General features: G+C 31.2%; 6 protein-coding genes across 8 annotated transcripts; 2 read left to right on the forward strand and 4 right to left on the reverse strand.

The window, feature by feature from the left end:
• Window positions 1–6,016: 6,016 nt before the first annotated feature.
• Window positions 6,017–10,662, reverse strand: LOC118053828 (DNAJ protein JJJ1 homolog). 3 transcript variants are annotated; one of them, XM_035065211.2, is made up of 4 exons: window positions 8,859–10,662; window positions 8,457–8,515; window positions 8,127–8,337; window positions 6,017–6,356 (listed from the first exon to the last, which is right to left on the reverse strand). In XM_035065211.2, the coding sequence occupies exons 1-3, from the start codon at window positions 10,524–10,526 to the stop codon at window positions 8,280–8,282; spliced, it is 1,785 nt and encodes a 594-aa protein (XP_034921102.1). In that variant the 5' UTR covers window positions 10,527–10,662; the 3' UTR covers window positions 6,017–6,356; window positions 8,127–8,279. The 3 variants fall into 3 exon arrangements, with proteins under 3 accessions (XP_034921102.1, XP_034921100.1, XP_034921101.1); XM_035065209.2 differs by lacking the exon at window positions 6,017–6,356 and adding an exon at window positions 6,377–6,772; XM_035065210.2 differs by lacking the exon at window positions 6,017–6,356 and adding an exon at window positions 6,377–7,573.
• Window positions 10,663–11,879: 1,217 nt separating this feature from the next.
• LOC118053827 (ABSCISIC ACID-INSENSITIVE 5-like protein 2) lies at window positions 11,880–14,976 on the reverse strand. Its single transcript, XM_035065207.2, has 3 exons — window positions 14,050–14,976; window positions 13,877–13,948; window positions 11,880–12,416 (listed from the first exon to the last, which is right to left on the reverse strand). Exons 1-3 carry the CDS (start codon window positions 14,704–14,706, stop codon window positions 12,336–12,338), a joined length of 810 nt encoding a protein of 269 aa, XP_034921098.1. The 5' UTR covers window positions 14,707–14,976; the 3' UTR covers window positions 11,880–12,335.
• Window positions 14,977–25,765: 10,789 nt separating this feature from the next.
• Window positions 25,766–27,717, forward strand: LOC118053826 (elongation factor 1-beta 2). Its single transcript, XM_035065206.2, has 5 exons — window positions 25,766–26,129; window positions 26,240–26,321; window positions 26,907–27,021; window positions 27,126–27,239; window positions 27,348–27,717. The coding sequence occupies exons 1-5, from the start codon at window positions 25,927–25,929 to the stop codon at window positions 27,509–27,511; spliced, it is 678 nt and encodes a 225-aa protein (XP_034921097.1). The 5' UTR covers window positions 25,766–25,926; the 3' UTR covers window positions 27,512–27,717.
• Window positions 27,718–29,336: 1,619 nt separating this feature from the next.
• LOC118053825 (transcription factor GAMYB) lies at window positions 29,337–34,908 on the reverse strand. Its single transcript, XM_035065205.2, has 4 exons — window positions 34,139–34,908; window positions 33,178–33,553; window positions 29,906–30,890; window positions 29,337–29,828 (listed from the first exon to the last, which is right to left on the reverse strand). Exons 2-4 carry the CDS (start codon window positions 33,538–33,540, stop codon window positions 29,599–29,601), a joined length of 1,578 nt encoding a protein of 525 aa, XP_034921096.1. The 5' UTR covers window positions 33,541–33,553; window positions 34,139–34,908; the 3' UTR covers window positions 29,337–29,598.
• A 5,875-nt stretch (window positions 34,909–40,783) lies between these two features.
• Window positions 40,784–45,175, forward strand: LOC118053824 (leucine-rich repeat protein 1). The gene is made up of 6 exons (XM_035065204.2): window positions 40,784–41,173; window positions 42,421–42,492; window positions 42,697–42,840; window positions 43,105–43,176; window positions 43,737–43,808; window positions 44,804–45,175. The coding sequence occupies exons 1-6, from the start codon at window positions 40,959–40,961 to the stop codon at window positions 44,874–44,876; spliced, it is 648 nt and encodes a 215-aa protein (XP_034921095.1). The 5' UTR covers window positions 40,784–40,958; the 3' UTR covers window positions 44,877–45,175.
• A 4,102-nt stretch (window positions 45,176–49,277) lies between these two features.
• LOC118053823 (vesicle-associated membrane protein 714) lies at window positions 49,278–52,821 on the reverse strand. The gene is made up of 4 exons (XM_035065203.2): window positions 52,353–52,821; window positions 51,965–52,155; window positions 50,456–50,619; window positions 49,278–49,671 (listed from the first exon to the last, which is right to left on the reverse strand). Exons 1-4 carry the CDS (start codon window positions 52,567–52,569, stop codon window positions 49,581–49,583), a joined length of 663 nt encoding a protein of 220 aa, XP_034921094.1. The 5' UTR covers window positions 52,570–52,821; the 3' UTR covers window positions 49,278–49,580.
• Window positions 52,822–63,953: the final 11,132 nt, after the last annotated feature.

Here is a 63,953-nt window from a genome sequence, read left to right on the forward strand (position 1 = left end):
AAAAAGAAAAGTAAAAACCAAAGGACGAAGACCAATTAAAAAAATCAATTGTTTGATGATAAAATTAAAAATAAATTATTTTTATATAAGGACCTAAAAACACCAAAGTCAACCCATCTCAACTTGTAAAACCTGTTCATAAGGCTAAGGCTAAACCCATAGAAGGCTTATTTGTTTTTTTAAGAAAACAAAACACTAATGTTGAACTTTGAAATTAGAAAAGAGAATAAGAAAAAATAAAAATATATTAACCCAATTAAACTTTCTAAACCGATGAACTACGCAAAAACGGTAAAGTTCAATGCCTAACAAATCAAATGTTGAATTATAAAATCTAGAAAAAAAAAATTACACAAAAGGATATATATATATATATATATATATATATATATATATATAGAGAGAGAGAGAGAGAGAGAGAGAGAGAGAGAATGTGGGTTACTGGTGAAAAATAATAAAAATAAAAATAAAAGAGAGGGCAACCAAATTTTTTCATTTGAAGGTTAAATTGAAAAGGAAAAAACTCAAAAGAATGATGACCAGATTGAAAACAAAATAATAAACTTGTATTAAAGAATAAAATTAAAAATCAATAAAACTTTTTATAAAAAAACAAAAAAATAAGAAATTAATATATATATATATATATATATATATAATATATATATATATATATATATATCAAATTAGAATTAAAGACTGCATTGAAAAGAAATAAAATTTTTATAAAAGGGTTAAGAACAAATTTGAAAAACAAAAAAAATAATGAATAAAGTTGAAATATCAAAAGCAAAAAAAAACCTGCACTTTTTAGGAGAGGAAAGGAAAAAGAAGAAGAAGAAGAAAGAGTCACCGACGACAATCATATTTTTAAGATTGTTTACAGGAAAAAAATAATTTTGATTTTTATATAAATTAAATAAAAATCTAATATTAATAATGTGCTCCATCCAAAAAATATGGAAAAAAAACCTTGTAATTTTTTTCCATAAAAAAAATTATCATTTAACTACTTTATATACTTTTTATTTTGAGTTTTTTTTATTGTTTATCCTGAGTTTTCTTTTATTAAAAGTGTTGATGTTATTTTTTTTTTTTTTGATGTTTTGAAATTCAATTTTTAAATAATATGACTATTAGCTATTTTTTGTCGTGAGATCATTTTCAAAATATATTTTTATTTAATTTTTCAATTATTAAGATAAATGCTTGAAAGAATTTTAATGATTTAATGTTTTAGTAAAAAAATATTTATTCAGTCAATATTATAAATGCATTTATTTTTAATTTAACATAATCACGAGTTTTCATTAAAATAATTTTTTTTAATTGAGATATACTTTTGATTGTATTTGGATAAGGTCGTATAAAGACAGATAAAAAAAATATTAATTAAAAATGTATATAAAAAAAACATAAAATAAATATATTTATCCCCTTTCCTTTGCTTTTCCATCTAGAAAAAATAACTACTAGCCGAGCATATAAAAACAAAAAAGTTTTTTTTTTTTTTTTTTCCCTTGACCGACTTACAATTAATCCATTTCTAGGAAGACACGCCATTGTCTGTCTCCTTCCCGTATAAATACACAAGACAAAATCTCATAACCCTAAAATCCCTCTCTCTCTCTCTCCCCCCCCCCCGATACCAAAAAGATGTCCAAGTTTCCATTGTCATGCAAAGATAGAAGAACCCAGAAGAGGATTAAGGGCTTCTCAGAGCTAGAGATAGACGTGGCTTGGAAACTAGTGCAAATGAGCAGGGATAATTACAAGAATGATAAATCACAACAAGGTCCATGCCAAGGGGATGCGAGTTACAATGACCATGCATTTCACGCCATCTTTGAAGAAGAAGAAGAAGAAGAAGAAGAAGAAGAGAATGTTATTTGCGAGGAAGACGACGATGGGTATCCCAAGAGAAGGAACAAGAGGTTTAGGTCAATTGATCATATTTACAAGGTTACTCAACCATTGCTGCTGGGTGTTCTTGTCCATAGCAAGAAGGTGAAGCTTTCATGTACTTGATTGTAGAGGAGATTGCTTCTTTCTAATTCCCTGTATATCTTTACTTATTCCAAGACCTTTTTGATGAACATAAATAGCACTCTCAATTTTGTGGGCTCTGACCTGTGTAACTTTCACAAAAAGAAAATGCGTGTGTAGTGCGTCCGATGCCAATTTCTTAGAAGGAGGCGCCTGAGCCAAAGGGCCGAGCTTGTATGTTCGCCTTCAAGTCAAAGCCAACTCTCCCCGTGACTTAACCTTTTCCACATCGCAATCCGTCTTCCTCCGAGAGGGTGGCCCTGAAAAGGACCGGTGATTGGATCTCCAGTGCTTTACATGCAATTTCAAAGCTTTTATCGTGCCCACAGTTAAGTCCAAGCTTGAGTGGACATGATTTGACCATCCACACAAGAAGATGAAAGGGTTGGCTAATTGTCTTTGCTCTCTTGATCAAGATTTGAAATCCTCTAGAATTAATTGTGTCCCCCTCCCCCCCAAGGAAGAAGAAGAGGAGGAGGAGGAAGTAACGGCCAATGTTCTAGAACTGAATTGGGCTACTTTTTTCTTCTTCTTTTTAGCTAATATTATATCGATGGAAATTTGGGTCATCGGTAATTTCTATTTCCACTCTTAAATTAATTGCGAGATAGGTGTCAGTCCATATCGATCTTGATAGACTGGAACTAATTACTGCTAACTAAATTATTAACCCCTTCATCTCCTGTAGATTTTCTTGCCTAGTTCTACCTCTAGCTCGCTCCTAACTTTGCTAACCCACTGCTTGGATTAGTCCTAGTTCGCTAATTCTCTGAAACTCTAAAAAAAAAATAAGAAAAAAAAATATATTTTCATTATGTATGGTTTTGTATGTAGTGATAGATTTTTTATGGACTCGAAATATAATAATAAAACAGTATGATATTATTCAGTTTTTCTCTCAACAATATATTAAATTTCAAGTTCAAAGTATTATCTCATGATATTTTAAATATTTATATAATAATATCAAAAAGCCCATTAAAAAAATTATTTCATTATGATTTAATTTACTACACAATAAAAATTCATATTTATAAATACTAGGAGAGAATTTTTTTTTTCCAGCATGGAATATACATTTATTTATTTATAAACTACACCAACACATACGGCAGAATTCATGAGAAAAGAAGGTGGAGAAAAGTAATCTTGCACTACAAAGCCACTTTCCCAAGGTTTTTGAAGGGAGATAAACATCTTATAATCAGATTCTTAGCAGGAAAGCTCAAAAGTGCTAAATTTGAAAAATTGGGATAACTTTTTGGAAAGGTTTTGTGAGATTCGTACCAGAAGAAGTATAGAAGTCCAAGGTTTTGTTAGGCAAAAACTCGTAGACGCTGTCTTCTCATCTCTTTCAACGCAGCATCCAAGAAGCCTCACTAGATTCCGATGCTGAAGTTTCAACATATGTTTAGCTTCATTTTTCAATTCGTCAAGTCCTTGTCTTGAATTCTTAGAGAGCTTCTCCACAGCTGTTTCTCGTCCATCTGTAAAGGTTCCCTGCAAATAATGATCCAGCATCGTAAGCAAAAATCATGCGTTGTCTTCTGAAAGTTGATTTGCTTGCTTAACAGATACTCTTTGTGTCTGTTAAGGAACTCTTCCAATCAGTCACTTTTTTATGGCTAAAAAAATGGTCGATCTTGACAGTTCTGTAATGGAATCGTTTCAAAGAAACTAACACCGAGAACTCAGAGGCCACTGCATGACTGTTTATAAATAATTACTAGGTTTTTTTTTTTTCGTGCAACGGTAAAAAATATTTGAATGGTAATAATGTGAGAGAACTTGGATTAATTCACGATCTAAAATAACCTGAAAAAAAAAAAAAAATCAGAAAACTCAAGGTCTAGTAGCCTAAAGTCAAATGATGAAATAATTTTATTTAAAAAAAAAAAACCAAAAAGTTAAATCAGGCTAATATTTAAAACCAGCAAATTTGATCATGAGACCAAGATGGACCATACAAAAAACTAAAGAAGAATCTTGAACAAAATTTTTAACCAAAAATTAAAAAGAAAATAAATTGTAATCAAAATAACGAAGACCAAATCTGATATAAAAACTAATGAAAGAAAATAATGAGGGACTTAATCGAAAATTTAAAAAAAAAAAAAACAATTAAAAGAATGGTAAACAAAATTGAATAAAAAAAATAAAAAATACTGAGGGATAAAATTGAAAGAAAAAAACAAAATAAAAAAAACAGATAAAACACGAACAATTTAAAAAATATAAACTAAATTTGAAAAAAAATGAAATAAAATTTTGAGGAAGAAAATTGAAAGGAAAAAAAAACCAAGAAAAGAGTAAAAAGAACAAAAATCAAGAGTATGAATATCATATTTGAGATAAAAACAAATGATGAAACTAAAAAAAAATATAAAAAAAATAAAAAACAAAGAAGACCAATTAAAAGAAAGAGGATCATAATTGAGTTTTTTCTCTATTATTATTTTTTTTATCAAAATAATATCATTTTTTAATTTTTAGTTAGATAAAAAATCAAGCGATTAACTAGGAGAAATTCTTGTCCAACACCTGTTGATTTTTTTTTTTTGTCTTTTTCTTTTATCAATATAATGTCATTTTTACTTCCTATATTGTAAAAAATCTAATTGACTCTGGTAACCCTAGTTATTTGACCCAACTTGTGACCCGGGACATGACAAGGGTCGACTCTCGGACCGGGTTTTAAAAGCATGATAAAAAAATAAAACACCAAATATGATATGAAAAATTCAATGAAAATAAACAATGGGAAATGAAATTGCCACAAAACAATTAATCAATAAGAGAACTCAAAATAAAAGGAATTGCAATCATAAAAAATAGGATCAAATTCAACAAAAATATTAAAATTAAATGATTAGGGATTAAATCGAAAAATAAAATCTAATCATAAAAAGATTAAAAGAAAAATAAATAGGAATCAAAAGAATAAAAATCAAATTTGATAAAATATATATATAAAAAATTTGTTAAATAATAAAATTAAAAAAAAAAATTAAATTCGATACAATTAAAAAATTAAGGATCACTTTTCAATTTTACAAAGTCAACACACCTTTTGAGGTGGAAGAGAGAGAAAAGAAAGAGGAGGAGAAAATTGTCACTGGTACCATTTCATGCCGATGCTGACATGCACCACTCCATCATGTAGAGGGTGATGTGCTGCTTCGAACACCGCTCTGAAAGGTTACCAACAGCCATCAGGAGGCACCATATGCATTATCCAAAGGAAGCAAACACTTCATACCTGCAACACGTGCTAGCTACTTGTTTTTAATTATAGAAAGACTAGAACACCATTGATCCTATGAAATAATTGCAATCAAACCGACGTTAAAAAACTGAAAGTACCCTTTAACTTTAGGCAAAAAAAAGTTGTTTATAAGAGCTATATGGTAATTGCACTATACAAAAAATATAAAAATTCAAAAACACCCCTCAAACATTAGCTATATTTTTGTTTCAAGAAGGTGAGAGTAATTATATTGTGCAATAAATATATAAAAGTACAATTCTACCTCTAAATGTGTGTACTTATTTTTTTTGGTCATTGAATAACTCTTTAGTAGGTTTTATTGTTTGATTGCACTGTTATGAGTTTTAGTTTTGATGAATTTTGGTTTTATTTGTAATATGGCAAATGCCTTAACTCTTTTCCATTTTTCTGTGCACTTATTTATTTTTAATCTCTAGATTTTTCTATCAGTCTTTGTATCAGGGTTAAAAGGGCTTACTTTCCACTCTAAGCAGCCATAATGCAACCAGTGACAAACTGCCAATATTTTTAACAAACTGATCACTCAACACCGATCCTAAAACATCCTCTTCTTTTCTTTAACAACTGCGATAACCCTAAGAAAAAAAAGAAGAAGAAGAAGAAGAAAATTTCACACAACAGACAGTGCCAAACTGCCAATTTCTTTCTTTGTTTTTTTTTTTTTTTAAAAAAAAAAGAGCCTTAACCGACCTAACATTAGTAAGCGCCGAATATTTCATTCAACCACCTAACTAATTGGCTTTAAATTTAACTAAACAGCTCTCTCAAGATCCTGAACATTTTTTTTCTCTCGTTTCTTGTTTCCCAAGCATCATAGATTCACTCTATTCTCTGTCACGGAGGATCTTTAAAAAACCTCTAGCTTGCTGATGTAGAAATCATTGACCACTTCAACGCTCAAGGCAATCTCGTATGGAGTTCGACAACTTTTCATCTACCTACAAAAGTTATCATGGCTGAGGAATAGGGCCCTTGTCAGAACACGATTTGACTTTCCTGAATCACCGAGCCATGTTAGAAGCTGTGCGGAGAAGACAAGAAAAATCAAGAATATATTTCACATTCTTCACACATTGACTGAATAAAGTTTGTGTACAGACATTTACACGACAACATATATGAATATTTATCCTTTCCCTGTATTCTGATGAATATTCAATTCAAGACAGACCTCTTTTTTGCTGATAATGAAAGGTCTTAAAAGAATTTACAAAGCTAGCAACACAAAAATTCAGTTATCATAGTTTTTAAGTCACGCCTCAAGAATGTCCTCTCCACTAAGAACCCGTTTAGGAACCAAGTGCAACCTGCTTTTCCTTCATGTTTTTCATTTGGAAAAGCAGGTTGCACCTGGTAACCTGGTTCAGGTAGCGCCGTGGATGCAGCCTCTAATTCAAACAGAGCCTTAGACTGAATGCTTGATGGTCCATGGATTTCCTATAGAACAACATAGATCATAGTTCACATAAATAGGGAAAATAAAATACAAGTATAGACTTCGCAAATTTGTGCTTCAGATAACGACTCAATAAATCCATGTTATAGAAAATTCCTTCATTTGTTAAAGATCTTATATCAACCCAACCGCTGTCTTACCTATCAAGGATCCTACTTTGTCACTCAGGACTCTATCCAGGGTCATACTTTCAATTAAATCCTTTAGTCTTGTACTTTCTTTTCAAGTAGTGGGAGTTGTCAGGCATAGAAAGTTAAAGAAGTAAAACATGCTTCCTTCCCCAAACTACACTATACCTAGCGAGGCTAGACATGTTGCTCGTCCTAACGTACATAACAAATGTCCATCTCGGAGCTGCAAGAGAAATTGGCCACCCTGCCCTTGTGTTGTTTAGATGTTTCAACAGTCATATACTATGCATTAAGTAAAAGTCTCTATGATTGTATCACATTGTTAGACCCATCTGGAAGTTCAGCTTTTTCTAGCAAACTTCTTCCCTTTCAATTAAGAAAGAATTCTCCGTGAATAATTGCAATAATGAAAATAACTTTATACAGCATCCGCATGCATGCTCAATTATCTTTGAAAGTATCAGTTACCAAACAGAAAACAAAAGACAAGAGAAGGGGCTATCAAAGACATAAAATATTAAAAAAAATGTGAGTTACAAAATCATTATAAAATATTCAGAACATAATTAAGGAGTCATGCTGCCGAAATTGTGCTGTTTTACAAAGAGTTGGTCTGTGCTAACATCCTCAATTGAACCCGGATGAGAAGCTCTGGGAACATACAAACAAAGTATTCACACAAGCAGACAACACAACTGAGTATTCAAGCAGAGAAACAGATATAGATCTCTGCCCAAGTTTTAACAGTAAGCACAATCAAGTGTTTAAGCAGCTAGGTCATTCTAATATGCAGTTTCCAGCATCTGTTGTGTTGTTTTTATAAGAGCCAGGCTGCTTTTTTTAAACTAGATTAACTGAACCAAGAAAAAAGCTCATGGGACCATGCAAAAAGGTGTTACAGTACAGAAACAAAAGCACAATAAAGTCTGGGGAAAGTTAGCAGAAGTAATGAAGTCAAATTATTATTATCTGTATGAAAACAGAAGCTCAATAAATAAATAAAATAGGAAAATTCCAGGCAATCTAATTATAAACAGATCCAAACAGTTTGCAGTTCCAAAACCCTTCAAATAATTACACTAACCAAGGGACTATCAAGACACAGGAAAAAATTTAAAGACAAACTGTTACTTGTTTACAATGTCCCCTCCCATGTACCATGATTGGCAAGAAAGAAAACTTGTTGAGGAAGGGCAATTAATACCTGGAACCGATGAGGTCTGTATCTTGCTCTTGAACATAAAACAATGAAAAGCTGCTGCATAAACCTCTTACAAGTCTGCTTGCACTTATACTTCCAAAAAATCTCTTTAATTATGGCATGTAGCAATAAATTACAGGTGCTAGAAAACTTTCCTCAGTGGGATTTCAGTGTAGCATGACCAGTATCACCCAAATGCTTATGTAATTTATTCCTGCCAAGAAAAGGGATACAGTAAGAATTTCTCTGTTAAATGGGGGAGGGTAAAAAGGAGAACAAATAAACCAGAGAACTAAAAAATAAAGTAGCAGATGAGAAATGAGTCATGCAGACCTTGATTCAAATTCCACTCCACATGTATCACACAGATTACCAGAATCCTTAGAAATTGCCTGGGTTAGAATACAGCTCAGATAATTAGACAACCCAAAACCATAGCTAATAGAATAATTCGCAAGTACAGCATCTGAAACTAAGAAATTCTGTGCTTATTAAGGAATAAAACCACTAACATCACCAGCAAGTATCTCAATAAATGTACGTCAACAACTATAGTTTTGGCAAGATGATAAAACAATACTTATGGCACTAGTTCATAATTCCACATATTAGCATAACTACTAGTGATAATTAGGGGTTATTAAAAGTTGTTTTGAAACAAGTATATTAAGAACTGCAATCAAAACACCTGAAAGAAAATAATGAATGAGCAAACATACAAAATGAACTCCCTACCTTTCCTTTCTTGCCTTTAGACAAGCTCTTTGATTTCACATTTGCTTCCTTCTTTGCAGCCCCCTTCTTCTTGGTAGATTGGTTTGAGCTCTTGCCAGTTTTCCCTAAATGATCATCAATTTTACCATCATTCTCATCCTCCACAAAAGAATTAGGAGCAGGCTCCTTGTTTTGCTCATCATCACACCCATTAGTTTCTTCATTGGCACTCTTGCTTTCATCAATGTCGTTTGTAACACCTTCACCACCATTGTTCCAATCCCTCATTTTCTTGCCTCTTCTCCTAGTCTTCCGGTTATTATATTCTATAACCTCAACCTCCTCTTTTGCATCCTCAACTTCCTGTGGAAACTCCTCATTCGTATGCCTTGAACCCCTACTTTTCCTACTTCTGTGCCCCGACACCATTGCTTCAAGTACGCTCATTTCCTCCCCCTCGTCATCCTCTATATTCCCATTCTTCTCGTCAATCCCATCCATGTCATCAGCATCAAAAAACCCATCTTCTTTATCACTTGAATATAGAAACTCAGCCCCATTCCCTTCCCGCTGTATTTTAAAATCCTCTTTAAACCTCTCCTCTATTTCCTCCACGTCCTCATTCTTCTCCAGCTCATCCTCCTCGATATCTTCCCTCTCGTCATCTTCATCCTGAAACGAGTCCCTCAACTCAGCAACCTTCTCCTTATGCTTCTTTGACTGTTCATGATTCTTCCATTGCTTCTCACTCTTAAACTTCTTCCCACACACGACACAATACAACTCCTTCCCTCCATTCCCTTTCTTCCCCTTATCCTCCTCTTCCTCAAAACCCTCCATTCCATCCAGCTCCTCTTCATTCACCCTCGCCCACTCCGGTTCCTCATACGCTCTCAACCTCTCCATCTTCTCGCTCTCCAACTTCTTCTTCCTCTCCTTCTCCTCCTCCTTCTTCCTCTCCATCTCAGCATTCTTTTTAACAACCATATCAATCACCCTCTTATCCCTCTTCTTAACAAACTCCCCCAACCCCCTCACAGTCTCATTATACTCCCGTCTCGCCTTCTTCCTCAACTTCTTATTTTCCTCCTCCATAACCCTCCTCGATTTCCTATTCGGCCCCGCCATCACATCATACTGATCAACCCAACAAAAATCCATAACAGTGCTAAACCCCAACCAATAATTATAAAAAGCCGAAACCTGCGCATAATCACTCTGCAAACTCCCCATCAACGGAGCCTCCCTAACACTATCCAATCCTAACCCTAATTTCCTACAAAAATTAACCTCATTCGCATAAATCTTATCAAAAACATCAGAATAAACCTTATAAAAACCTCTTCCAGAATCAGTATAACCCGAGTAAACAGTGTTGGAGAAGAAAGAGAACAAATTAGGAATGACTGAGTCAGGGACCGAGTTACCAGAATTGGGATCGGAGAAGAGGATTTGAGAACGGTGAGAATCGTACCAAGCTCGTTCTTTGGGGTCTGAGAGGACCTCGTAAGCCTGAACAAGCTCTTGAAATTGAGCAGTAGCTTCGGCTTGGCTTAAGCCAGACTGGAGAAGCTTGTCAGGATGGCGCCGGAGAGCAAGCTTTTTAAAAGCCGAACGGATTTCTTCAGGCGACGAGTCGCGTGATAGACCAAGCACCTCGTAATGGCATCGCAGCTGATTTGATGCCATGGATATTTCTTTTATTTAGTGTATTGTTAGGGTTTAGGGAGGGAGGGGGAAGAGAAGCAAGACAGGTCGGCTATGAATGAGAGAAAATTCCAAGTTTCTTATCAGAAAGTTCAGCTTTCCCCCATATAAATACTAACTATTTAACGCGGGTTGTATATAGGCTATTTAGATGCTTTTTATATATATATATTTATATATATATATATATATATATCAAACATTTAATTAAATAATTTGATAATAACTATGTAAATAAATAAAAAAGTTATTAATAATAACTAAAATAAAAATTTTAATAATTAAAAGATGAATGTAAATTAAAATAAAAAATCATATAAAACGAGATATTCACTATATTGTATTTGTTGAACTTATTTATTTATATTAATAAAAGATAATAAAATAAAATACAAATCAAATTGATTGAAAAAACTCACTTTAAAAAAAATATTACTCAAAGTCAAAACATATTAAAAATAATATTTAAAATAAATATTTTTTATTTTTAAAAATTAAAGTTCATTTGTATAAAAAAAAATATAGATGAATTATAATAATATCTCCAAAAATTAAATACAAACAAAAATGATTTAAAAACAAACTTTTTATTAAAAAAAAAACATACAAAACCTGTAACATACATCATGAGATCAGGATAAATTTATAAAAAATAATAATTATAAAACCAATATTTATTAAAATAAACTAATATTGAATAATAAAATCATAAAAACAATGAAATAAAAATATATCAGATGACATTAATTTTTTAAACTCGGGCTAAGTCATTAGATTGCAATGAAGCACATGACAGCAGCTTTCTTGAATAAAAAATTAAAAATTCAATATCAAAGAATATCAAAACACTCCAATGATTTGAGTTATAGAAATACTCGTGTAAAAAAACACAAATGTACCCTTAATGAAAAAACCATCAGTCAACAACTTTATATTTTTTAATCCTGATGATAAAGAAATATTTTACAAATTAAAAGGTTATAAAAATATGAAAAAACTCTTCCTAAACAATTCTAAATTTTAAAATTTTTTGACCTTGAGGTAAAGACATATTCTAAATTTTTTTCATTAGTTTTATTTATTGTTATTGTATTTTTATTTTTATATTATTTAAATTACCAATTAAACAAATAACTTGTAACTTGAATTTTTTATCTGGAAAAAAAAAAAAAAATTCACCGCAGGCAACAAATCTAGTAATAAGCTATATTACCGAACCAATACAAAATTTTCCCTTTTGCTGGCTGCTGATTGCTTAACAATCCCCTGTCCAAAAGACTGGCAGACCCACCAAACATGGTTGGCCTCCATCTGCTATTGACATTGGATCCCGGAAGAGAAAAACCTTCACCATCTATTTGCAAGCACTCTGAGCAAGACATGAATATCCATGCATTATACATTAGTGATGTCCATATCTTAAACTAATCTGATCTCCATGTCATGTCCTGAGCTAATTTGATGTCCATGTCTTAAACTAATCTCATAATCAACCTAACACACGGATCGGACATGATTCTTTCTCAAGTTTCATTTTCTTGCAACATAAACCGTAGCCTGGACATGTGAAGCTATAAACAGAGCACATTTAGTGCTGTATAAAATACCAAGATAGTTCTGAATGTACACAGAGTGAAAGCCAATGGCGGGCAAGGTGGAACCACAACAGTAGTGCCAGAGATGAAGCAAAGCAGCCTTGTGATAAATTCCCACAGCATTTTACACATAAACCCAAGAAGCTAGCACTAACACTTGATGAGCTACAAAACTCTCACACAGAGAGATGTGATGTCAGAAAGAAGTAGAACTTGTTCTTCTAAGCTGATATTTTTGTTCAGCTGATGGCTCAATTGGAAACTTCTTCTCGAATTCCTACAAACAAAGAAACACAAATAGAAAGAGAGAAACATCAGGATGCAAGACTTTTTGGAGAACAAAACCATTTACTTACTCATTCAACTTAACAGAGCTACCCTAGATCAGCCTATGATGCCACATCATAATAAACACGGAAAAGAAAATTTGACTACTTTATCCACTTCCAGGTTTCGTACACACAAAAGAAAATGTTTAGTAAAAGAGTCAAAAGCTAATATTTGAGTGATATTAGACTTCTGGAGTAAGATTTGTATATACTCCTCAACTCAAATACTCTGAAGTCTGAATCACACTATTTTCTAGAACATTTTATGTACTCTAGTTGGCATTACAAATTACAGCATCTTATAAAGCTAAAACTTGCCACCAACAGAAAACGAGATTCTGCCCCAAAAGTGAATATTCTACAAGCATGCAAGTCCCATGAAAGTATTATTTAATTAGTGCCCTACTTGGCTAATTACATTATTCAGCCAAATGAAAAATGTGTAGCAAAGTATAACCACGTCCCTCAACCAGTTGGGAGATCTAAAAAAGACCAGTCAAACTCCAATTCCCACAAAACCAGCACAGCTTGTTGGGGTTGAGTTCAGGGCCTGTGGACAGTGACTTAACTGGGATGTAATTGAGGGAAAAGCAGGATTAAATCAGATCTACTTCTAGGTTTTATGTTTGAAGATTAATCGTGTATAATGAATGAACAGAGGGGCAATCTAAGCATCACACCGAAACCTACAGTTCTCAGCAATCACACCTAAGATAGATTAGATTGATCAACAATTTGAGAAGCATTTTTTTGGATTTTTTTTTTTTAATTATCATAGCATTTAACTACCAACAGTGATGTCTCCCTTGATCGAACAAATCTCAAGGAGCATAAGCCAGAATTTTAAAAAATCATCATGTCATTTAACTACCAACAGTGATGTCTCCCTTGATCGAACAAATCTCCATGGAGCATAAGCAGAATTTTTAAAAAATCATCATGCCATTTGACTAACAAAAGTGACATGACTCTTTCTCTCACTGTGAAAAACATTGGATGTGCTATGCAATTTTTTGGGTCAAATTGGCCATTATAGACAACAAAGATATTTTTGCCATGGTTAACACAACAAGAAACACCGGAAAATTGTGTATTAGAAAGGACCAGCCCCAACAACATGCAGCTTCTCAGGTTACATCTAGTAATGGCATAAGTATGGTGTTTATGGTCAACTTACTTAAGCCTTACCCCTGACAGTTAAGATCAAATATCCTAACTAAAATAGTTCAGAATACATATTGATCTGGAGTGCCCCGAAACACAAATTAAAAGTTTGAAACACTAGTTCTAATTTAGTGCAGGCGTCTGGTCATTTGCCATTTCTTTTCATCTTCCCTCTAGCAAGTGGTTGACATGTGTTAATAGAAAAAAAAAAGGCAAACTGATAAAAATGAAATATCCTTCCTACCATCTCTTTCTTGAGCTTTATATTCTCCTCCCCTAAATGTGAAATCTTGCTCACCAGCTCGTTATGATAGGCCTGCATGTTTGCAGATTCAGTTTTAAGGACACGAGGAAGCAAAAAGATGGCTACAGTAAAGAAAAACCCCAAAAACAAATGGAAGATCTTTAAAAGCCTACCTGTTTTCTAGCTCGTGAACGGGCAGCAGATTCCCTGTTCTTGATTTTTCTCTTGAGCTTCCTCTCAATAATCTTCTCAAATGCAACTGGGGTATCCCTTTTCCGTCCTGATGTCGTAGTATCAGATAACGTGCTTGTTGACGGGGATGAGGAAAGGACCATTTTCTTTGAAAAACTTTGTGGGGTCACTGCATCAACAGTAACTAAATCCAAAGAAGGGCTTATAGTTGCTTTGGCAAAAAGTCCTGCTTGTACCAAGAAATCCTCCAAAGTCATTTCACCAAGAGTCTGCTCTCTTTCCTGAACTTTCATCTCCTCAACAAACCTCTTCTTCTGCCCTTGTTGAATCTCTTTCCAGACTTGATCCACTGTCTTCCCACTCAATGCCCTGGCCAATGTGAGACTAGCCTGATGTTGGAGAGAAGACATTGAGGTACTTTCACTATCCATTCCCACGGATTGATTAGCTTCAGTGCTCCATACATTTTTAAGAAGCTCGTCAAGGTTCATGCTACACAAGGGCTTCCCTAAATTTCCTAATTGGTTTTCAACTTCATTGAGAGTGAGGTTATACCACGAGTTTTGCCTCGTCAACTGATACGGCTGTAGATGAGACTGCTGGCCATTTCTGTGAGATGCCATTGTTTGAACACCCATTCACCACCAAACTCTTAACCCTAACCACGTTTTGCTTTAGAAACGAACAAGATATCAGGGCTCATCTCCACATTAAAAATAAAAAGGAAGCAAAACCGAAATCACTAAACAAACTCCCCGAAACTAAAACACTTGTTATCTTAATATCCTCCATTTTTCCATCAAGAAGTTCTCTCATTTCCCTTCTTCAACAAAATCAATAATACTAATGAATTCTACAAAGCTCACCCATAAAACTAGCAATTCAAAAAAACCCATTTTGTATTCGTTCTTAAAACCTCAAACTTTAAGAGAAACCCAGAATTTATATATATACACAAAAATCCACAAAAATATAAAATTCTAAGTAGAATTTTCATTTTTCATAATTTTTTTCCTCCTTTTCTCGCTAACCAAACAAGGGTTTAAAATCCCTCAACAAGACAACCAATCACTCGTATCAATTATAAAATCAATCGACAATGTAGAAATAAAAATTAGAAAATGAGTTAAATAAATTATTAATGACATTAATGATAATGATACCCGAGTTTAAAGGGATTTAGAGCTTCAACAAGATCTGGCTGGCTGGCTGGCACTTTGAATCAGAGAAGACAAGGACCCAGCCAACAAAGGACAAAAAAAAAGAATTTGTTTTCAGTTGTTGTCGCGTCAGACTTTTCGATTTTATACTCAACCTAGACCTGTAGGCGTTTTGCCACTTGGGGCTCGCGGACCATTTTTTTCGACATTCGACCTTCCTGCCCGAACCTTAATTGGCTTTATATCGCGGGTCACATTAATTTTCTGAAACTTAATAAAAATATAAAGATATTGTTACTTTTTTCTAAAAGAAAAACACTTTAAACCCATGAACTCAAATTTCATTTATATAGAATGGTATTTTTTAAAATATCAAAAATATTAATATTATATTAAATGATATTTTTTAATATTAAATATAAGCATATTGGATTCGATAAAAAACAATTTTAGTTAATATATTGGATCAACTAGAAACATGATTATAAGATCATAATAACCGTATAAAAATCAAATCGAAACAATTTATGAGATCTAAATTCTTAATCAATTTAATGATAAATGATTTTAAAAAATATTTTTTAAAAAAGACCATGATAATGGTGTAATAAACTTGTCCAATAAAAAAAGTGACATGAGTCAACTTGGATAAGACTATCAATAGCTAACCCCAAATCATAAAATGGTACAACCCATAGAAAAAAAATGAAAAAAAAACAAGAAGATTACAGCTCAACCACTTAAAATGAAAGTACTATACTCTATATATATATATATATATATATAATTGATTCATATTAAAAGAAGAAATTAAAAAAAGAAAGAAAAGAAAAGGACTCTAGTTAATTCGGCGTCAACCTCCAACACGACCCATATTATGGAGATTGAGAAACCCTATGTAAACAAGTAAAAAAAATTACAAAGTTAATTCCTAACCAATCAATGTTAAAGGAAAAATGAGAAAAAAAAATCAATCAAAAAAACTAGTCAATTTAAGTTAACTTGCAACTTACAACCTAAATTATGAAGGAGATCGAAAAATCCTATAGAAAATAGTTAAAAAATTACAAGCTCACTTCAACCAACTAAATTTTAAGGAAAAAATTGAAAAAAAGAATTTTAAAAAGGACCACAAATAATAACTCAAGTTAACCATGGTTAAACTTCCAAATCGACTTGGGTTTTGAAATTGAGATTACCTCGTAGAAAGAAAAGAAAATCATAAATCAACTCCATATTGAAAGATAAATTAAAAAAACAAATAGTAATCAAAAAGAACGAGAACATATGTGGTTAAAAAAAAAGACCACTTTACTATTTTTGAAAGGGTTAGACATAAAATTTAAGGAGAGAAGAAAGAGAGAAGCAAGGATAAGAAAAAAGAATATTGCAACAAGCACAGCCATATCCTAATCATCAAGAAAGCCCATTCGGAGATGATTCTAATAAGAAAGGTTATGTGAGTTTTGAACTATTGTATCTTCATTTGTTAGTGGGGTCTTCAATGTTAAGATGTTACGCATACTAACAATTCGTTTTAGTTTAGTTGGCTAAATGGGGACTGAACATCTATTTACTTTAATTGTCCATAAAATTGATTATTTTTAAATTCAATAAAATTACTTTTTATTTTGTTAAATTAAGTATCAATCAACCTTTAAAAAACTTTGGCATAAGCACTATGAGAATCCAAAATCAAGCTAAATGAAATAGGTCATCAAATCCAATCCCGCATCAACAATATCTAAAAAGATCAAATAAAAAAATAAGTGAAAAAATAAGGGTTAGACATTTAGTTCCTAATTTGAAAAAAAAAGGGGGGCTAAAACATTTTGCTTTAATTTAATTTTGGTTTTTAAACTTCAATTGTTCTAATTAATTCGGATTATGTTAGAAATGAAGCTTTATAATTTTTATTTTATTTTATGAAATTATCTCAATTTCATAACTTAAGTCGCATGTTTAATATGTTAGTTTGAGTTTACTTTAGGGGTTTTTAATTGATTAACTTTTTTTGATTTCTCTTTTAACATTGAATTTGTTGGAAAATGGGTTTTTATAATTTTTTTTATTTACTTTCTATGGAATTATCCCGATCTTATGATTCAGGTTGCGAGATTGAAAGGGTTTTAACTAGTTGATCAATAGAGTTTTTTTTAGTTTTTTTTATTCATTATTGGGTTGATTTTGATTGACCTTAATAATTTATTTAATTTGTTTTTTTAGAGTATTATCACAGTTTCATGACCCAGATCATATATTTGATAAGTTTTAACAATGTCAATCCAATATATTCGTCTTAATATTTGGGAAAAAAAATATCATTAAATATATCACTGCATAATAGTTTTTTAAAAATGTCCAATATGTATTATATTTTAAATTTATAATTAATTTTTTTTATTAAAAATATATTAATAACACAATGGTATTTGTATATTAAAAAAAAACTGATTTAACCCCCAATATTAATTCAAATCAATATCTAGTAAACAAAACAAGAAAGTGTGTTAGTGCTTTTTAATTTATAATTTTTTAAATGCATATGATGGTCCAAATTACTAACAACAAATTAAAAATATTTGATAAAAAAAATTTAAAAATAAAGTACATCCCACTGCCTATTGCCACTTTATATTCAAGAAAGTCTTTTAATCTATGGTGGATTTTTGTCTCACATGTCTTTTTCACTGCCTTGTTTTTTAACGTGTCCTTTGGTTTCTTTGAGAGCAAAAATAGAGACAAGAGATGAAAGTATTGCTCTACCATTGTGTACAATAAAGAAAGAAAATAAGGTAAACAAAAAAATCAGAGATTGCTAAAAGAAAGAGACTGGGAGAACTGGTGTTTTGTTTGTAAAGATGGAGAGATAATTCTATGTGATTTTTTAGTAATATTTTCTTACATATAAATATATTTGTTTATGTTTTTTTTTATTAACTTTCAGTTTAATCCTAATTGTTCAAAGTAATTGTCTTGCTAGGTTCTTATTTCCTCTTTTACTACTAATAGCTAAGATAGTTTGCATGCCTAGAGATTGTTGTGCTAGTTTATGCCTTTAGGGGTCAAAAGTTCATGTCTTGTTGAGTTCCTATTCAGGTGGACTGATCTTGCCTTATGCTTGCTGTTCATAGTAAAATACTAGAATTGCAGTAACATGTGCTTTTGCTTTCCACAAGTTAAAGATTTCTCATCTTGATTTTTAATTATTTTCAAGGCACTATATTATGAATATCATTACACTGTGACCCTAGATAGAACATATTTGTCAATGCCTTTGCAAGAATGTAGAGTTTTCTAGGATTTTTTTCTTAGAGCTTAACATTCACTAAATGGACGTGGAAAGCTAGAAGTAGTAACATCTCTAGCTTAAACAGAGCATCAATGACCCAGAAGCCAAGCTTACCCTCTTACCTGGCAGATGAAGCAAGCATTGCCTTGCAAACAGAGAACACCGAAAACCAAGAAGAAGTTTAGAGAAAAAAGCAACAATGAAAACATTGTGAACCAACATAAACACAAACATTAAAAAAAAAAAAAAAAAAAGAGTCATGCTAAGTCTCATGAACAACCCAATCCCCCTCCAATAACCAACTCAAAAGTTCTTAGTGGGCAAACACAAACCAGTATGCATATATCATAACTTCAGATAAAAAAGAGTTCCTTTTTACTAACCTTGCAAACACTTAAGACAAAAAAGGGGGGGTTTGTAAGCATGTTAAATTCAAGAAATAAAAAAAGGTAAAGAAACATGTAAAATAAAAAAGATTTTCCCTTTTATTCTCCATGCCCACCCCTATTCCTTCCTCTATATCTCTTCTCACATCTATAATAACTCATAAATCCCATCTCCTCATCATTTTCTGTCAATATTGTTACCCACTATATATTTGACAGTTCAATTTTGACTAATGAAGGCCCAATTGATAAAAAAAATTTAATTTAGCAAGAAAAATTTAAAATTGGATGTTTAAGAATTCAATTGGGATTTTCAGGGTTTAATTGAATTTATTGAAAATTTAATTGCAAGGAAAATTGATTTTTTAATTTCAATTTGGCTTAATTGAAAGGAATTAAAGCCTGGGGTTGAATTACAATTTTGAAAAGCTAATTTGATCAAATTAGAGGTTTAATTGCATAAATATTGAAGTTTGATAGGCAATTAGGGATTTGATTGAAAAAAATCAAAACTAAGGATCAAATCGTAAAAAAGGCCCGAGACTTCACGGATTGAAATCAGCAAAATCAGGGGTCGAATTGAAAAAAAATAAAAGTTTGATGATTAACTAGGGTTTAATTTGCATAAATAGAAAACTATGGACCGCATTGGAAAAGACATTGAACTTTGGGGTTGATAATTGAGTTTGACAGTGGGAAAATTGCATTAAATTGAAAGTTAGAAGAGAATTAAGAGTGCAATTAAAAAAAATCAAATGATTAGGGACTAAATTGAAATTAGCCAAATCTCAAATTAAAAACCATAATCTTTATGATTTAAAATAGACAACGCATTGTTCAATTTTAATGAAGGGATTGAGTGATATGTCGTTCAACTAATTTATTTTTTTTGGCAATTTTGGATGATCGAGCATGCATTTTCAGATGAGTGAATATGGCAAATCTGACCACCTCAGGGACTTTAACCACCACCACTCCACTATGAAACACCTTCTTTACAAGGATCAACTACCTCATCAAACATTTATATCCCATTTTCTTCAACGAACTCAATAACATCTTCTTCCTAATTAACCATTCTTTCTTTGGCAATTTTTGGGCTGATCGAGTTGGCACATTTAAATAAATGAATGTGAAGCTATAGACCTACATATTGATCAAAATTGGATCTAAACAAAAGGTGTGCACACTAACGTCAAGTGTTCTCCAACGAGGATGATGTCAGAGTTGCTTTGACTAGACTTCGAAAGTGGTCAACTTAGTTTGTCATGATTGTGATATCCATTATGCAAAAACCACCTATTTATTTTATGTGGTCACACTTTAAAGCTTCTTAGTGGGTTCTTATCAAGGGTTTAAAACCTCCCTCAAGATCAAAAGACCAAAAACAGCCCCTTGCTGCCCTTTAAGTTTAGCAAAACCATAAATAATCCCCAAAACCAAAACCACTATTGCAAAACTAGCCAAGCATATAGCTTTTAGTTGATAGAACTTGTCTGAAACCCTTTCATTTGAATCAAAGAGTCAAGCATTGATCAATCCTTGATTGAATCTATTAAAATAAACCCTAACAAAACTCTATAAATACCCCCCTAGAAATTTAGAGAAGGGGAAAATAGGGAAAATAAGGAGAGAAAATAATGAAAAAATATATTCTAGTTGTGAAGGTTCAAGATACTAGCGTAGAGGTTTCTTGGCATTGAAAGGGTAACAATTTAGTGAAATTAAAACCTTACAAAAAAAGCAAAGAGGGTAGTAGTTATTCTAGAGGTATGAATGTAAATTTCTTAGTCCAAAAAATGGAGTTCATATGGTCTGTTTGAGGTGTTTTTTATGATTATTTTGTTTGTATTATGTTCTCAAACATGGTGATGAGGTTTGGAATGCTTAAAAAGTAAGGATGTGTTTGTCTCTTTGCTGTTGTGATTTTTTATTTTATGGTTTGATGTTGTTCTCTGAAGTATTTTTAGGATGTGTTTGATTTTTTTTTATGGAATAAAAGCTTTCTAGTTAAATTGGTTTTGATAAAACAACGTTTTTTTTTTTAGTTTTGTTAATTTGATTAATGCATAGGGAACAATAATAATAATCCTAAGTTTACAAGTCTTGTCCATAACCAAAACATATTTAGAAAACCAATTTTGAATCCAAATTACATGAATGTGTAGGTTGCTTAGACTTGACAGTTTTTTTAAGCTGAAACATCTAGCATGAGTTTGATGATTTGATGATATTTGACAATTATTTTAATTCAAATATGTTTTATTATGGTAATGTGGTTTGTTGGAATTAACATGTTTTAGAGGTCGAAAAAGGTTAGTTTTGCGTTTGATAGTGTGTTTGGTATTTTTTTGTTTGATGGGTTCATGTTCTTCATATTCTTCCCAAGAATATTGTCTTAGCTACGTGATTTTAATTTGTTTTGTTTCATTTCTTTGCAACTCATCTTCGCATGACATTGTTAGACAATAATCTAAGGTTTTTTTTTTGCATCAATAACTTGTATTTCAGTGTTTTAACCTTAGGGTTTTAGTTTTGAATCGAAACTTTCTCTGACCAAATTATGATGACTCATTGATAATCAAAGTGAATGGATGTTATATTATTGATCCTTGCATGATTTTCAACCTCTTTATGCCACTAGATTAGTTGTATATGATCTGGTTTTCAATTCATGCTTTACGGGTTTATAAAGAACATTCCTCTTGTTCTTTTTTTGTGTTTAATCTGTTTTTCTTCAAGTTTTTTTTTTTAATCCATTTTAGCTTATCTATTTTGTTTTAGATCTATTCTTGGGTTGAACCAAAGATTTTTTATTCAGATCATAGATGAATGAATGATTTCAGGTTAACCCAATCGTTTTGGTCCAGGTCAGATTGGTAAGGCCTTGTCTGATTTTCAACCTTTTTTATAAATGAAATTTTCAACGTTTTTTAGGCTTGTTTTGACAATTTTGTTTTAAAGGAAAATGAATTTTTGCCAAACAAGACCTGAAAAAAATATTTTTTTTTACATATGGCTAAAAATCCTAAAACATTATTAATTTGACCATTTTTTAAAAAAATCTAAAATACTTTGGCATGTTTTGAAAAAAATGTTGCATAGATTTTACAACAAGTCTCTAAAATTCCAAAGGATTTTGGTCTAATATTTCAAAAAATATTAAAAATTTATTTTTTTATAAGAAAAATATATTATTCACTTTTAATAGAGGGATAAAAAACCTAAAAAAAAGAGAGTTAATATTCAAAATATTATTAGGGATAATAATTTTATGATTACTCATTTTTAATATAAGGGAAAAAAAACATGTATAAAGGTCAATATCTTAAATATAATTGGGACTAATAGATCTCATTTACTTTTTAATATAAGGATAAAAAAAAAACTACAAAGAACTTATTTGAAATATTACTTAGAATGACACGACAGCTAAGATTCTAAGTTTATATTGGAAGAAACATCAATGACAATTGAAGACATTTCAACCTTTGAGACCAAGTTCTTGATCTAGAAAACTAGAGTTTGTTCATCGTAGCAAACCCGCCATAGTAGGATGATACAATTTAGAAACACCATCAAACCGTAACAACTACAAATAAAGAAAAACAATGCAGTTTCCTTTATGTAAGGCATACTAAGGGTACTCATACCTTCATATAAGCAACCAATCTCTTACGTAGAATATTTAAAGATTAGTTAGGGTTTCTAGTAACCACAATATTAGGTGGTGATTCCTTAACCAACCAAAGACCTCTATAGCATGTTTTGGAAGAGTTGTCGTGACTTCATGCTCTCGCAGAGGTTGAATTTAGTCACTAATATTGTTTTATGTAAGAGATTTATTGGTCACGATAGGACTAACAAGTTGGCACAAGAGAGTTATGTAAAATCTCTTTATAAGTATATAGATGCCCCACTTGTTATATAATTATACCCAATAGAGAAAACTTATGGGGCAAAATTGAACAAGATTAGCATGCAATAAAAGGTTAAGCCCCTAAATGCCCATCACAAGGAAAGACATAACATCAATTACAATAAAATTCATTCACACTCAATAATAAGGATAGCAAATTGGCTAACAATCATTAGTATCTCTTAAGATTAAAAAATAAAGGTAGAAGGTTAGCAAACCAAAACCAAGTTTAAAAAAATGCAATATCTGAACACACAAGTGAGGAGGGATAAAACAAGACCCTCACACCATAACATGTAATGGCTAAAAACTTTATAGAAATGTTTCCTAATTTATTTTTCTCAGTGGTAGAAAATAATATAGAAGTTAATGGTTTGGGTTAACATGGATCACAATATAAAATGGTATTTGATCATCGTGATATCGTCCTTGTGATGATTGTTGATTAATCAATTACTGCTGATAAAAAATAAAAGTGTAATAATAACAAAAATAATACAAATCTCATGGTAAAAAATCTTATAGTATTTTTATTCTTAGACGAAGTATTATTGCATCTTATTGAACCAACTAGTGCAGTTTGTTATAACAATGTTGTCCAAGTTAGGATGAATTCACTCCATACATTATGATTCATGTAATCTTTTTCAAGGGATAATCTCTTTTTTTACAATGCTTAAAATAAACAAATTGTTTTTTTTTTTACATATTTGTTCCTAAGGAATTGAGGAAAAGATCAAGAATTAAATACTAATTGAAGAATTAATAGAAGAACTACTATCTAATTTTGAAGTTTTTTTTTTTCTAAACACCAATCAATCCTTTCTTATCATTGTATCTTTTCCTCTCTTTTCACTGTAATTTCTTAATATCATATGTTTTACTGTCTTTTCATTACAATATTTTTTCTTGTATTTTATCTCTCTATCAAATACAACCAAACTATTATTAATGAAACAAAAACATTATCATCATCGTTTTTGTCTGTCATCATTATTATTATTAAATATTTGTCTACTTTTTTGAAAAGGTCAAAGATTTGAGCCTCTCCTCTCTTTTGTGAAAAAAAATATTCATTTAAAAAATTATAATTATAAAAATTATTGGTTAATTAATAATTTAAAAGTATAATTTATTAAATATTTTTCTTGTTATTCATGTTATTATTGTTGCATAATTTTCTTTTTCTATTACTAAATTTATTAACCTTTTTTGCATAATTTATTTAATATTTTACCAATTATTTATTTATTGGAAAAAATTACTTTACAACTCTAAAAGATTTGGGGATGTATACACCTCTTTCATTGTTTATATGAACAATGAAGAAATGAAGAAGGTGTCTTTTTTTTTTTTTTTTGGCTTTTGAGTTTGTCTTCATAAAGTTTTTTAATTTTTTTTTTTTTATGAGATTATCGTAGTCTCAAACAAATATCTCGATATTTTATTTATGCTCAATTTTCCAAGCATCTATTTTTGTTATCATATAACTAAATAAAAAACAGTTTTTTTAAAAAAAATTAAAGATCATAAATTTGGGAGGTTAAGTTGCCAATCCAATATATTTTCGCCTCAAATAAAAAAGGTCATTTTGAATTATTATTTTTTTTAAATCAAACCACGCATTTTTTTATTGTCATTTGGGTTGTTTTAACCTTTTAAATCGGCTGATTCATATCAACGCAATTCTCACATAATTTAATATTAAACTCAGGCTCGTTAAGGAGTCAAATTGAAAATTTTCAAGATTGATTTATTAGACAAAGTTTAATAACAATATCAAATAATTCTGTGTCTTGAACATTTTTTTAGTTATTTTTTTTATTCAACCCTTTAAACTAGTATCTTACTAAATATAATTTTTTACTTCTAATGATATATACTTTTTTTTTTTAATTGATTAGCTCAAATTTCCAACTATCTATCCAAATTAATTTTTATGATGAAAATCTATTCATTACCTTTGTTATCAATATAACCAACTATATTATCACCATAATTTATTATCAATATAACCATTATTACAATGACTATCTCGCAACACACCATCATCCAATACAACAATAACATTATTATTATTATTATTATTATAAACATTATCGTCATCTCAATACCATTACTTTGTAACTTTAAATCAAAATAAACCATTTTATTTTTATAAAAAAATGTTTTTCTCATTATATAAAAAATAATAATAGTTTATTATCTTCTAATTTTTTAGAATAAACACACCTCTAGTTAATATTAAGAAAAAATTAATTTAAATAAATCTGAACTAAAATGATTTGTTTTTTAGTTAATTTCAATCATTGTTATATTGATATCCTTTCTATTGTTATCTTCTTCTTTTTTCAACATATATTCATTTGCTTTTATTATTGTATTTACAATTTTTTTAAAAAATATTGTCTCTAACACACACACACACATATATATTATGCGCACGCGCATATAAAAAAACTTATTTATTTGGTTAAAGGGACAAAGATGAATATATAAAATAAATATGTTTTTAAAATAATCTTGAAATGAATTTCAATCATTTTAAAATAAAAAATATAAGAAAACATTGTTATTTTTGTTTTTATTTTTTTTTATTTCTTCTATCTCAAGATAGTAACTAAATATTATATTTGATTGTCGTGTTGGAATAGAAAAAAAAAAGATAATAATAACATATCGTATTATTTTAAAAAATATATAAAATTACTCTAAAATTTTATCAAATACAAATTATTTTATGTTTTCATTTCATCCAATTCAAATAAATATATTTGTATTTATAATGTCTTTGTCTCTTCCAATCTAAAACACTAATCACACACGGTGAACATAAAAATGCACATTGATTTTTTATTTTGAAAATGGATGACTCCATAAATGTCCATTTAGAAATTAGAATCCTCGACGAAGTGAACAAAATAATATCCGTATCCCAAAATTTCCAATCTAGGGTTTTTCTTATTTTTTGGTCTCCCATATAAACCATCCAAACGCTCCTCACGAACCTCCTCTTTCGAACTCACTGCCTTTCTCACTCTTTTCCGCCGCCTGCTCGTAATAAAAACGAGAGATCTATCTCCTCCTCATCATTGTAAAAAATGGCAGTTACTTTTTCAGATCTCCACACAGAGTCCGGCCTCAAATCCCTCAACGAGTTTCTCGTCGGCAAATCTTATATTTCCGGTGATCAGATTTCCAAAGATGACATCAAAGTTTACGGTGCTGTTTTGAAGAAACCTGGTGGTGATTTCCCTAATGCTAGCAAGTGGTACGAAACTGTTTCTTCACAGCTCGCTTCAAGGTAACTTCTTTTATATTCTTATCTTTTTAAATTTCAATTTCGCATCTTGGGGTGATTTTGTTTGATTTGGTTGTTGATTATTTGTGGGTTTTGTGTGCTTTGATTTATAGCTTCCCAGGTAAAGCTGTTGGTGTAAGCATTTGTGGCAAAACAGCTGCTGCTGCTCCCGTTGAAGCTGCCCCAGCGAAGGAGGTTTGCGACTTTTTTCAAAAGTTTTGCCTTTTAATATCTGAATATTGATTTGCAGTTTTTGTTTTCAATTGGGTATCTCAAAGTTTGAATACTTGTTGTGTAATTTGATTAGCTTTTGCTGCATATAAAACCATTTGCAATTGGGAGTAAAATGATGATATCGATTTAAAATCCCATTAGCTTATTACCCAGTAAAGGATGAGTCAGTTCTAACGTACCAGGTTATGGTTGAAAATTGAAGACTTTGGTTGCAACCAGCAAGAACTGTTGCTGTCGTTAGTTTAAATCTTCACTCGTTTTTTTATCTGATGTTTCTAGAACTGATATAATGATAGGTACTTGCAGTTTTTGACTGTTTTCTTACTTGAATAAGACAAATATTTCATGGTCACAATGATAGGTCCAACGATAATTTACTATTGATTCACAAATCACATGAATTTGCAGTTTTGTACTGTGCTTTAACTTAGAATTATGAACACCCAGTACTTTGGTTGCATTGGATCGAGTCATGAGCGAAAATATTTAGGGAGGCCTGGTGACTTTCTTGCATTGAACTTGGAAGTTTTCCTTGGTCTGTTTCAGGCTGCTGGTGATGACGACGACGACTTGGATCTCTTTGGTGATGAGACTGAAGAGGACAAGAAGGCAGCAGAGGAGAGGGAGAAAGCTAAAAAGGCATCCTCCAAGAAGAAAGAGAGTGAGCTCCCTCAGTCCTCTTTATGCTTCTCTGCAAAATCATGTTTATGTTCTAGCATGAGTTCATTTTATACCCTGTTATTTTGACTTTTTCCCATTTTTCAGGTGGGAAATCTTCAGTTCTCATGGATGTGAAGCCATGGGATGATGAGACAGACATGGTGGAGTTGGAGAAGGCAGTCAGGAGTGTTGAGATGCCTGGTCTCTTTTGGGGAGCATGTATGTTTTGAATTGACACAATTTTATATTTCTCTCATACTTTATTTTGAGATTCCATCCGCTTCAGTAACGTGTAATGTTAATCCTTGTGTGTTGGTTTTGTTGCAGCAAAATTGGTTCCAGTCGGTTATGGAATCAAGAAGCTCCAAATCATGCTTACCATTGTAGACGACCTTGTGTCAGTGGATTCCCTCATTGAGGAGCGTCTCACAGTCGAGCCTTGCAACGAATATGTCCAGAGCTGTGACATTGTTGCGTTCAACAAAATATAAAGACGGCTTATATTCCAATGATTCTAGTGTTAGCCTTTTTTGGCATTAAGTTTTGTCGGTCTGTCGTTTCCTTTTTATTTATTTCGCGTCTTAGTTATCCGATGCCTTTTCCTTTCTCCAGATGAAATGATGAACAGCTTTAAACCTAAAATGTTCCTTCTTTGTGTTTGGCCGAATGCCTCCTTACCATTCCGTTTCTGGTTTTATCCGCCTTTGTCATGCTCATCAAGCAGCTGGAACTTAGCGAGGAAGAATTATACTCGAAAGAATTCTGCTCCTCTTTATTGCACTGAAAAATCTGGATCTTGAAACCATAGACGACAACTTATCCAGTTGAGGCATTTGAGAAAAAAGACTCTTCTTTCATGCCTCAACCGGAGAAAGTCATTTATTTCCCACTATTCTTCTGGTTATGTATTTTCGGGTATTCGGGAGTGGTAATGATTATTTTTGTTTTTTAAAATGTATTAAAAATAATATATATATATATATATATATATATATTAAACAGGAAAAAAAATTAATTGAAAATAAAAAAGTAAAAAATTATATGCTATGTGCATATGCTGTGGAGACAACATATAGACATAGATATGGCTGCTTATGATGATTTGCTTTATCAAAATAGTATTTTATTTTTATATTAATATATAAGAATTATTTAAAAACACTTTAAAATATATGATATCTTTTTAAATAAAAAATATTTTAAAAAATATACAGCAAACTCTTGCAGTTATATTTAATATTCATGAGAAAAGACCCTCCAGAATCACGCATGGGTTTGTATCATTTTGACAAATCAACTCATGTAAAATAGATTTGGTTAGAATCTATCATGTATTTGTAAAATTTAGTATATTAAACCCACTTGGACTAAATTTAATTTAATTGTAAGAAGAATACCAAATAATTTTTTTTAAAAAAATGTTTAAGAAATTAAAAAAAAAAACATAAAAAATTAAGGGAAAAAAAAAATCCAAATGCACATATGAGAATTTTTGAAAATTCTCAAACTAATAAAAAAATGTTTGAAAAATTAAAAAAATCATAAATATTATGAAAAAGTTTTAATTGCTCAACATTTAAGATTTTCAAAAATTCAAGAAATACATTTCTTTTACGGAAATTGAAAATTATTGACCATTAAGTTTTTGGGAAAAAGTTAATAATTTTAAGAAAAACATTATTACAAATTTTTATTTCACATTTTTGAACATTTTAATGGCTAAGTATTCCCTAATATTTATTTAAAGGATATAGTTTTTTAATTCTTAAAAAATATCAAAAGTTATTGTTTTTTAAAATTATTTTCTTACAAATTTTAAAAAATGTTATTGATTAAGTATTTTTTTTAAAATATTCCTTGAAAGTTATTTTAACTAAATAATTTTTTTTCTTTTATTCCATACGCATTTTTTAAAATTCTTATTTTCTTGAATTTCTTAATTTCTTAAAAATTTTAATTGGCATTCATCTTGCATCTAAATTTGCAAGCAAATAGTAAATCTTGACCAAATCTTTTTTGCAAGGGCTAATTTGCTAAATTGATAAAAACACACGTATGATTATGGTGGTTTGTAACATTACATTTTTTGGGTTTCAATTTGTATGACATAGAGGAGAAGAGGCATCCCGGAGTGCCATTGCTAACCGATTTTTATTTCTTTTCTTTTCTTTTTTAATATAACTAAAACCTTTTATACATATATTTCGGCAAATTAAACCCAAGATTGATGCACTTGAAGCATTGTTATGTAGTTTTCAAATTGATTATAGGATGTGCTTGTTTTTAATGAATCTCAATTCATATATAAAGAGGCACTGAGCATAGAAATAAATACCAAATAAATAAAAACCCACACGTGAATAATACTGATACAGTGATACGAATTGTGAAGATAAAAGTTTGACATCAGAACTGCAGTTGATAATGGAAGAAGGGATGTTCCATTCATGTGGCATTGGGAGGATAATATTTCATGTCTTGGTCACCTAAGATGAGCCCCAAACGCGCAAGCAAAACACCAGGAAGGTTATAAATGAGGTTACCGGAGTGTCAAATTTCCCAGCCGCAATTTACAAACTCATAGAAAACGTTTGCTAGTACTCACTGTCCATGGTTGATCTCCACCAAGAACCGCCACCACATCATCAGTCTGAAAAAACTGGTCCTTACGGCCGTTATTGCTAGGCGCAAACCAGGCTGAGCCAAGCAAAACATCTGGCCTGTTGCCGTCTGTCTGATTGGGAGCTTTTCTCGCCTCAACATATGGGATCAAATCCTGATCAACTGGCTCGCGCTCAACATTATATGCTACACGAAACACAAGTAAAAGCTCATTAGTAAAACTGGATATCCCAAAGAGTTCATGTGATCTTAAATGGTCTCACCTTGTCCATCGGGGGAGCTTCCATTGACAGGAGTATACTCGCTAAATAATGAGGAAGCTGAATGACCTGAGGGAGAGTTAAGATCAGCATGTATTTCCCATTCCGTTGCAGAGGTATTCAAGGGTGAAACATGTACCCCGCCAAATGTGACAGAAACATCTGAAGTTGGGTGGCCAGAACATTTCTTTGAGTTTTTCAGAGTTCGTGATTCATAAAGTACTGCCTCCAAGAGACCACTACTTCGTGGTGACTGACCATCTGACTGCATCTCCTTGGTTGGAGGAGACTGAATTAAAGTATCAACAGACTCAAGCGAAGGCAGTGGGGAAGTTGGTGTGCCCCAACTATCTTGTTGAGATTCTGAATATTGGAGTGAAGGGAGCTCTAACTTCATGGCCCCGCATATGGGCATGTTAGAAGAAGAGTTGTCATTTAATATGGCATGACTACCAGGAAAAACATCCCATGGTGGCTGGTCATAGGTGCTCAAATCAGGATCATAGGGGGAAGATAACCCAGAGCGCTCTATAATCTTTCCACAAGGATAATCTGTCAATTGATCAAACACTGGCATTCCCCTGCCAACACAGCCATCAAGACCAGTGAATATGGTCTGTGACTCTCTAAGGCGTTTGGCAGGATGAATTGTTGGGAACACAAGAGCATTACCATAGGAAGAACCTACACCTTGTTTCAGCATGCTGCTTGGAGAAGTATCAAAAAGACCCGATGAATAAGATAGGACATCTCGACTGAGTTCCAGGTTTTTGAATTCCACTTCTGGAATCTTAAAATGGTCAGTCTGCATCAGATCAGGATCATATGTGTCCCCTGTTTGCAATGTGCCCAAATTTTTACCATCTTGAATCGTCTTGTATAATTGCTGACAAACATCAGGAGGATAAATTGGCAAGCCAGTACGTTGCAGTCTCTTTATTCTAGTATTCCAGTAGTTCTTTATCTCATTATCTGTCCGTCCAGGCAACTGCAAGGGGAAGAAAATCATAAACACATAAAAATGGCAGCATAATACAGAAAATAAAGCTTGGAGCTTGAGATTATGTTTGTTTGTATTGAAGAAAATATTAGAGAAGAAACTTGTATCATGTCTCCCATGGTTGCCTAAATGCTGCCCTGTATAAGAGTTTGCTAAACATGCCATGAAATACACTACCAGCCTACCACATTCTGAGTGGGGATCATTACCAGAGAAATTAACAGAAACAAAAACTCATGCATGTATTGAATTATCAAATTGTAATTTTGTGTGGGAAAAGTTACAAAAAAGAGACGCCATTATGCAGTTTAGTCATAGCACATAAAAGGCGATTCTTGTCCTGAAACCCAAACTGAGCCTAAGGGGTAATTATGAGGGCAGAAAGAAAAGCAAGGCTCTGCTGCATCTCTTTCAAAAGAAAATAATGTCCTAAAAGATGAAGTTAATTGATGGCAATGGATAAGCAATGTAACATATATACCAGAAGACAATCTTGTAGTTTACCATGTAGCCTATATTTCCATGCATGTAATATGATGTGGATTGTACATCTAGGTTTTGATTTTTTTGAAGCTTATTTCTAAGGCTCAAAGAGCATGTATTCAACAAACAGCTTTTCTAATACTTCTGCAAAAAATAAAAAAATCAAAATCAAAACATAAGTTACTTTATAAGACACTAAACCAAAAATAATGCAGCTCTTGGGATGAAAAACATCAGCAAAATATGAATCCCTGAGATGGCAACAAGATTTTTTAAAGATTAATAAATGAGGTAAAACCAATAATATTTTTGAAAATGGAAGATGCTCAGGCAAAATATAAAACTAGCGAAATTACTCTCCCTTTATTAATCACTAAGATTTTTTTGGACTCGGTGTTGATCCTCGACAAACTACGAACTCTACAGATATCTCCAAAACTAATTAGAGTGAATCATTTAGCCTAATGAAACATGTATTAAATTGGAAAAAAAAAAAAAAAAAACTTTTGACACTGTAACTAAGAAAATGACCTGGTAAACAAGGAAAATACAAATGCCAAAAAAAGAAAGAAAGAAACTGCTCAATTAATACAAAGATTCCAAACTATTTCAGACACCCAGGTGTTTTAGCATACCGAGTCTCAAACTCTTGAGTGAATAAATTATAAATTAGTCTCTAGTTTTGTAAGACAAATTAAACAGTTTTTCTAGTGAAGTTACTCTCCCTTTTTTTATCACTAATGTTTTTTGGATTTGGTGTTGATTCTTGACAAACTACGAACTCTGCATATATCTCCAAAACTAATTAGACTGAATCATTTAGCCTAATGAAACAAACATTAAATTGAAGAAAAAAAGGAAATCTTTGGATATTGTAACTCAAATGTCTTAGAAAAAGAAAAGATTGAACAGATATCTATCTGACTACCAAAATTTGTGTTAAATCACTATGCCCATATTAACCTGTTCCTCGTATTTGTTGGTACACATTCTCATCTCATCTCATTCCAAAGAAGTGATAATGATTGAAGGTTAATTTAGAATTTTATGTTTTTATTTTGTTTCTTATTTAAGTATTTAATTCTATTTCCTAAAGAGTAGTTGATTTATTTTCTTCTATTTCCTAGCTATTCTTTAACATCAGTAATCTCTTTTTATACTCATTATTTTTTTAAGGATTATGAAGGGTTTCTTGAGGCCTACAAAAGAAAATTTATCACTCCTTTGAGGAAGCCTTTTTATATTTGATAACAAATGAAGAGCTTTTATCAAGTTTTCATACCTCTAGTGTTACTGTCTGATTTTGTACACACCGTTTCTTTTCTTTTCTCCTCTCCTCCCTATTCCTCCTCTCTCTTCCATTTTCTTCTCATCCTATATCATGTATGCATATGCACTGTGGATGCACACACACAGAGATGGAAAGAGGAAAAAGACAGACAAGGTGTTCCATCAAATCATGCATGCAATCAACTATATTCACAATAAACGCCCAGCAAATTTATCAAGTATGAGGGTGTGTTTCGGACTATGAACAAGTATTTGCATACACAGACACACACACACACATGTTTGTAAGTATATCTGTTCCTATCATTTCCATATCCATGCCACTTGATTTTTAGATTTGCTATGCAGTGCACATTCAAAAAAATCCAGCATCAGACCATTGCTATGTTCCATGAACGAAGTTAGACATACCAATACCATTCACATGACATAATTTTTTAAAAAATTGAAGTGATCACACATTTATTAGAAAAATCTTCAAATCAGGAATAGGGTTACAAACCTCTGCAGCCATTCGAGCCCATTTATTTCCCATTGTAGCATGGAGTTCAATGATGCGGTTCTCTTCCTCTGGAGTGAACGCACACTTCTTCAGATCTGGTCGTAGGTGATTAGCCCATCGCAGACGGCAGCTTTTTCCACATCGGAAGAGCCCTGAGTGCTTCTGGACAGCATTCCAATTCCCCTCTCCATGCTTCTTGACATAGTCTATCAAAATAGCATCTTCTGCAGAGGTCCACGGGCCTTTTTTCAAAGGGATCATTCCACCCATCATCTCCCCACCATTAGCTTCATCAGCTGCAGGTGAATCTCGACAATCCTTGGATCTCTTACTGTCCTCGCTCCCATTCATCATGCTGCTCATCTCATGAATATGTCTGAACAGATGAACAATGATGATTTTAAAAAAGCTCAAAACAGGTCATTTCAAATCAGAAAAAAGGTAAGTACCATAAAAGAGCGAATCAAAGAGGAGAATAAATTGCTGTTTTTGGACGCAACGTAGAGGATAAAACATAAGGTGAATTACAGACAATAATGTACACTAATAAAAATTTATTGATAAGCTTGATTCAACACAATTACATGTACATGCAATGCAAGCAACTTTTTGCAGATTACAAACACTTTCAGTCAAAACCAAAAAGCTTTAATCCGAGCCTATGAGATATTATTGACTGCACTAATACGACAACTTTGCGAAGATTCTCTACACGAAACCCTCGTTTGTTGAGGAGTGGAATTAATAAATTTGGCCACCCTTTCACCCTATTCAATTTTCAGAAAATTCCAAGTCCATTACAGCACAAAGCTCACTTATTTAGACTACTTCAACATATCTATCCTTTAATTGGCTATTCACATTATTACCACAAACAAATAAAAAAAGACTTGAATAGTATTACCACAAACAGATGAAAAAAAAAACTAGTAAAATGGCATATGGTTGAGAACTCTTTTACCTGCACTCAGGTGAAGGTTGTCAAGGTTTAAGGATCAGACACTCATCAATCCTACTAATACCCTATGATCTCGCAAAATCTAACACCGCAAAACCATCCAGTCTAAAACTTAAATGTAACTATGAAAAAAAAAAAAAAACCTTAAAACTGTTAAAAAAATTTTTGAGGAGAAACAAACCACAATCCGATAACACAAATAAAACTAAGAAAATTCTTTAAAACTCAAAAGATTTCTTGTAAAGTAATTAATGCTGAAATCGTAACAAAAATGATGGGATCACAGTTCAACAACAAAACAAAGGGGTTAGAACTTAAAATCAAAAGGGACAGAAATGGGAGCTAGAAATAACAGGATTTAATCAGACTCAATAAACCCTGGAATTACAGCTCTACATTTAGAGAAAGAAGCAATCAAAACAGTAAAAACAAAACATGAAAGTACACAATACCCAGATCCATTAAAGCAAAACCCATACCATAAAACTCTACAACACATCTAAACCAAGTCTGGAGGCTGAAAACAGAAGAGGATTTTGTTTCTTTTTCTTGAAATAAAGAACAGAGTAAAGTAGAAAAATGGGTTTAAAGAAAGAAAAGGAAGCCAAATTTATTTAGACAAATTAGATGGCTTAAAACGAGGAAATATAGGAGAGATTCAAAATAAATATCTCTCTCTTTTCTTAAAAACAATAAAATAAAATCCAGCTTTTCTTTCTCTTCACTGTTCTTCAGAGAGAGAGAGAGAGAGAGACAGAGGGAGGGAGTGTTTGTATCTTTGCTCATAAGGTTTTATATAAAAGGCATGAAAGAGGGAGGACCCACCTAATCTTTACTTATATTAATTATCAATCAATCATTATCAGATTATTAATTAATTTTGATAGCTTTCGATATTAATGAACAGTTCATCTATCATTGCATTGATAGAAGTCAGCCAAATAATAGTAGTATGCCCATATATTTCTTTTCTTTAACAATTAAGCAAGTAATAGACAGTTCTATTAGAAACGGAACTCCATTTTTTCCCATTTCAAAATTAAATAAATAAATGAAGATATGAAAAAGATGAAGACCACCAGTAATGATATATATTGTGGTATTGCTTGACTTTCACAATTTTTCCTAGAAATGGTTTTTGCTGTACTTTTTAGAATTTTAATTTTTTTTTCAGATGTTTTGATGTGTTTATATAAAAAATAAATTTAAAACTAAAAAAAAATTTATCTAATGTAAAAAATATTTTTAAAAATAATTGTTTCTATACTGTCAAACACTACCTTAATATATATATATATATAAAAAAATGATATTTCGAGGCAAGAATATTTTACCATCAAACTATAAAAACAACCGGTTTCACTATATTCAAAACATAATTTTAAAACTCAATCCGGTTATAAGTTATATACAATAAATTTTTATTGTTTTGACTAATTGTTTTTTTAAAATCAATAGATTGAGAGCTGAATTTTGATTATGTCAAAGCTTGGTCAACTAGATCAACGACTTGAATTAGGTTTTTTATTAAGTCAATAAAGTTTTTTATTATTATTATATCTTCAACATGGACCCGAGTCAACTAAATCCTGAATCAATTTACCAAGTCAATGTAAACCCCCATTCAAAAATGTATTATTGGAAAATGAATTGTGAAAATTAAGTGTAGAATAGAAATTATAAGAATGTTAGTGAGGGTGTTATAATGATGGGTTAGTGGTTTTTGGCAAACAAGTTTGCGTGTCTAATGATCTCATGCTTAGGGACAAAGTACTGAAAAAAGCTCATAAGTCTAGGTTGGCAGTGTATCATGGTAGTACTAAAATGTATTGAGACCTTAAGAAGTAATGTTGGTGGACAAATATGAACAAGTAAATTACTGAATTTGTAACAAAGTATGGGGTGGTGAGGTGAGGTAAGTTTGAGTTTTTTTTGAGGTAGAACTCCTTTAACCACAACCCACACCTCACTAAAAGTTATGAATACTTTTTGGCACTTTTGTTTGTGGACCCTAGCAAAGAAATCTAAACTCGTCTCACCACACTCTCAAACACACACTCAGGGCTTGTTTGGGAGTGTGATAGAGGTTGCGTTTCAAAATATTTTTTATTCAAAAATACATTAAAATAATGATTTAAAGTTGTCGTCATGAATTGCTAAATTCAATTGTTAAAGGCTGATCGGGTTAGTCTTTTTGGGGCGATGTTGCTATAGTTGCAGGGGCAATCAATATGCAAGAATTACATTGGAGTGTAGTACAATGTCAGGTTATCATAATGGTGTATAGTTTGTTCGGTTTGGTGGAGAGATGAGATATTAAATACTCTGAAAAAATGGTCACCTGAGCAACCTTTCTAGTATGAAAGGTTGAAGATGATGAACAATAGCCAAAAGATAAGTCGTGGCATCTCTCTCTGTTTTTTTTTTGTTCTTGTGTTAGTCAAAACAAAATCTTTTTGTACCAAAACAAACCATTTTGGTCAAAACACACCATTTTATTTAATTGAAATAACGTCGTTTTGATTTTTTTACGGTTTTTATTAGGGATTTGATAAAAGTTCAAATTAATCCTTCAACTTTTGATTTCTTTTAATTGCATCCCTAATTGACTTTAAACTTTTAATTTTATGCAATTTTACCCTTGCCAAACTCCAATACCAACCCTAAATTTCAACATCTTTTTTATTTTGGTCCTTGGTTTTGAGTTTATACAAATTGACCATTAAACTTTCAATTTACTTCAATTTCACCCTTGTTTTCAAATGAATTGAATCTCTAAAGTTTAACATCTTTTTCAAAAAGATTCTTAGTCATGAATCTTTTCAATTTAACTATTAATTGACCCTAAACTTTGATTTTCTTGCAATTTTATCCTTGATTTCAATCAATTGATTTTGTAAAAAATTAAGTTTAGTCCTTTAAAATTTCAATATTCTCGATTGAGCCCAAATTGGGCTCCTAAACTTATTTTCACCATTTAAGTCCCTAATAAAATTAATTTGACCAATTAAAAGTGTAATTAAGTACTCACACCTAATTAAATATTTTAATTTGACCCAAATTAATTCTTTAACAAATTAAACTTTTAATTTGGCCCATGATTAAATCAAATTGAACTATTACACATCTAATTGAGTTCATGGATTTAATTTTTATGTAGATTCATTCAATAGTTATTTAATTTGACCTTGAATCTGCATTGTCTCTTTAGTCTTGGGTATAATGGAGTATGATTAGACTCATATTTTCATCCAAAATTTTAGCTTGATTCTTCTATATATCTAAAACCTTCCTCGACCTGCTTTTACCAAATTGTTAGTCTTCTTGCTATTATTGCTTTTGTTTTTTATTTTTATTTTGAAAGGAAAAAGGTAAATTTAAAGGGAAAAGTTAAAAACAGGTAATGACAACAAGAATAACCCTTTCCCATAAACATCTCACTCTTAGTTACAATAACCTTATTAAACTCTAAAACAATCCTGAACCCTTTCTTGCTTAAAAGACTAGTAGATACAAGGTTTTTTCTAATCTCAGGAACATGAAACATATTAACTTAAGACAATTTTTTTCCAAAAGTAAAGTACAATTCAATTGTTCATTTTCCAAAATCTTTGGCAGAATTATAGTTGCGCATCAAGACCTCTTCAAGTTTCTTTAATTCTTCATAATTCTTGAACCATGTATTGTCTTTGCAAATATAAATTGTTACACCAAAATCCAACCACCAATTTGAAGTCTTCACAGCTCTGGTTGTCATATTTAATTCAGTAATCACTCCAATTTAAATGTTTGAAACCATGACAACTAACTCTTTGACTCTATCTTTTTCAATCTTATTCACTTTGAAAGAATTACATTTCTTGTTGACATTCTTGAATCTGCACTCTTTTATGTAGTGCCATTTATGTCTACAATAGAAACAAACCATATGCTTCTTATTAGTATCATGTTGCTTGATGTTAGTGTTGTGTTTCTTCTTGATTTTTTGTTTTATACTATCAAATTGTTTTGAGTTATTGTCAAACCAGTTTCACTAATCAAATTCACTTTAGAATTTATTGTTTGCAATTCACGTATACTAGATTGAACCTCAATTTGCAAGTATGTTTGAAACTATTCAAATCTATAATTGTTTGTTGAATGTAACATTTTCTTCCAATATTCATTTTAGGATGGAGAAAGTTTTGATAAAAACCTTTACTTAAAGTAAATCAAGAACTTTGATATCCAAATCATTAAGTTTTGATATCAACATTTGAATTTCATCGACTTGATTCATGATTGGCTTGTTATCAATAATCTCGTACTCAAAATTTTTTTTAAAGTAATAAAATGATTAGAACCAGATTTTTTCTACTTGTAATGTGTCTCCAAGGCAACCCAAATTTCTTTTGGTGACTTTAATTTGGAGAAGATGTCATAAAGTCGACTAGTCAGAGTATTCAGAATATGCCCTCGACAAAATACTTCATTTTCTTCACGTTTCAGTCTTAATAACAACAGATTCATGTTTTTGTGGTTCAGTTAGTACCGTCAGATTTGGGTTAAAAATGTAATATATCTTTAATAAAGTAAGTATGAACACCATCTTATTCATTTACAATAAATTTCTTAATATGAAAAAAAATAAAGAGTTGGTTTAGAGACATTGAATCGTTATCTTTAAGGTGTTTATTTGTTCTACATAGAGATAACATCTTCCAAATTCAACTAAATCCTCTAAACCTTAAAGAATGAGAAGAGAAGATAAATAGAAGAATATATATATATATATGTGTGTGTGTGTTCTTTGTGTATTAAACTTAAAATATTATATCTGTTAATATTATAACTGCTAATCAAACAATATGACCGTTAATGAAACAATTATAATTTTTTTAAAATATTATAATTTTTTTTATGGAATTAAAAAAGAATCTCGGCCACCACTTCCTTTCTTTTCTCCAAAATTGCCTGGAGCCTTTGAATAACTGCTCCAATAGCCATTCTCATAAACGTGGCGGTGGCTGCTTTGGTCATCAACACCCACAAAGCTAGTCATCTCCTTAGAGGTAGTGCGTTTTTTGGTTCACAATCTAGGAAACTCTATGTTCTGAAATTTAGGTCAGCCTCGCCATTTCTCTTGCCCAGCTTCTCATGCAGCTCAATGGGGCTTCGCGTTCTTGATGGATGCCAATTTCTTGATAAACGCCGCCGCTTACGGGCAATCGAGTCCTATGCACCACCTTTCGTTTAGTGGCGAGGATGTCTGACCTAGTACCAGTAGTTTTGTCCTTCTTGGCACTTATTTGGGTCTTGTAAGAGCTTGATTTTTCTGCCCAGAACTCATGATCTATGATGCTCCAAGTCGCTTTGTGCAAAATGCAGACATGAACAACTGGACGTTGGAATAGTGCAAGATCAATCTCGAGGATGTTAGAGCTCGACATGAACCAAAATCGCAGAATAAGCAGATCTTCATATTCCAACTGTGAGTAACAGATATCTAATTTGGCCTTGACTCAAAATGAAGAAATAATTTCTCCAGCTTCACTTGTGTATCCAATGTAATAACTTCAGAGTTTTTTTTTTGTTATCAAGAGAGGATTTGAATTCAAGATTTTTTTAAGAAGATGGAACTGTTAGTTACATTAGACACATTCGGGTAGCTGGACAAACAAGTTAAAGATCAATTGTCTGAGAGGAGACTCAACAACTTCCATTAACAATAGAAAGTTGTTGAACAGATAGGTTGAGTGAGTAGAAGTTGATGGACATTGAAAAAGACATTGATGGTCCTAATCGATTTCAACATGCATATTGTGATATGATAAGGATAGAGAAGATAATTTTACTCAAAACCTAACATGGATGAGTAAGAAATTTTAGATCCAATCGCGTTCGATATAAAACAAATTATTTAATATAAAACAAAAAATAATAAAATCACAAGACCAATTCTAAAAGAAAAAAAAAGGTTGTTTTAAATTTTTAAAGGTCAAGTATGAAAATTAAAGAAGATAATAATAATAATAATAATAATAATAATAAATAATCATTGACGCCAAATTAATCAAACATCTATTGACTACAGGCATTGTTATGGAGGGATCATTAAAATAATTTGAACATTGTCTCGAAAGATGGTATTTAGCTGCCATGGGATGCAACATGCACTACTCGAAAAGCATGGTTGATACCTATGTGTTGATACATGTAATGCACATGTCAGTGAGAATAATAATAGATCTTATATTTTTTTTATTATTCTAATAAAAAAGTTAACTGATTTTATTAAAAAATAAAGAATAATTATTAAACTATTTTGATCCAAAATAAAATAATTATAAGTTAATAACCTGCTTGTTTTTTAGTTTTAAAAATGTTTTTGAATTGGATTAAAATTTTTTTATTTTTTTTAAATTAATATTTTTTTTGATATTTTCAGATTATTTTAATATATTAATATTAAAAATAATTTTTTAAAAATAAAAAATATTAATTTAATATATTTTTTTTAAAAAAATACTTTAAAAATAACCTTGTTACTTTCAAATATCTTGAAATTGATAGATGAATTTTATTTTTTTTTAAAAAATTTTAATTTAATAAAAATTAAAAACTCATTTTATATATATAAAAAAACAGTAAAAGGTGAAATGAAAAAAGAAGAAAAGAGTGAAGTAAGAAACCGATTCCCCATGTTTTGCTCTGTTATTCCCAAAGCCGATCCTTCCCTTTCCACAGACACAAGCTCTCTCTGTCCCAACCAAACCCTAAAAACTTGATTCCTCTCTCTCGAAGAGCAGAGGAGCTGAAATCAAAATCACCACTATCTCCTACCATGGCTGCACAGGCATGGCTATGGACAAGTTTAACGGTTGCGTTGACTTTTATTTTGACAGTGGTCAATGGTAACTCAGAAGGAGATGCTTTGTTCACACTAAGAAAGAGCTTATCGGATCCGGATAATGTCCTCCAGAGCTGGGATCCGACTCTTGTTAACCCTTGTACTTGGTTTCACATCACTTGCAACCAGGATAATCGCGTCACTCGCCTGTAAGATCTGTTGTGCTCTTTAAGGATTTATGTTTTTTTTTTGTTTCTTTTTAGTTTTAGGGTTTGTATTTGTTTTTCTTTTTTGATACCTGGGGTTTTTTTTAGGGCTTTTTGTTTGAAAGTTCTACGTTTTGGTCAAGTTTTTGTGGGATTTTTGTAGGTTTTTTTTAAAAATAAAAATCAAGAAGAAGATATGTGTCCAAGTTTTTGAGAGTATGTTTACTTCATACCTTTATAAATTTGCGTGGAATCTTCAGTAGTGTTGAAAATTGAAGAAAGTATTCTGTTTTATCGGGTTTGAGGTTATAGTCATGGTTTCCTTTCTTTGCTCTTTGATAATTTGATATTAATTTATAGGATACTTTTGCATAATATGTAGGTAAGATGACTTAGTTCAGGTCTTTGAAGATTGGCTTTGTGAATTTCATTTATGCTTGAGTACCTAATTGCTAAGATGAGGGGAAAAATGTTAAAAAAATTACTGATAATGGCATTTATAAGTTTGAGGGAAGTGTTGGATCCTTCACGCCATGTTTAAAAAGCACATGTATCTAATATGCAGAGCATGGGATTCTCTTATTGTGTATTGTGAAATATTTTTTTTTCTTATGCTGTCTTGGTGGAAGGGAGAAATGCATCGTTCGGTGCCACTTCACTCAATATATACGTGCTTAAGCAGTCAGAAATTATGGGATTTTTGTGGCTTCTATGCTGCATTTGTTTTTGTGCTTGTCATGTTAGGCTATTAATTTTATTTTCTGGTCTCTTTGATTTCTTAGTTGATCAGCTTTCATGTCCTTTTCTATTGTTTTATTAAAGCAGTCATTTTATCATTCATGTCATTTAACAGTTATTGACTTATTGATTGTTTCCTTTATAAAAAGAGCAAGAAATATTTTACACTTCAGTAATTGTTTTATTAAAGCACCTCTCTTTTAATGGTTACAATTACAATAAAAATTATCTCCTTGTCTATATAAAGCATCACTGTTTTGGGAGAACACCTTGTTCTATCCTGTCATATGTTTGTCATGTGTCAAATTCTGATTACGATGCCATATTTTCTGATTTACAGCCTTTGATGCATTCTGTTCTTTTGCTTTTTAGTGTTTTTTGGGCAATGATTGCTCCATTATATAGAATTTCCTTAATTAATATGCTGTCTTTTTTCCTCATGTTTATTAACTATTTCAACCAGTCTTTAGAATTATTGTGCAACATTCCTTTCATATCTCATGTTGCTACAGGGACTTGGGAAACTCAAATCTATCTGGACATCTAGTACCTGAACTTGGAAAGCTAGAGCATTTGCAATACCTGTATGTTGTCCCACCTTTATCTTCGCCTTGATAGTATTTGCAAGTTATCAGAATGGTTTCTACTTTTTGTTTCTCTTTAATTTGGGATCAGTGGCCCCTGTTGGTCTACATGTGCATATTGTTCAAGGATGTGGAGTTACTTGCATTTGTTGTATGGGTTTTGCCTACTTACATGAAACCTCTCTCTCATCATTCCTGGTGTAGGGAACTTTATAAAAACAACATTCAAGGAACTATCCCCAGTGAGCTAGGTAGCTTGAAGAGCCTTATTAGCTTGGACTTGTATAACAACAACATTTCAGGGACCATTCCTCCTTCCCTGGGGAGGTTGAAGTCTCTTGTCTTTCTGTGAGTATAAGGAACTCTAACATTATTTGTGATTGAAATGCTTCAAGGATTTTCTTTTTCTCTATCTCCTCTTGGTTTGAAAGTTTGGTACATTTGCTTTCCAAATTCACTAGTTTGTCTTGGATACTCTCTCTCTCTCTCTCTACACACACACACACACACAAACACAGAGTTTCACAAATGTATACTTGCTCTGGTTCATAGTTTGTGGATTTGTAAGATGCATTGTCCCTCATTTCTCTCATCATGGTTTTTGTTTGGCAGACGACTTAATGACAACCAATTAACTGGATCAATCCCCAGGGAACTTTCCAATGTTTCAAGCCTCAAAGTTGTGTAAGGACTTCCCTTTTGTTTTGTTTTGGATAAAAGAAGGATTTCTTGGCATGAAAAGAAGATTTACTTTGATAATCATTTAAGGAAATTAATCTTGAAAGTACTCTGTCTACTACTGTTTATTCCCTTGAGGAAAAATGTTCCTGGAAAACCCTAGCATTCATCTTCGTGCAACCACACCCATTAGCTAAAAAAAAAAATGAATTGCTTTTGTTAGTTTTCTCCACTAACAAAATCCTAAAAAGAAACCAATATCAGGACTGTCCATGATTCACCATACACTTGAGAGGGAAAAATAACCCTGAGCCACATGTTCTGAGCTGTTGAACAGAGTAAGAAAAGATGTAATGTGAAAGTCATCACTGTGGTGGAACATAACAAAAATGTTAGGTGAAAAAGCTAGAAAACCCATCCTAAGTTATTTCTTGAAAAATAAATGCTAACTAATTCCTAGATTTTTCTAGGATTTTTTTCATGAATATGTTTATTTATGTGCTTCTGGTAGTTAGGTTAAATGGTCAGAAACTTAAAGCAGTTAACTATCTTTCCTGTATCTCCAGGGATGTCTCAAACAATGATTTATGTGGAACAATTCCTACCAGTGGGCCTTTTGAACACATCCCTTTGAACAAGTAGGCTTTCTTACTTTTATTTGGTGTATTGACACTTTCTCTTATTTGGTCATTATTGCCCTTTTCTAAAGATGTAAATCTTGCTTTTCGTTTCTGGGTTTCCCCACTTCATGATGCTTGATGTGTGTACTGGATATTCACTTGCATTTCTGTTGTTTCCTGCTTAGGCACCACCTTTTCTTTTTTCTCCGAAATAATAGAGAGTTTGATTTAGTAGAAAGCCCTGTTTTAAAACCTTGTTGGGCATCTCTTTCTCTATTGATTGTAATGGTCCCTATGTGGTACTTGTGGACCTTAGTATGATTCTAGGTTCTTTCGTTCCTTATCTTTTCCTCAGAGTTTTAGATCTTATGAAAATAGTGCTTGATATTCAAAACCCAACAACAAAAACCAAGCCTTAATCCCAAACTAGTTGTGGTCAGCCATATGGAACCTTCTATGCCATTAAGCTCGATCGTAAGCCTTGAAAATCAAATTTTTCCTAAATACTCCAGTGTTTATGTAAATTCTCTGCCAAAGTTCAGATCTTCACACCCAACGCAATTTTTTTTCCAGTGTGTCGGTGCTGGAGAATTTAAAACCATGTCATTGGTTTCTGCTAGAACTACATTGCATTATATGATGCTTGGTTTATGCTACTGTCAATTTTAATGGATGTTTGAGCTTTTCAAGTGCTTCTCTTCAAACCAGCAGCATTAAAAGCTGCTGGTTTGTGTGTTGTGAATTGGATACTACCTGTAAGCAAGATAGGCATGATTATCATATTCTGTTTTCTGCCTATATCTGTATTAGCGCATGTCAATTATAAGATGGAAGGGTGACTAGCATAAATTAACTGCTTTTAGCCTTGGATGTAATATTTGTGTGAACAAGTGTGCATGCGTTTGAACCCTGTATATAATTTATGTCTGAACAAGTGAAGAAGCATGTATAAAAGAAGAAATTGCAATTATTTTTCCTGTGGTAAACAAAGTAATCCTTAATTTTGCTCATAGCTTTGAGAATAATCCTCGACTGGAAGGTCCAGAGTTGCTGGGACTTGCGAGTTATGACACAAACTGCTCATGAAGAGAGAGACCAATGCTGCAGAATGCCAACTGTCTTGAATCAAAACTTCACAAAACTTGTAAGCGCATTATCTCACGCTCTCACAGTGTGAAGGGATTCGCAAAATGCGATCCCTGGTATACTTATCTGTAAATCTTATGTTACTGCTTAATATCTTAGCATTTGTAACTGCATTGTTGTGTGTTTTAAGGTCTTCAAAACAGGAATTTGTACTAATATAGTGGTAGTAAAGAGTACCTAATTTGTGTTAACTTATTTTTTATTTTGTTATAAAGGGGGTACTAATATTAGTTGGAGTATACACTCATCATTTAGTGTGCTATAAATCGGATGACACTGCTTCATTTTTCAGCATGTGTGACTGCATTATTTCGCCCCTTCTAAGATCCATTCCAAGTATGCAAATACTTAATTTAAGCATATAGCTAAGGCTTCTGGGTTTTTATTTTCTTTCCTTTTCTGTTTACATATGCCTCGTATGCAAATTCATAATATTTTACATTGAATTTTCTTCTTAATAGATTTTAAGGGTTCAAATTATTATAGTATTTGCAATTTTGACTTGGTTTTGACCTCTTTTCTTCTTATTCTATTACAGAAAGAATGAGAGAATCCACCATTCTATACTCAATTCACTTAAATCAAAGTCATGTAATTATTGACCTTCATATTAAAATTGATATGATAGTTTAAAATAATATATAAAAATAGCATTGAAAATCATATCAAATTTAATATATGATTATCAATTAATAATATAACCGAGTACGAAGCATTGAAACTATTTAGCATGGAAGCTATTTTTAAGCAATAACGGCATTTAAAAGGGCAAAATACCTTAATATATGTCATCATGTACTGGTTCTTTAGTGAGTAATCAAGTCGTTTCAGTATAGGCTAATCGTACTATAGTTAATCATCTGTGTGTGTGTGATCACAATTTACAAGTTAAATAAACTGTAGCAGGATCCATAGCTAATTAATTAAATGCCAAATTGAAAATAAAAAATAGGAGAGAACGTCAACAATACAAATAAAAGGTACAGAAACGTACAACAATAAGGCCTTGATACTAATCAAAACACACCAAAAACCATAGTTGTAGTTTTATTTCTAAGGACAAAATATAATATATTCAAATTTACAACTTTTTAAATAAACTAAAAAATCTAGGAAACTCGGAAAAAAAAAAGTCCTGAACAAAACAGGAAAAAAATAAAATTATTAAGTATATTATTTAATTTTCTAAACAAGTTATGAATAAAAATAACTAAGAAAACAAATATCTTCCTTTAAAACCCTATGCATAAAAAACATACAAAAATATCAGGTTTATTAATGCATGACCCTTATTGTTTCTCTTACTTAATTATAATATATAATATGATCAATGTCAGTAAGATTTTAATGATATAATTTATTAAATTATAAAGAAAAATAATGTTACGAGTCAGGTGAGTTAATGTAAGATGTGACTCACATGAATAAAATAATGAGCTCTTAAAAATTTAATAATTATTAATATTAAAATTTTATTGATTATAAATAGTTTTTTATTTAATAATAGAATACTTGATAGATGTATATTATAAGAGTCTAGTAAGCATCGCTATCTTCCCTATAAATATATGTTTTATTTTATCAAAAATTCATGTTAAAGAATCAACGGTAGAAAAGAAACATAATTATCCCCATCAAATCACATTCAAGGTTTCAATCTCTCACATGACTTGCTATGGATACAAGATATTGTCTAATAATAATAATAATTAATCACACGCTTCGTTTTAATTAATTCTCATACTCGTTTTCTTTTTCTTTTTGAGAACGATCAATCTTCAGACCCTACCTATCAATGGAAGAGGGCATCATGGGTGTTCCCTGGCGGTGGCGGCTCATTACAGCAACTCCTCTCTCAGGCGGTGCGCAGTGTAACAGGACACGAGCAATTGGGCTCCCTACAGAATAAGAATTGCCAGTGCCACTGCTGCTCCGGCTTCTCTCAACTTGGCCGATGGGGTAAGTACGGCAGCAAAAACTAAAAAGATTTTGATTCTCTTTCACTTGCACAGCACCATAACCCCTTCGGCTGCTTGATGGTAAAGGAATTTTGAAATCTTAAACAATGCTACTATTGTTTTATCATATGCTACTAATAGTTTTTTGCTTAATTTAGATTTAAATTAATTTAAATGGATTAATTAAAAATATGTTTGGGATGCCAATCTTTACTATTCTTCAATTTCAATTGAAATTCATTAGTTAAAACATATTAAATAAAAATATTTTAGGATATTATTTAGTAAAATATCATTTAATTTTTACTTCTTTTTTTTTGTTTTTTAATAAGATGGTTTATATCTTTTCACCTTAAAGATTTTTTCTATCATTTCCAAAAAAAATCAATCACTTTAGCTAGATTAAGGGGTTTTAATTCAAGAGATTTTTTTTTTTTAATCTTATTTTGAATCATTCAAATTTTTTATATGTTCTATTGATTTTGATTTTTATTAAATGAATAACATGAAGCGAAATTATATTTTTTGTTAGAATTAAAAACATTAACACTATCAAAAAATTAACAAATATAGACAGACACATCAACAGAAATATTCTGTCAGTAAATTGCAATGAATTTTTCTGATTGAATATGTCATCGCAGTAGTTAGACAAAAATATTCTTTCGATATATATCGAGGGAATTATAATGATAAAAAATAAATATAAAAAACCTAAAAAGTACAATGATGTGTCATTTTTACAGATAAAATTATTTACATATTTAAATTCATCAGTAAATCCGTATATACTATTTAATTTATGATCTGATGAGCAATTTTCCTTTCACTCTTCAATTTTTTTCTCTTTCTTCATTTTTCTCTGTAACAAACACAACACCCTCCCTTAATTTTATCACAAATCAACATCTTGCTACAAATCCAGCTACCTCAACACTTAATTTATTAGCATCTTTATTTTGATTTAAATTTTATTAAGAATTCTCTATTTTAAGTAAGTAAAACAACTTATTTTTTATTTGAACTTAATTTTAAAATTTAATTTTTTATAGTATATTGTTGCAATATATGTATTTTGTTTGGGTGTTTACTTGTTTTATAATTTTTTTCCATACAAATTTGTTATATAAATGTATGATATATAACTGTTAAGTTTTATTTGAGATTTTATAAAATTGTATTTGTTTATAAATTGATGAAATTTAATTTGAAACAATATATTTAAACTAGTATTATATATTTATTTTATTTTATTTTATTTATAAAAACTTTAGGAATCCAATTTCAATCTGAAACAATATATTTAATTTTTTGAAAAGAAATAATATATTTATCGCAACTTAATTTTGGATTAAAATTAACATATTTGTTATTATTTAGTAGAACATATAATTCATGATTTATTTAATACATCAATTTTTTAGTTTGCAGTTAAGATTTTTTTTTTTTTTTTTATGATAAAAAACCCTTTAACAACACACCCATATTCTTTTTTGATGTTGAAAACAAAATGCTCTATCATGCGGCGTTGCATAAAGAATCAAACAAATTTTTTTTTTATAAAATACTTTAAGCAAAAGAAACACATTCTTAAACCCAACTTGATACTGGATTTCACATTCTCCCATCGTGCACTTGCAGAAGATAAAGGAACAACAGGAACTAGTGACGTCATCCATACAATACGGTTTCAATCCTATTGTTAATTATTATTATTATGGGCTATGGTTTTATGCTGCTTATATTACCATATGAAATTAATAATATCTACCATTAATTTTGCAACTCTTGCTTGTTGGACCATAAGACTGAGCAGCATTTAAGTGAAAAGGTAAATGAACAGCAAAAGCTTCAATGCACTGCTCTAGAAAAGTTTGAAAAGAGGATATGCTTGAATAGAAACGACGGGTTCAAATTGCTTGCATGTATATACCAACTCGAATTTCTCCCAAAAATTTTAAGAACAAGACAGCAACTTTGGCCCAGTTGAAGTATATAAACAAAAGCTGCATCTGCTTGATCATGAAACCATGCATGAAAAATAATGTCATAAAATGGGAAGAGGAAGAAATGAGTCAAAGACACGGTTTACAGACTGAAAGATGAAGACTACATAAATATAACAGCTACATTTGTTTTTGTGGAGCAACGTGGTGTCATCTGTGTTTTGTGGTGTCATCTGTGTTTTGTCCTAGCCATAAATTATAAATTTAAAAGTGTTTGGTTGATTAACATTGCATGGATCTCACTAAAAACTCTCTTGAAACATTGGTTAAAAACAACTTGCTATATATAACTTTTTTAAAACCTATTTTTTCCAATCACAACCGTAAAAACTATCACAAAACCAAACACACGTTTTTGCAGATGATGTTCCAATAGCTGAATATGAAACTCAGCTCTAAATAACACAATAGCAAGAATAAAGGAATTTACAATGTACACAAATGACCAGTAACAACAAGAAGCATGACATCAGGCTTTTCTGTAATAAATATAACAAACACCACATACAATAACAGCATGGGAATCTACAGTGCTATTTCTGGCACCTGAGGTGATATAGATTCCGCATACATATCAAAATTTCATAGTCCATTGGAGCTCCCATTGAATGAAATATACATTTATGGATGTTGCAGAACCATACCTCGGAGGGTAAATTCAGCACCAGCGAAACTGCGTCTCAAGATCTGCATGAAGGTAGAGTGATGCCGCCACAACAAGCAGCGATTATTATGTACAGCAACAAGACAATCAAGCATGTCAGCAGGGCCCTGTCATGTAAACATAAAATTTCTGCTCACTTGATGTACCAGTCAATTGCTAGTAATTTAATCCATTTCTACAGTGCCATAACAATTTATACTTGAAGATTTGGGTTTTTTGCCCAATTCTACTTAAAAAATGAAGAAATAGGAATATCACTTGCTTAAAAATCCATGCCAACCTTTACAATACGTACTACATATAGAATAAGCAAATATAGTAACCATCTATTACTATTGATATGTAAGATGTTACTAAATCTATTTTGCATCCACCGACCGAGTTCTGACATGGTTCCCAGAAATAATCTATCCAAAGGTTTATGTTGGATGCTCTAACAGTTCCAAAGAAGTTAATTTAGACATCATGGCAACATCATCGAGATTGAAGTATTTAAATGTCAGCATCTTTCTTAGTAGACGAGCCTGGAGTGGCATAATGGACATTGTAAATGGAGAATATATGAGTGCCTTATTTGAGTTTCTAAAATCTTGCATACCCATTAAAAAAAGGTCCTTTTTTTAAAATCTTTATCTTTAAAAGCATATGGATTTTTTGCATATGGTGATGGAAACGAGCTAATGTTATCCCCAACCGAGGGGTCCTTCTACACTTTTCTACTTCTCACTTTTTCTAGCCTAAAACTGCCCTTTTCCCTAGAAAACTCCAGGGTACTCCTATTTAGAAATTTAAATATGATCTATGCATTTCAAATCAAAATAAGAAAAAACTTTAGCATCAATGAACCAAAAATTAAAAATTAAGTGGTGATAGAAAATCATAGGGTCTTACAAGAGCTTGGCATTTTTCATCCAAAGAGCTCTTCGCAGGCGCTTGGACTGTTTCTTGAAGTGAAATGCACCATCTTGCATTGTAGCAGTTTTGTCAATGAGAAGCTCAATTCGGTCACCTCTTTCGAGTATTTTTTCAATGTTTTCTACCATGATAGTACGGATCTGCACACACTTTTCCAGCCCTTGTGAGTATAAAATGAATGAGGAAAAAAAATAAATTCCAAACTGCCACCACTTCCCACTCACCCCTCAGAAAAAAGTAAAAAGAGATTCTAACATTGCACAAGCCCAAGAAGCAAAAGACATGATCACTACCTTCAAGAGCCCTAAATAACCTTCTTTAATTATTATTTTTCCTGAACAATCTCTAGATAAACTAAAAGGCTACAATCATCTGCAACAAAATATTGTGTGATGCATGAGCAAATTAGGAAAACCAAATGACAGCAAGTTTGCAATTAAGGCTGTTCATTTAAATATTTTTAAAACTATAAAATTAACTTCTATTTCTTAGAACATTTATTTGAAAAGAGAATACAACTCATAATTTGAAAGGTCAAATAAATTGAGGATAAAGGATGTTAATGAGAAGCAGTCCTGTAAGCAAAGTGGTTCAGGAAAAAATAACATGCGGCAGTGGAAGAGAACTCTTTATGTCAATCTCTTCTGAGAAACCATATGTATGTGATTGTTTTCATTTACTTATTTTATTTATCAGGATTAAGATAAGTTTAGCTTCCATAGAAAATAGACCATCCTATGCCAGAGGCACAAGGCTGGAGAAAAAAAGGTAAACTCTAGCTTTGTTGTATTTGGTTTGGTTCTCTCTCTGCTTGACAAATCTTAGAATTTCTTTTTAGACAGCTGAAAGCCTTTGACCTGGATCAATTGCTCAAAGGCACAAACTTTAGCTTAGCTTAAGCACATTGACTAGTGATAAACAGTGCAATATTAAGAAAAATTGATGTTTCAATGATTTCTAAGTGTTTTATAGATAAATTGAATTTATTGAGAAAACAAACTGAATGTAGTGATGCTATTAAGTAACTACCAGTCTTTCAAACAAGTGTCCACAAACAGTCATTCTTTATTAGCCCCTGTAACAACTATCCATCATTAGCACTATAAACTTAGTAAATAACCTGAGAAGGTGCTAGACTTCAAAGTGAAATAGGTGATCATTTTTGTGCACTTTAAGAGTCAGGAATAGGTAGAGGTATAGAAAAAAAGGCCAGCTCAATCATGCTGCCTTGCTGAATACGAGTTAAAAAAGATAATGCTCAACAAATGAGCAAGGAACGACTGTATTCTCCTCCTCTTCTGGATTCAAGCCAGTTTCTTGGAGGATTGTTGTGCTTGATGTATTCTCTATGATGCAATCACGAGAATGACATACTCTTTGCGGCAGTATTTCGTTAAAATGAATTGTTTGCCACGATATTTGGTAAAGAAGTTGAACAAGAAAAATAATAAAAGGTGAATTTGCGAAAGAAGAGAAGATACTTGCCTCGCCAACTTCACCTCTTACACGACTGAGAGTATCAGCACTAGGGTTGCTGGAGAAAAACTCCATTTGCTGATGCAAAACCCTAGAAAACTCATCATTCACTGCATAAGCAGGTGCATAGTGGGCAACTCGTCCATAATTTTTCATGAACCTCATCTGAATGTCCTCCAAGTAGGAAAATGGAATTCTCCCTGTGTCAACCCACAAACTAACACATTATAACATATCAAGATAATAATATTTTTCAATCAATCAATCAAATTCCCGCCTAAAGATAAAATCGGATTGCTTTCTTTACAACTAAAGCCAGCACAAAATTATTTCATCTCCCTTCGCGATTCAGTAATTGGAACTAATATCACCAGTAAATAACAAATAAAATACGTACTGCCGAAGGTGTCGTTGGCCATACAGAGAAAAGTGAGGCCGTCGGATCTAAGTATGTGGAATATGTAACGATCTTGCGAGAAGCAAAGTCTTGAATCAGCTTCCGATGGAAGCTTCTCCAGGATCCTTCTCGCCACCGCCCCTGTGTTTCCTGTCACAGCGCTGAACTCTGACAGCACCACCGTCCCCCGCGCCACAACCGCATAAATAATCGCCATCTCTCCGCCTGGGTATTTTCAATCCGATGGTGGTGGCATGGAAATTAGGTTTTTTTATTTTTGGGGGGCTTGACTTTTGGAAGGGAGTTGGAGGATCAAAGGGTTGAGCCGGCAAGGTCTGTAGTTATCATCACCGGCAAGTCTACGCGGGGATGTCTTTTGATTGGTGGGGTTTTATTTGGTCACACACAGTGCATACAGTGCCTCTGCTACTTCTCTGGTTGGTAACCAACAGCTTTTCATTCTCTGCACTTGATTTATTTATTTTTGGATTAAATGAAGAATGATTAGACTAAACATATTATTATTATTTTTTTCGAATGTTTGGTAGTATAATTATTTTTAATTAAAATAATATTTATTTATATTTTAAAAATTATTTTTTAATATTAATGTATTAAAATAATTTAAATATATTAAAAAATTATTAATTTAAAATAAGATTAGAACAAATTTAACTTTATAAAAACACTTTTAAAACATAAAAATAAAAATTCAACTCAAAATTCAGTAATTTCTTTATTGAATTAACTTATGAATAAAATAATAATACATTTTTTTCAAAGATTTAAAAACATATTTTGGTCCTTTTTAAATATATTTCTTATTATCAATTTTAAAATTTAAGCTTAAAAAAATTAAGATAAAATCCTTAAAATTTACTTTTTTTGAGTTATAAATAGTATGCCTTTAAATTAAGGAATTGTTATTCTGACAATATATTTTTTTTTTATTGATGATGGTATATTTTTTTATGAAATTTATATACTAAAATTAAATTTATTATTTAATTTCAATTAAAAAGAAATATCCATGTCAGAACAATGCATATCAGTTTCTATATTTTGAACAAGGATGTTTAATGGAAATTCAATAGTTGATGTAACATCTCCATTTCAAAGCCGTTAAATATAATCTGACGTTAAAGAGAATTTAGAATCAGAATTATTTATTTATTTATTATTCATCATAATTTCTATATTTATACTAAAATTTCAACATAATTTTCTTTATATTTAAAACATTTTAATCATCAAAATCATTCAATTTCAACCCTACAAAAACACCCCATGATTTAAGTGTGTTTTCAACTTGGTCTTGTATTTTCAATTTCTTCCCTAATTAACTTGCAAACTTCTAATTTATTTAATTTCTCTTCTATTTTCAATTGAATTGATCCCAAATTTATGTGTCTTTTGCAAAATAGACCTTGATTCTGAATTTCTTTAATTTAGCCCTTAATTAACCTTCAAACTTTGATTTTCCTGTAATTTTATCCCTAATTTTACTCAAATGAGTTTGAGAAAATTAAATATGGCCCTCTAAAATTTCAATCTTTGCAATCTAGTCTAAATCAAGCTTCCAAACTTAATTTTTCACCAATTAAGTCCCTAATAAAATTAATTTGACCCATTAAAAGTATAATTAAGTCCTTGCAACTAATTAAATCTTTTTAATTTAACCCAAATTAATTCTTAAACTTAATTAAACCTTTAAGTAACCCATGATTAAATCAAATTGGCCCATTAAAAATCCAATTAAGGCCTTAGACGTAATTTTTATGTAGATTCGTCCAATAATGATTTAATCCAACTTTGAATTTGTATTGTCTTTTTAATATTGAGTACAATGCGGTACATTTGGGTCCTAAGTTTGTTTAAAACACGAGTTTGACCCATTAAAAGTATAATTAAGTCCTTGCAACTAATTAAATCTTTTTAATTTAACCCAAATTAATTCTTAAACTTAATTAAAACTTTAAGTAACCCATGATTAAATCAAATTGACCCATTAAAAATCTAATTAAGGCCTTAGACTTAATTTTTATGTAGATTCGTCCAATAATGATTTAATCTAACTTTGAATCTGTATTGTCTTTTTAATATTGAGTACAATGCGGTACATTTGGGTCCTAAGTTTGTTTAAAACACGATTTTGATTTTTCCATACATTTAAAACTCTTCTCAACCTGCTCTTGCTAAGTTATCAGTCGCAAACTAGTTCAGTAGACACTGCTTTATAATTTCTCAACTAACCTAATCCTCAAGTATGCTTAATATATCTGAAATCAATATCAAACTAACAATAACCATAATTTGATATGGATTGAAGTGCTTTTATTAAATCCTAAATTTATTTTTTTATAAACCTGATTTGTGATAGAATGAACATCTTGCAATTTCAACCTTTTTTAGGCTAGAAGCCTTTTTGAATAGATACTTGTTATATATATATTATTGCCATATAATTAGATTGAGAAGAAAAACAACAAAAAAGTAACATGAAAACATAAAGATAGAAGCATATAGCATAATTTTAGAGGTTTACTATGATATCAACTTATGTGAACCAAAAGGTAAGAACACTTAAACCTATATACAAGAAAGAACAACCCAATAAAGCTAAAATTATATTACAATAAAGACCCCAACCCTATGATTACCTGAACTAATAACTAATACACTAAAGTTATTGGATGAAAAAGATCCCAACCCCATGATTATAATGAATCAAAAACTAAAAGTACAGAAAAAATGCCAAAAGATAGTTGATCTTTGATAAGTCTTAGAAAAGTTCAATAAAAACTTAAAGTATAAACAACCTCTCATACATAAAATATTATTTTGAAATCATAGTTTATAAAAAAATAACTTAAATACAAGATAAATAACTCTATTTATAATAGATAAAAATGTCTTAAACAAGGAATGAAAAATAATAAAAGGGTATTATTCGAAACACGAAAAAGAATTTTAAACCAATTAGGAAAATAATGCAATTTCCATACAATAGCTTATTGATCTTATCACAAATGCTTATTGATGTCTGATCGCTATAAAATTTTAACCCTATATATAAAAAAATCATGTAGAATCTTCTGGAAAATTTTAGTTCGATCCAAAGATCAAATATAAAATTATTCTTGTTAGTGTAAGACTATATATTAGGAAAAATAAAGTTCAAAACCAACTTAAACTTGTCCATCTCTTGAAGGAATCTATAAACCAAGATGAAACCAAGCCCAAACCACCTCTTATTGTTCCCGACACTTCCCTAACTCTTTCTTATAAGTGGATTTACATTAATTGGAGCTTGATAATCCTTTATTGAAGTCTAAAAGTTTGACCTGGCTCAAATATCTTGAATAAGCCCATTGAGTGCCTCTTTAAATCTTCTTGGCTCTTGACCTTGTAATAGGTCTAATTAGCACCTTTATTGGATCATGTGCTATTGTTAGATAATTCTCATCATATGATATTATTGAATTTTTTATTTATTTATGTTATTGAAGTATTTATCAATGCTTATTGAGTGTGCGTCATTGTATCAAATATCTTTAAATGATTGCTCATCATTCAAATGAATTGTTGAGCATTTTGATATTAAAAGATTATGGATGCTATTTTTTCATTATGATGTATTCTATGAATTGAACAAAAAATAAAGTTATCCTAGCACGACTTGTGTAGTAGTTATCTTTAAATATTATAGAACTTAATGTGCTTTTAAACTTATATATAAATATCATGTGTTATTATATGTAGGTAATTTTAATTCTACTAGAAAAAGAGTCTTGGGTAGATTAGAATATCTCAGTATCAATTTGGAAGATAATACTTAGTAAAATAGTTTAGGAATCAATTTGGCTTGATTATGTAAATTAGAAGCCTTAGTATCTTATCCATCAATGATTTTATTTTATTATTGTGATTTTGTCTAATTTCTAATTTCTAATTTCTATTTTGTTAATTTCATTACACTTTCATTTATTTCATGCTTTCAAATAATTTAGGACTAGTAAATTTTTAGTAGCTAATAGGTAAATAGTTCTTATAGGAATAATAATCTTATTTATATCACTATTAGCATCTTAATTTTAGCAGATTAAAAATTCTACGTCAAAAGAATAAGGTGATGGTCTTTCTCAAGTTACAACTTTTCAACAAGTTTGTGAAAAAATGTTGTTAGTAAATAACATCGAAATAACTTTTCATAAGGAAAATAATAAAAAGCAAATAAGTCATTGGAGCTTATGCATTCTGATATTTATAAGTTAATAACTCCATTTTCAAATAGAGATAAAAGATATATAATCACCTTTATTGAAGACTATAGTAAAAAAACTTGGGTTTACTTTTTATAGGAAAAATATAAAGCTTTTGAAGCCTTTAAGATGTAGAAAGTACTTGTTGAGAATGTAGCTGACAACCAATAAAAGTTATTTGGATAGTTCAAAATGGATAATATAATTCATATAAATTTGTAAATTTTTGTGAGATCTATGAAATTAAAAGACAGCTTACAACAACTTATATATCACAACAAAATAGTGTTTGTGAAAATAAGAAACACACTATTATGGATATAGTACGAGGTATCTTAAAAGAGAGTGGCTTGCCAAAAAAATTTGTCTAAAGCAGCAAATTAAAGAATTCATATTTTAAATAGAAGTCTCATACTTGATCTTATAAATATGACATAGAAGGAAGCTTAAAGTGGATTATGACCAATGATAGATCATCTTAAAATTGCTTATGCCAAAACTCTAGACCAAGAGAGGAAAACTTAATGATAAAAGAGAAAAATGTATTTTTCTTAGTATTACTAATTACTCAAAAGCTTATAAAGTGTATAATTTTAACACAAAGAAATTTATTATTAGTAGTGATGTTATTTATATGAAGCTAAATTCTGGATATAGAGCAATGATAGTATTAAACAAAATATTTTAGTAGATTAAATGGTGATAATGATTAGAAGATTAAAAATCCTATGAATGATGCACTACAACTAGTAGATAGTTAAAGAATAATTAATAATCAATTATCACAACGCATTAGATAAAAAACCTATATGAGTGAGTGAGATAATTGGAATTGATCAATCTGATGATTCACTTACTTATTTTGCTCTATTCTTATATTTTGTTCATGTGACTATTAAAGACGTTGTTAAATAAATAAAGTGGCAAAAGAATATGGATGATGAAATTGATGTTATTAAGAAAAATAATATTTGGGAGTTAACAAAGCTCTCAAAAAGACAAAAGACCATTGGTATGAAATTAATGTATAAGACAAAGTTGAAGGAAAATGGTGAAATTGATAAATATAAAGCATGCCTAATAGCTAAAGGTTGTAAACACGAGGATGACATCAATTACAAAGAAGTTTTTACTCCATTTGCAAGTCATGATACAATTAGATTGATTATCATTTTAGCAACTCAAAGTTCATGGCCTATCTTTTAATTGGATGTGAAGTTAACTTTTCTATATAGAGACCTTCAAGAAAAAGTATTTGTTGATCAACCTTCAAGTTATGTAAAATTTGGTAATGATCAGAAAGTATATAGTTGAGAAAAACTCTATATAGGCTAAAACAAGCTCCAAAATATTGGTATTGTAATATAGATACTTGTTTCTTGAAGGAATAATTTAAAAGATATTCATATACGCATACACTTTTTATTAAAACTAAAGATAGATGAAATATGCTTTTTGTTTGATTATATGTAAATGATTTGATTTATGATGCAACCATATTATTTAATAGTTTTACCCGTATTTATCTAGTATTTTGTTCATGTTTTATATATAAAATACCTTGATAATATTTGTTTTATATTTTAAAGGTATTTTTGGATGTAAGATTTAAAAAGAAGTAATTTGAAGATAAAATTTAGATTATGTTCCAACCCGTGTTGAATATTAACAGATTTGTTCTCTGATCGATGTTTTATGCAGAACTTGAGTTGTAAAGGTTGAAATGAAGTGATTCTAGTGACATTAGAAAATTAACATCCATACCTTTCTATACATATATGGCAAGAAAAATAAAAACGAAAGGCATGGAAATCGCTACCTTTAAAAACAAGTCTTATATTCTGACAATTTTAACCTATGACCATTCCAACTTGAATATCTTGAGTTATAGAAGTTCATTGGATACAAACTCAATTTTGTTGGATTTTAGACTTTAATACCTATCAACTTACCAAATTTCAACATAAAAAAAAAACTCATATGAGAGAGATATGAGTTTTTTAAAACAACCTATAAATCCTGCTAGTAGACAAGTTTTGTGAAGAAACAAGTCCAACTTTCTTAAATGTAAATTGTCTATTTTGGAAATGATTATTTTTATTGTTTTTGGGAGGATATAAATGGATTGACCTTTTGCTTGCTTTATACTATCTTGTTTGTTTAAGTTAGGGTAATTAATTTATGTAACCACAACATTGCAACAATTTACATTGGTAATGACGAGGCCATGTTTGCAAAAATTAAAAGATCTATGATGATTGAGTTTGATATGTTTGAACTTAAAAAGTTACGTTACTTTCTCGAATTTAAAGTGGTTCAATCAAATGCCAAAATATTTATTTTTTAAAATAAATATGTTCGAGAAACATTAGCAAAGTCTTAAATGAAGAATTGCAATTCAATAAATACACCAAATGAGTTTGGTTTAAAACTAAATAAAGATCATATATGAAAGAAGGTTGATGACATTCTTTATAAGTAGAATATAGAGAGTTTGATGTATTTGACATCAACAAGGTTAGATATATGTATTTAGTAATTCTTATTAGTAGATACATGAAGAATCCAATATAAATTTATCTTCTGATTGCTAAAAGATACTTTGGTATTTAAAAGGTACTATAGAGTATGGATTCTTATACAAGAAATGAGAAAAGTCCAATTTGATTGGTTTTAGTGACAATATTTATAAAGGAGATCAAAGTGATAGAAGAACCATTTATACTTATGTTTTTATGCTTTGTTCAGAAGTTATTTTATGGTATTCAAAGAAGTAATTAATTGTAATCTTATCAACTATGAAAATTGAATTTATGATTGTGACTTTATATGCATGTCAAGTAATATGGTTGAAGAAAAATCTTGAAAAACTTAATTTTAAGAGACAATAACTTGGTAATTTTTTCTGATAATAACTCAACAAATTAAAATATTCAAAAATCTAGTTTTACATGGTAGAAGCAAATATATTATTGTAAAATCTCACTTCTTAAGAGATCTGATAAAGTATAAAACAATTAATATCATTTATTGCAAAAGTGAAGAAAAATTGCTAATATATTCATCAAATTTGGAGTCGTTTACGAAACTAAAAAAATCATTTGATATTTGCACTCAAGAAGAGTTTGTTTAAAGTAGAGTTCATCATTGCTAAATTATGTGTTTATATAAGAACATCAGTTCAAAAGAAGAATTGTTGAGGTAGAAAAAAAATTACTAATTGAGTTAAAAAAAAAAATTCTAGATAAAAAAAGATTTGGATTTAAAATCTTTGTTTAACTAGTATTTCAAATCCTTGTTGGAATAAAATAGTTTGAGTTTATTTTTATTCTATAATCTCTATGTAAAAAGTTTATGTATTTTAAATTTTGTTTTAAATATTATGAACAAAAGCTTTGAAGATTAAAAGTGTTTTGGAGTTTTCAACAATTTTATTCTCTCGAGATTTTTCAAGAGTTATTATTTTCAAAAGCTTTTATGATACTATTCAATTTTATGTTTTCTGTTTTTGGTATCCAGACAGCAACAACGGTGAACAAGCCAGAGCGCGAGCCAAAAAAGAAAATGACTGGGGTGGACTCTTACCTGTCTTTGCATGACAGTGACCGTGCTCTCTTCTAATGGTGGCAAAGCAAAACCCAATAGCCAGCCAGGCCACCAAGCCAGCCTGTATATACTGAATAGTCAATCACAGAAAGGGCAGCTCTCCTTCGTTGTCCCCTGCCTAACTCAGTCCTCTCTCTCGTGCTTGGTTTGATTTGGTTGCAAGTCTCGTGACTCTCTTCTTCTTTCTTTTATTCTTTTCTTTTGCAAAAGAAATGGAAAAACAATCTGTAAGGTATGTCTTCTCTTGTTCGTGTTGATTTTGAATTGTCAATGCCTTTTGGATCCTCCTGCTCCCCTCTTGCTGGCAATAAAGAAAGGTTGGATTATCATGTTTGTGATTCAATATTTTATTGATGTACTAATTCAATCTTAAGAGTGTTGGTGTAATGCATGTGGGGTTTGGTTTGGTTGCTAGTTATATTACATTGAAGAGTTTTTAGATATAATCAGTAGGTTCGTTACTCGTTATACTACATGATTGTTTTTGTGTTTGTGAATTTTCGCTGGCTTTCTGGTTTAACTTTCTGTTTCCTTCTTGAATTTTGGAGGAAGGAAAATGCTTATTTTTTGCTGGAGAGAAGTTGTCACAGAGCACTTTTTTTTTTTTTTAATTATTCTATATGGGCAACCCAAAAGTTGGGAAAAATCAGAGAAATCATTGACAATTTCAATTCTTTAATACCAAATGGAAACAAAAAGGCAGTTCTTGAATTCTATTGGATTTTGTTTTAATGTTGAAAGGGGTTAGAAAGTTGATCATGAGATTCTATAATATGGGGGTTGGTACTCAGTTATTGTCGATGGAAGTAGTGTATGAACAAAAGTCAGCAACGGGGATATTGGGTTGACATAAAATTCAAATCTGGTTGAGTTTTAGTTTTCGAAAAGTTGAGTTTTTAATGGGGTTGACATTAAATCCATATTCCTTGTGGGTTTCTAATTGGTGAATGTTTTTTATTTTTTATTTTTTATTTTTTTTAACATTTTGATGTTACATGACTGGCTCACTAGTCAAACAGGTTGATTTGGGTGCAAATGCTAATCCTTGCTTATGATTTTAGAATGGTGATTCCATTGTAAATTTTAGGAAAGCTATGGTCTTGGTTGTTATGCCATATCTGATACAGGAAAGGGTTAGATGGTGGGATAAATTACCTTTAATATAATACAATTCTCATTAAAATTAATGCTCCTATTTGAGTGCTTCTAAATATGAAGTTAATTGGCAGAAAAATGTTTCCACTATACCTGGCCAATAAGCAATAAGGAGTAACCTAAAAAACTGCTAAGAGTGTTTGTGTTGTGTGATTTCCAATGTGTGACTGTATCATTGAGCTTTCTTCACTCACACGAATGGAATGCAACCTAGGAATTTCTGGAAGCTCTCTCAGATATCCATGGCTTTTCTTTTCCCCTAGGTTCACCTTTAATTTCTGCCAATGTGTTTATTTCTAGTGGGCTGGCATCAAATGTCCTAGAAAAGGCTTTGCCTTAACCACTATTTCCACTTTCACCAAGCTATTGTATTGTGTTAAAGATCAACTACAAGATCAAAGCAAGTCTATTGTTAGATGATACCTTGTGTTGCATGATAATCTATCCTTATATCTCTGCAGTCTTGGTAGAAAAATAATTAGGTGGTACATTAAATGGTTTAATGCATAAATATATGCATGAGTTGCAAAATGTTGGCAAATAGTTTTCCTGGTAGTGAGAATCCACATGATTGGTGTAAAGCAAGTTCGGAGGTGAAAACAGTCTTCAGGAGGAAGCTGACGGCATGCTTCTTTGTGCTCTGATCTAGGAAATCACAAATATCCAAAATAGTCAGATTTAACGATAATTGTCATTTGCAATGATCTAGCTAGAAGGTGTCAGTATCGGATTGTGCACAACTCAGATACAATGTAGAGGTGATTCAGTTAGGAAAGAGTGTGCATAAATTGAACTTATTGCAGATTATTTGTTTGAGTTAGGAATTCATGACGACAATATTATTAGCAGAGGTTAGTTGACTGTGAGTTTCGCATATAGGAGGTCCTTAACATGTCGATATGTTTCCAAGAAATTTTTAGAAGGCTTACATTAGGTGACTCTTATTTCCTTAGAGAGATGGGAATGGTGATATGTTAATAACACATGTAAATTCAGTTAGGTGCATCAAACAGCTATCGTATGCTTAGGTAATGTTTGGTAATGTGTTTTACACTACATTTGAAAGTTCTTTTCGAAGTGCATTTGGATTGTAAAAGCATCAATTTGATAATATTTAGGTGTTTTTGGATGATTTTGATATGCCAATGCTGAAAACATTTAACAAGCACCTGAAAAGGCATCATTTTGATATGCTATCAGTCCAAATGCACTTTTGTAAAAGCACATGTATTACATTACCAAACACGCATTTAGTATTAAGTGCATAGGCACATCACAAATATAGCTTAAGATCATGGGGCTGAATCATGTGAGCGATTGTATTGAATGCCCTGAGCCTATTGGAAAGAAAATTGTGTAGCTCCTGTTGCTGGAAAGCTCCACCCAATCAGCTGCTCTGCTTTCCAGTTGGTCATGGATGAGAATTTAGCACCTTCAGACATACAAGCTACTACCTCACAAGCATACACATTCAAGCTGTACAGGGTTCGAGGAAAGAATGAAATCATGATCAAACAGCTTGAGATTACACCTCTGCTAAAGTTGCCCGCAGCTATGCCAAACCAAATGTCCTGTGAAATACCATTAGCAGCTACTTTTGTGCAATTAAGATTACACACAATTGATGTTTATTTGAGGTTCTTTTGATAAACAACGTAAGCCTTGTTTGGTTGGTTGGAATTCTGTTTGTCAACCGAAAGCTTGTGGAGGCCTAGGATTTTGGAATGTTGGAGATAATAATGATGCTTTTCTTCTAAAACTTGGCTGGAAATTTTTCCCCAACAGTTCAGCTCTATGCATTCGAGTTTTGAACGGAAATATAATCAAAAGTTGACCTCTCTTCCGTACACTCTCAATGGGACTAACGATTCAGAAATATGGAGAAGTATTGCTAGAGTTTGGCCTCATTTATTGCATGGGTTCTCTTGGCCTGTAAGGAAGGGAAAAGTATTTGTTTCTGTCAAGATAGATTGATAATGTTGGTCCTCTTTATCTTTACTTGTGCACTCCAATTCCAGGTGTGTTTTAGAAAATCTACTACCGACAGCTATGTTACTCCTTTAGGTCAATGGTGATGGGAGGATTCTCCTCTTTTCTTCCTGTATTTATTTAAAGATAGCTAGTATTCAATTACCTTGTAGAGATTTGGATGGGGATGTCATATTAGGGAGTGTCAAAGAACTTTCTCAATCAAAAAATCTAAGTTTTTAGGTGAGGTTTCAACAATAGTTTTATATTATTTGTATCATAATCCCTAATCCTTCAAGTGAGCCTTTTGAACTTGAAACTTGTACAAGACCACCACTATTTTATGCTTGATTTTTATAATATAATTAGATAGAGTAAGGTGGTGAGATTCAAATTCTTGACTGTCTGGACATTAAGAATCCGATACCATGTTAAATAATTATTTTTCCTCAAAAGCTTAAACTAGCTTAAGTTATAATGTGAGGCTCCAAGAATAATTTTGTATTACTCTCTAATAGGGTGCTGCTAGCAATGGAAAATTCACAACTAAATTAGCCTACTGTCTTCTTCAGGAAGGTACTTGGAATCCAACTAGTAAGGTTTGGGATTT

Source organism: Populus alba, chromosome 9 (genome assembly GCF_005239225.2).
Source record: "Populus alba chromosome 9, ASM523922v2, whole genome shotgun sequence".
NCBI lineage: Eukaryota > Viridiplantae > Streptophyta > Magnoliopsida > Malpighiales > Salicaceae > Populus > Populus alba.

What these genes read in the sequence shown, in the direction of transcription:
- LOC118053828 (XM_035065211.2), bottom strand. Translation starts at nt 10,526, where the DNA reads ATGGCATCAAATCAGCTGCGATGCCATTACGAGGTGCTTGGTCTATCA. An exon ending in CTAAAGGCAAGAAAGGAAAG is followed by an intron (nt 8,516 to 8,858) that starts GTAGGGAGTTCA and finishes ATTCTAACCCAG; the next exon opens with GCAATTTCTAAGGATTCTGG. An exon ending in GGAGTGGAATTTGAATCAAG is followed by an intron (nt 8,338 to 8,456) that starts GTCTGCATGACT and finishes TTTTCTTGGCAG; the next exon opens with GAATAAATTACATAAGCATT.
- LOC118053827 (XM_035065207.2), bottom strand. Translation starts at nt 14,706, where the DNA reads ATGGGTGTTCAAACAATGGCATCTCACAGAAATGGCCAGCAGTCTCAT. An exon ending in GTTCACGAGCTAGAAAACAG is followed by an intron (nt 13,949 to 14,049) that starts GTAGGCTTTTAA and finishes GCAAACATGCAG; the next exon opens with GCCTATCATAACGAGCTGGT. An exon ending in TAAAGCTCAAGAAAGAGATG is followed by an intron (nt 12,417 to 13,876) that starts GTAGGAAGGATA and finishes CTTTGTTTGTAG; the next exon opens with GAATTCGAGAAGAAGTTTCC.
- LOC118053826 (XM_035065206.2), top strand. Translation starts at nt 25,927, where the DNA reads ATGGCAGTTACTTTTTCAGATCTCCACACAGAGTCCGGCCTCAAATCC. An exon ending in ATCCTCCAAGAAGAAAGAGA is followed by an intron (nt 27,022 to 27,125) that starts GTGAGCTCCCTC and finishes CCCATTTTTCAG; the next exon opens with GTGGGAAATCTTCAGTTCTC. An exon ending in TGGTCTCTTTTGGGGAGCAT is followed by an intron (nt 27,240 to 27,347) that starts GTATGTTTTGAA and finishes GTTTTGTTGCAG; the next exon opens with CAAAATTGGTTCCAGTCGGT.
- LOC118053825 (XM_035065205.2), bottom strand. Translation starts at nt 33,540, where the DNA reads ATGAGCAGCATGATGAATGGGAGCGAGGACAGTAAGAGATCCAAGGAT. An exon ending in GGGCTCGAATGGCTGCAGAG is followed by an intron (nt 30,891 to 33,177) that starts GTTTGTAACCCT and finishes TTCCCCTTGCAG; the next exon opens with TTGCCTGGACGGACAGATAA. An exon ending in AAGCTCCCCCGATGGACAAG is followed by an intron (nt 29,829 to 29,905) that starts GTGAGACCATTT and finishes TGTTTCGTGTAG; the next exon opens with CATATAATGTTGAGCGCGAG.
- LOC118053824 (XM_035065204.2), top strand. Translation starts at nt 40,959, where the DNA reads ATGGCTGCACAGGCATGGCTATGGACAAGTTTAACGGTTGCGTTGACT. An exon ending in GATAATCGCGTCACTCGCCT is followed by an intron (nt 41,174 to 42,420) that starts GTAAGATCTGTT and finishes ATGTTGCTACAG; the next exon opens with GGACTTGGGAAACTCAAATC. An exon ending in CTAGAGCATTTGCAATACCT is followed by an intron (nt 42,493 to 42,696) that starts GTATGTTGTCCC and finishes TTCCTGGTGTAG; the next exon opens with GGAACTTTATAAAAACAACA.
- LOC118053823 (XM_035065203.2), bottom strand. Translation starts at nt 52,569, where the DNA reads ATGGCGATTATTTATGCGGTTGTGGCGCGGGGGACGGTGGTGCTGTCA. An exon ending in TAAGAGGTGAAGTTGGCGAG is followed by an intron (nt 50,620 to 51,964) that starts GCAAGTATCTTC and finishes AAGTGTGTGCAG; the next exon opens with ATCCGTACTATCATGGTAGA. An exon ending in ATGAAAAATGCCAAGCTCTT is followed by an intron (nt 49,672 to 50,455) that starts GTAAGACCCTAT and finishes TTTACATGACAG; the next exon opens with GGCCCTGCTGACATGCTTGA.